This window comes from Lactuca virosa, chromosome 9, assembly GCF_052849685.1.
Source record: "Lactuca virosa cultivar CGN04683 chromosome 9, Lactuca_virosa_CGN04683_v6, whole genome shotgun sequence".
NCBI lineage: Eukaryota > Viridiplantae > Streptophyta > Magnoliopsida > Asterales > Asteraceae > Lactuca > Lactuca virosa.
The window spans coordinates 27923145-27995233 of record NC_136434.1 but is presented as its reverse complement, the minus strand read 5'-3'; the positions used below and the strand labels follow the sequence as shown (position 1 = coordinate 27995233).

The window sequence follows — 72089 nt, the reverse complement described above, 5'->3', positions numbered from 1 at the left end:
CCTTAGTCGATGAAGTCGTCTTCAGGGAGAGCTAACATGTTTTTGCGAGAAACGACCATTTTTCTAACCATGATAGAAGAAGTAAAAACGTAGAAGAAAAAGAGATAATTACCTTCTAATAAATCGTCGGTAATCGAAAGATAAGAAGGGAGAGTAAATAAAATCATGAGACAAACCATCTCTATTTATACTGAACCAACAACTGATTTGACCGCTTGATAACAGCTAGTAATCCATCCGTTAGAATTCGAATTATTCTAGACGTTAAGGGTTAAAATTTAAAAATTGTTATTATCTCTTTTCATTTATTTAATTTAAGTTATTCCTTCAATATTATCGAAACTAACTCACTTATTTTCAGGAATAACTTGGGGGCAATTGTTAGGGTCAGGATCCTCAAAGCATTTAAGATCCTCAAACCTCATCAGATATTCAGGATCCTCAACTATCTCAGGATCCCGACTATTACCGTTATTATTATTTACTAGCATTTATAACGGTTATATTTCGTTCTTAACTAACACATATGCAGAAATAGTCAAGAGAAGACTTATTCTTAACAAAGTTTCGTCTCAACTATGCTAAAGTGTAACGCGCCGTTTATTTAAATAAGTTAATAAATGTAATTTCTGGATTAATTTGTGAAGAATGTTAGAAGTTGGGGGTTAAAAGTGTAATTTCCAGACTTGTTTTGTAAGTATTTGTGAAGACAGGGACTAAATGGTAATTTATGGGACTTCTATTGAAAAGATTTGAAGGCTTAAGGGTTTATTGGTAATTTAGGGATTTATTTTGAAAAGAAAGAATAGAACCAGGGGTAAAAGGGTAAATAATGGATTGAATCTGAAAAGATATCATGGGGAAGGACCATAATTGTAATTATGGCAAAGAAGTGTTAGGAGCGGGTATATAAGCTGTAACATTGCCGGTTGCCACAAACCCTAATCCTAAAGAAGTGTTAGCCGCCACCCTCTCCATCTCAACTACCGGCCGCCGCAGTCTAACCGAGTCCGACGAGCATGCCGTTTCCCAGCCGTCATCGCCATCTGATTTCGTTTCTCCGATCGGTCACATTTCGAGCGACCACCACCAGACATCTCGTCCATTCTCCGACCACCTAGTACCGTCGAGCAGCCTCCAGGCGCTGCTGTTTCATCGGCCGCCATAAGCAACCTGCGCCACCGAACCTTCTTGCCACTGTGTTGCTGCCGTTGTGGTCAATCCCGATGAGAGGACGAAGCCGCCACTCTTGTCGCTCACAGTTCCACCACCCATCATGTTCCTTCGCCGGTGAAGTCTCATTCGCACCTTCCCTATTGTAACGCTGCTGCTCTGCCGCCGTTCTCTGGGCATGTTCGTGTGGGAGAATGTTTCTCGGCTGGGAACCAATAGAACCGCCGCCACCACCATGAGGTGGTGGCTGTTATGGCAAGATATTGATATCACTGCTGTGCGCCATCGGAAGGGGTGACTGGATGCTTGAAAAACGAAGCATGGGTGGGTGTGGTTGTATTTCCGTTAGCAGCAGGTGTGTTTGGGTGTTTTGTTTAGTAGGAGTTCGCGGAAAAGCCACCGCCACCACCGTAAGGTGGTGGCTGCCGCCATGAACCACCGTGTGTGTGCGTGTCTTAGTGGTTGTGTGTGTTTAGTTGAGATTAGCATTGTAAAATGTAACTGGAAATCGGAATAATGAAATGAATCTCTAACCACCACTGTGAGGTGGTGGCTGCCGCCACCAGCCGCCGCGTTGGGTGGCGGTGTGCTTATTTGTGTTTGGATGTCGCTTGGGATGCTTGGACTCGATTGGACTAGAAACCCTAACCACCACCGTAAGGTGGTGGCCGCCGCCGTTAGCCACCACTACCCGAGGCGATAGTGGGTGGTGCCCCCTAGCAAACCCTAATTGACCTAGCAAAACCCTAATGGGCTTAAGCATTAGTTTTGGGCCTATTGGGCCATGTTTGGGTGAAAAACCCTAATTAGGGTTTAGAAAACCCTAATTGCAAGTATTTGGGCCTTGGACTTATTGGACCCACTTTTCGGCCATTGAGATTGGATTGTGTATTAAGCCCAATTTTCTCCATATCATTGATCTAGTAGAGTAAAGGACTTAATGGATTAAGTCCTTAATGGGTTAAGTAAGAAACACTTAACCTTAATCATCATTTTATGTGAAACCCTAATTTCAATTGGGCTTTGTGTTGGGCCATCCAAGAATAATCAAATGGACTAGAGTAATTAGTTGGGCTCTAGGGTAAGGCCCATATGAAGGATTGGGCCCAATTTGGAAAATTAGGCCATAGATGGGCCATGGTTTGGGCCTAGAAGGTTGTATGATATTGGGCCCTTAGAATGAGATATGTTGGACCGGACTGAGCAATTGGGCCTTAAGGGAAGTCCATGTAGAGGTTTGGGCCCAATTTGGAAAATTGGGCCATATGTTGGGCTTTGATCCCTAGTTGACTTTGGGCCTATGGATTGGGCCTTGGGCTTGGGTAAGCCAAGCTAGGGGTAATGTAGTAATTACCCAAAGTATGGATTTATAGTTATGTGTTAGAACCCAATTATTAATTGGGTGTTATTTTGGTGTTGACAGTTCGAGAATCTGTCATCCAGCAGCTAAGGTTGAGTCTGTGGGACTTCAGCAGTATGAGATTGTGTCTACGGGACTTCAGTGGTGTGAGGTGAGTTTCCTTCCAGTAGAAACGGGTCTACGGCCACAATGCCGGCCCGTTTAGATGATAGTAGTTCCGGACTTCGGTCCGATGTCGGGCGGGGCCCGATGCAGTAGTATGTATGCTTGATGTCTTCGTGATTCATGCATGTTGTGATATGTGTATTATGATCCGGACTTCGGTCCGATGTCGGGCAAGCCCGATACAGTATGTGATTATGCTATATGTTCATGTTATGTTATGTTTAGTTTATTCCGGACTTCGGTCCGATGCCGGGCGGGGCCCGATGCAGTGGGCGGGGCCCAAGTTATTCCGGACTTCGGTCTGATGCCGGGCGGGGCCCGATGCAGTGGGCGGGGACCAGATCATGCCGGACTTCGGTCCGATGTCGGGCGGGGCCCGATACAGTGGGCGGGGCCCAGTATGTGTTATTTGTGTTATTGTATGGTATGTGGTAGTTTGGGGGAGCTCACTAAGCTTCGTGCTTACGGTTTTCAGTTTTGGTTGCAGGTACTCAGTTTTCAAAAGAGAAGCTCGGGAAGATTGCAGTGCATACACCATTTGTTTAGCCTGGGATGTTTATACTCTGATATATTTGACAGTTGCTATGATATTTTGAGAAGCATTGTTTATGATTCTTATATGACGTTCGATGAATATGGTTTTATTACTAATTTAAAACGAAATTTTCAGACTGTATTTTTGGGATGTTTCATAAGGACCCGGAATACCAAGTCAATCAACGTTCACAAAGCTGGTCATAAGGATCCCAGGAATATTGGACATCTTGTTAGCTAGTTTAGACTATAAATTGACACATGTATCTCACACACGACACACACTAAATTGGGTGGCGGTGTGCTTATTTGTGTTTGGATGTCGCTTGGGATGCTTGGACTCGATTGGACTAGAAACCCTAACCACCACCGTAAGGTGGTGGCCGCCGCCGTGTGCCGCCGTTAGCCACCACTACCCGAGGCGGTAGTGGGTGGTGCCCCCTAGCAAACCCTAATTGACCTAGCAAAACCCTAATGGGCTTAAGGATTAGTTTTGGGCCTATTGGGCCATGTTTGGGTGAAAACCCCTAATTAGGGTTTAGAAAACCCTAATTGCAAGTATTTGGGCCTTGGACTTATTGGACCCACTTTTCGGCCATTAAGATTGGATTGTGTATTAAGCCCAATTTTCTCCATATCATTGATCTAGTAGAGTAAAGGACTTAATGGATTAAGTCCTTAATGGGTTAAGTAAGAAACACTTAACCATAATCATCATTTTATGTGAAACCCTAATTTCAATTGGTCTTTGTGTTGGGCCATCCAAGAATAATCAAATGGACTAGAGTAATTAGTTGGGCTCTATGGTAAGGACCATATGAAGGATTGGGCCCAATTTGGAAAATTGGGCCATAGATGGGCCATAGTTTGGGCCTAGAAGGTTGTATGATATTGGGCCCTTAGAATGAGATATGTTGGACCGGACTGAGCAATTGGGCCTTAAGGGAAGTCCATGTAGAGGTTTGGGCCCAATTTGGAAAATTGGGCCATATGTTGGGCTTTGATCCCTAGTTGACTTTGGGCCTATGGATTGGGCCTTGGGCTTGGGTAAGCCAAGCTAGGGGTAATGTAGTAATTACCCAAAGTATGTATTTATAGTTATGTGTTAGAACCCAATTATTAATTGGGTGTTATTTTGGTGTTGACAGTTCGGGAATCTGTCATCCAGCAGCTAAGGTTGAGTCTGCGGGACTTCAGCAGTATGAGATTGTGTCTACGGGACTTCAGCAGTGTGAGGTGAGTTTCCTTCTAGTAGAAACGGGTCTACGGCCACAATGCCGACCCGTTTAGATGATAGTAGTTCCGGACTTCGGTCCGATGCCGGGCGGGGCCCGATGCAGTAGTATGTATGCTTGATGTCTTCGTGATTCATGCATGTTGTGATATGTGTATTATGATCCGGACTTCGGTCCGATGTCGGGCAAGCCCGATACAGTATGTGATTATGCTATATGTTCATGTTATGTTATGTTTAGTTTATTCCGGACTTCGGTCCGATGCCGGGCGGGGCCCGATGCAGTGGGCGGGGACCAAGTTATTCTGGACTTCAGTCTGATGCCGGGCAGGGCCCGATGCAGTGGGCGGGGCCCAAGTTATTCCGGACTTCGATCTGATGCCGGGCGGGGCCCGATGCAGTGGGCGGGGCCCAGATCATGCCGGACTTCGGTCTGATGTCGGGCGGGGCCCGATACAGTGGGCGGGGCCCAGTATGTGTTATTTGTGTTATTGTATGGTATGTGGTAGTTTGGGGGAGCTCACTAAGCTTCGTGCTTACGGTGTTCAATTTTGGTTTCAGGTACTCAATTTTCAAAAGAGGAGCTCGGGAAGATTGCAGTGCACACACCATTTGTTCAGCCTGGGATGTTTATACTCTGATATATTTAACAGTTGCTATGATATTTTGAGATACATTGTTTATGATTCTTATATGACGTTCGATGAATATGGTTTTATTACTAATTTAAAACGAAATTTTCAGACTGTATTTTTGGGATGTTTCAAGTTGGTATCAGAGCCTTGGTTTGAGGGATTCAGGCACACTTTCGGGTGTGTCTGAACTCAAACTAAGGAAGTGGTATAAAGTTTTCAAGAGAAAAACCATGTTTACAAAAGGATTTTGAGAAAAGAAAACAATTGTAGAAAAAGTATAAAGAAAAGAGTTTTAGAAAAAGCGAAAAGAATTTTGAAAAGAGAAAAGGGTGTGGTGCATGCAATCAGCCGAGCTCAAGTAAGTACTCCCAAATTACCCATACAAGTTTATGTTATGATTATCAGTTTCAGTTACAGTAGAACAGCATGCTAGAATAGGACTAAGGATCTAGGAGGATGCCTTATGTGCCTGCTATATGTGCTTCAGCTTTATGAGAATTGCATGCTAGTATTGAGTAGACAGTAGTAGGATAGCCTGTTAAGGTTATGCCTGACAGTATGAGCTTAGCATTGTATGCTAGTACAGTTTCTCGTTATGAGGATAGATATGCTTGAGTAGTTTCCTGTGTCTGAATGCTGCTTGCTTTGTGCTTTGTGGGACTCTGAGTGATGGGAGTTAGCCATTAGGTGAATACGTCACGTCACATGTGATCAGGTTGAATAAGCTTAGAGTGCTGGATTTGGCCCTATTGCACAGCTCTTGTCTGAGTCTAACCGTTGTAGGGACGAGTCTTTTACTCGAAGGATTATCTGAGCCTCGTCACATGTGATGGTATTCAGGTGATGGCTAATTGGCATTACAAGGAGGCCTTCAGCAACTGAGGACTGGTTTGGGTGGAGTCAGAGATTTCCCTAGGGTAAGCCTAGGATGAGAGTTGCAGAGAGCAGTAGCAGTAAAAGGGACTTGGTGGAGTCGAGGCAGTTCTTGAGGAAAGTACGGATAGATGTGGAAGGTAGTATGGGCCCGTACTACTGAAAGTAGAGGATCCGTACTCGAATCAAGAAAGGCTGAGATAAGACCAAGGAACTTGTAGTGTGTGAGATCCCTCGAGTTTGGATGAGTATTGTGATGTTAGTGAGCGTATGTTGCCGAGTATAGTGGCGCTACGTGGTAGACCAGATGGTAGTTTTGGTGTCGACGAGGGATCGGGCTCGGACTCTGGGGCCGGGCAGAATGATGATCAGATGAGGGAGTTCATTCCATCTGAGAATTACGCACAGTATCATTGACCAGACTCCTGTGATCCTCAGTGTGATCAAGGAGGGCATTATAGAGATTTGTGATGAGAGGCCGAGTGCATTCTGCACTAAGATAACAGCCATGATAGAGACCCGTACGTTGATGTTTCGGGAATTCAGAGTTTGTGAGGCTTCAGATTGTCATGGGGGTTAGGGACCCCATTGTTAGCAGCAGATGGTTGGCAGATGTCGCCAACAATTTTGTACCAGACATTGTCTCGAAAGGAGACAAGATCTGACTTACTTCCTGTCCCCTGAGGGATAGAGCACGAGATTGATAGGAAGAAGTTGGTAGTGAGTTGAGTGATGATGCGGTTAATGTTATGTCATGGGATAACTTTTAGACCAGATTCCGGGCAGAGTGTGCCTAGGCAATTGAGGCGCAACAGTTGGCGCAAGAGTTGTTAGATCTCCACCAGAAGACTGAGACTGTGGCAGAGATCACTGCCAAGTCTCGGGAATAGCTTATATGGTACCACAGTATGCAGCAGATGAGGAAATGAACAAGGTAAGTTATCAAAACATATTGTAGAATGATAGCAGGGAGATCATGAGTATCTCGGGGTGCAAGACCCTGAATGATATGACTTCTTGAGCTTGAGAACAAGATATGGACTTGGAGCACATTGGTAAGAGGGAACCAGATCAGTTGCTTATAGTGAGGGGTGTCGGGAGGAGACTGTAGATTTCAGATCAGCTTCTGAGAGGCCAGCGGGGTCATTTTCGGTGCAGCACTTGCGGGAAACTGCACAAGGGAGCCTTTCGTTTCAAGGGTTTGAGTAAGTGCAACCCTGAGTTATCCTCGGTTTGTGTCTAAATTATATTTTCAAGAGATGTCATATGCCAATTGCATGCCGAGAAGCATTAGCGAATTGTGATAGCGCAATTCCCCAGATTACGGGATTGGGAAAGTACAACGTCATCTTGGTTTATTCCAAGACTGAGGAGCAGCACGAGAAGCACCTGAGGGAGGTGCTAGAGACTTTGAGGAGGGAGAGAATTTTCGCAAGGTTCTTCAATTGTGAGTTTTGGTTGCGCGGGGTGCAATTTCTTGGGCACCTTGTCAATCAAAAGGATATTCTAGTCGATCCGTCCAAGTTAGAGGCCGTGATGCAGTGGGAGATTCCGAGGTCTCCAATTGAGATTCGGAGCTTCCTGGGTTTAGCGGGTTATTACCGGAGATTTATTCGGATTTTTAGAAGTTGTGTGATCTTTTGGATTAGCTGGTGTTGAAGCCCTAGCAAGGATAAGTGTGAGTTCTAGCAGATTGGTCATGGGAGGGTAGGAAGAATTGAGAATTTTTTTTTCAGTTTTGGGTGTTGTAGGGCATTAGCTGAATCAGAGTGGGGGAGAATCATCCAAGGATTCAGAAGTAGGAGCAGTTTTGAAACTGGGATAAGTTTCGCATCTTTATTTGGAAGGAAGACAGCCCAAGCGACTGTATGGTTTGAGGATAGTGTGAGATGGAAGTTCGGAAAAACTTGCCAATAAGGAGATCGCGTTCCCGTAATGTTACTAGCAAGCGTTAGGGAATCAGGTTTGGGATTCCAGTCAGGACATGAGTTCAGCTGAGTGCGGGTCAAGCGCGTGTTTGATCCGGTATGGAGAGTGTTGTAAGTCTGCGGGTGTAGCCGTAGCATTCACTAGCAGCCAGATAGTGTTAGAGTGTTGTAAGTCTGCGGGTGTAGTCGTAGCATTCACTAGCAGCCAGGTAGTGTTAGAGTGTTGTAAGTCTGCGGGTGTAGCCGTAGCATTCACTAGCAGCCAGATGATGTTAGAGTGTTGTAAGTTTGCGGGTGTAGCCGCAACATTCACTAGCAGTCAGATAGTATCAGAGTATTGTAAGTCTGCGGGTGTAGCCATAGCATTCACTAGCAGCCAGATAGTGATAGAGTGTTGTAAGTCTGCGGGTGTAGCCGTAGCATTCACAAGATTAGCAGATAGTGCTAGAGTGATGTAAGTCTGTGGGTGTAGCCGCAAGATTCACTAGGTTGGTAGATAGTGCGAGTGCGTTGTTAGGACGCGAAAGGAACAGTAGTACCCACCAGTTCGAGTGTAGCAGTGAGGATATGGAAATCCGCAGATTGGATTTCGGAATTTCCCAGACGGATTAGACCTGGTTAAGCCAGTGATAAGATTGTAGAAGCGCCACTGCAGAGATGAGGGCAAGGAAGCAGTGGACTGCTTAAGGTCATTTATGGCATGAGGCTACCAATGGTCATGTAGCAATCACTTTTAGCCTTGGGTTTGGTGACGTCAGGATTCGACGTATGGACTCGATCAGTTAGATCAGAGAGTTATTAGAGCCTCAGTGGCATGGTAACTAGTGGCAGCTAGTTCTAGAGAAGGAATTTGTTCAGAAGTCGTGTGAGGTGACTAAGTGGGAGTCCTTTGGCTCCGCAGCCGGGCCGGAACCCGGTATTTCAGATGATTGACGAATCAATTGAGACCAGGAAGGCCTAGATAGATTTCGGGAAGCAACCATGTGGCAACATACTGCTTCAGGCAGTTCAGTGTTCGGACAGTTTCAGTGTTTGGCAGTGTTAGTAATTGTGTTTAGGTTGCAAGTACGGACAGAATAGCTGGTTGAAATGGATAGTGACAAGTCACTCACAGTGGAAATAGCTGGGCATTGGCCAAGTATGAGTGAATCACATGGATAAGTGGATCTGTGATTCTGTTTTCTAGGGGGAGCCTTGAGTTATCGGGAGATGAGTAGGAAGCAGAGAGACAAGTGTAATGGTTTCGGCAATGATGATTCAGTAAGAGTGGTCTGTTAGGGATTCAGACCATCTCGAGACAACAGATTGCAGATGAAGTAGATGTGATCTTGTTGCAAGGCATTAGTTCGCCTGCAGATGTTAGGGCTTTACGAAGATTGATCACGGCCACCCTGAGAAGGCTAGGGTGTGCCCAGGATTAAGGCAATGTTACTGGAGTAGTTATCGTGTAAGGAATGATTTCGAGGATGAAATCTAATTTAAGTGGGGGAGAGTTGTAACGCCCCGTTTATTTAAATAAGTTAATAAATGTAATTTCTGGATTAATTTGTGAAGAATGTTAGAAGTTGGGGGTTAAAAGTGTAATTTCCAGATTTGTTTTGTAAGTATTTGTGAAGACAGGGACTAAATGGTAATTTATGGGACTTCTATTGAAAAGATTTGAAGGCTTAAGGGTTTATTGGTAATTTAGGGATTTATTTTGAAAAGAAATAATAGAACCACGGGTAAAAGGGTAAATAATGGATTGAATCTGAAAAGATATCATGGGGAAGGACCATAATTGTAATTATGGCAAAGAAGTGTTAGGAGCGGGTATATAAGCTGTAACATTGCCGGTTGCCACAAACCCTAACCCTAAAGAAGTGTTAGCCGCCACCCTCTCCATCTCAACTACCGGCCACCGCAATCTAACCGAGTCCGGCGAGCATGCCGTTTCCCAGCCGCCATCGCCATCTGATTTCGTTTCTCCGATCGGTCACATTTCGAGCGACCACCACCAGACATCTCGTCCATTCTCCGACCACCTAGTACCGTCGAGCAGCCTCCAGGCGCTGCTGTTTCATCGGCCGCCATAAGCAACCTGCGCCGCCGAACCTTCTTGCCACCGTGTTGCTGCCGCTGTGGTCAATCCCGATGAGAGGACGAAGTCGCCGCTCCTGTCGCTCACAGTTCCACCACCCATCACGTTCCTTCGCCGGTTAAGTCTCATTCGCACCTTCCCTATCGTAACGTTGCTGCTCTGCCGCTGTTCTCCGGGCATGTTCGTGTGGGAGAATGTTTCTCGGCTGGGAACCAATAGAACCGCCGCCACCACCATGAGGTGGTGGCTGTTATGGCAAGATATTGATATATCTGTCGTGCGCCACCAGAAGGGATGACTGGATGCTTGAAAAACGAAGCATGGGTGGGTGTGGTTGTATTTCCGTTAGCAGCAGGTGTGTTTGGGTGTTTTGTTTAGTAGGAGTTCGCGGAAAAGCCACCGCCACCACCGTGAGGTGGTGGCTGCCGCCATGAACCACCGTGTGTGTGCGTGTCTTAGTGGTTGTGTGTGTTTAGTTGAGATTAGCATTGTAAAATGTAACTGGAAATCGGAATAATGAAATGAATCTCTAACCACCACTGTAAGGTGGTGGCTGCCGCCACCAGCCGCCGCGTTGGGTGGCGGTGTGCTTATTTGTGTTTGGATGTCGCTTGGGATGCTTGGACTCGATTGGACTAGAAACCCTAACCACCACCGTAAGGTGGTGGCCGCCGCCGTTAGCCACCACTACCCGAGGCGATAGTGGGTGGTGCCCCCTAGCAAACCCTAATTGACCTAGCAAAACCCTAATGGGCTTAAGCATTAGTTTTGGGCCTATTGGGCCATGTTTGGGTGAAAAACCCTAATTAGGGTTTAGAAAACCCTAATTGCAAGTATTTGGGCCTTGGACTTATTGGACCCACTTTTCGGCCATTGAGATTGGATTGTGTATTAAGCCCAATTTTCTCCATATCATTGATCTAGTAGAGTAAAGGACTTAATGGATTAAGTCCTTAATGGGTTAAGTAAGAAACACTTAACCTTAATCATCATTTTATGTGAAACCCTAATTTCAATTGGGCTTTGTGTTGGGCCATCCAAGAATAATCAAATGGACTAGAGTAATTAGTTGGGCTCTAGGGTAAGGCCCATATGAAGGATTGGGCCCAATTTGGAAAATTAGGCCATAGATGGGCCATAGTTTGGGCCTAGAAGGTTGTATGATATTGGGCCCTTAGAATGAGATATGTTGGACCGGACTGAGCAATTGGGCCTTAAGGGAAGTCCATGTAGAGGTTTGGGCCCAATTTGGAAAATTGGGCCATATGTTGGGCTTTGATCCCTAGTTGACTTTGGGCCTATGGATTGGGCCTTGGGCTTGGGTAAGCCAAGCTAGGGGTAATGTAGTAATTACCCAAAGTATGTATTTATAGTTATGTATTAGAACCCAATTATTAATTGGGTGTTATTTTGGTGTTGACAGTTCGAGAATCTGTCATCCAGCAGCTAAGGTTGAGTCTGCGGGACTTCAGCAGTATGAGATTGTGTCTACGGGACTTCAGCGGTGTGAGGTGAGTTTCCTTCCAGTAGAAACGGGTCTACGGCCACAATGCCGGCCCGTTTAGATGATAGTAGTTCCGGACTTCGGTCCGATGTCGGGCGGGGCCCGATGCAGTAGTATGTATGCTTGATGTCTTCGTGATTCATGCATGTTGTGATATGTGTATTATGATCCGGACTTCGGTCCGATGTCGGGCAAGCCCGATACAGTATGTGATTATGCTATATGTTCATGTTATGTTATGTTTAGTTTATTCCGGACTTCGGTCCGATGCCGGGCGGGGCCCGATGCAGTGGGCGGGGCCCAAGTTATTCCGGACTTCGGTCTGATGCCGGGCGGGGCCCGATGCAGTGGGCGGGGACCAGATCATGCCGGACTTCGGTCCGATGTCGGGCGGGGCCCGATACAGTGGGCGGGGCCCAGTATGTGTTATTTGTGTTATTGTATGGTATGTGGTAGTTTGGGGGAGCTCACTAAGCTTCGTGCTTACGGTTTTCAGTTTTGGTTGCAGGTACTCAGTTTTCAAAAGAGAAGCTCGGGAAGATTGCAGTGCACACACCATTTGTTTAGCCTGTGATGTTTATACTCTGATATATTTGACAGTTGCTATGATATTTTGAGAAGCATTGTTTATGATTCTTATATGACGTTCGATGAATATGGTTTTATTACTAATTTAAAACGAAATTTTCAGACTGTATTTTTGGGATGTTTCATAAGGACCCGGAATACCAAGTCAATCAACGTTCACAAAGCTGGTCATAAGGATCCCAGGAATATTGGACATCTTGTTAGCTAGTTTAGACTATAAATTGACACATGTATCTCACACACGACACACACTAATTACTCTTAGCTTACTCTACAAACTTTTCCACTTGTTCTTACTGAAATACTCTCTGTAATCATCATTTTATATTAATAAAATCATCAAGGCAAGTGATCATTATCACATCCCAATGTTTTGTTCTGGAGATCCTAACAAGGATCAAGGGCTTTCCTTGTAAACAATCGTGTCATTCTCTTTACCTTTTTCTATTGCACAATTCGAAAATCACAGCCTCTCATTCAATTTGGTTGATTTATACTTGTGTAATTTTTGACTAAAACAACAGTTAAAAAAATAAAAAAAAATTAACCATTGGAGGAGGGTTTTTTTCCAAAAAGGAAAGAATATGGACAAATGAGGTGAAGAGAGAGGAGGCGGGGTAACCTCTCCTCACACCGTTCCTACACCACCTAAACCGTGGTGGCGGTGTAGTGCTCCGGCCGCGTTTCCGGTTCCTGCACATCCCTTCCCCGCTAGACTCTATTTAGCCTTAGGGCATCTCCAACCCTACACTAAAAAAGCCCTTTACACTATAAATTACAATATAATGCTCCAACCATACACAATACCTAACAATATATATAATGTTGGTGAATAATGCACTACTAAATATAGTGTTGAAGTTTCATTTGTACAATTTGGTTGTTTAACTTTGAACTTAGTTATGTTTTGTTTGTTTTATACCATTATAATGTTTATATAATAACGTTATTTGTGTCATTATATATAATAATGTTATTTGTGTTATCATATTTCATAAAACCGTTTATGGATGTTTTGTTTATAAATATTTGATGATATAATTTATTAAAAATTAAAAGTATATTAGTCAAGTTTATAGAAACCTAATAGATGTAATGGTAGTTTTTGTAAAATTATAGAAGTTGGATAAAAAAGAATATACCAAGAATATTTTTTTTATTATTAAATATAAGGACAAATTTCATTTATGTCCTTATAAAATCTTAATATTACTTCCATATCCTTATAAATTTTAATATTACGTAGACATCCCTCTAAACCAATAAAAATTACATAATATCCAAAATCATATTTTAATTAAGATTATATCATTTTTTATAAATTTTATATCTAATATTCAAAATTATATATTAGTTTCCCAATTTACCTATTTCTGTCTCTTTAACTGATTGAGCCATTTTTTTCATTATTACTTCAATGTATCTCCAGTCGATCAAGTAAACACCCCTTTACCGTCTCCCTCACCTTCTTCTCCCCTTATAGCCCTCTACCGACTACCACCACCTTCAATCACGTGAATAGATCCTTGAGTAAACCAGAGGATTAAACAACATAGATATTTTGGTGCCGAAATGATTAGGTCTGTGATGATCGGTTCATCATGGATTTTAGCTTCAAAAGCAAAGACAAGTGGGTGCTCAGCATCAAATTTGGATCGACAAGTTGTTTAATCATAGGGGTTGCAACCAACATGATGTGAAGATTCTAGAGTTCAAGAACTCTGGTAGTGATTTCGTTGCCCTGTTTGGGCTTTATTTCAGTTAGGTTTTATTAAACGCAATGTTTCAAAGCAGGTTTATTGAGTGATTGGTGCTTTGTCCTATGATTCCTCCATTCTTAGTAGGTATCTATTTATCTATCTACTTCAAGTAATTCTTCTCTTTGTTTGTTCCTAGATATGTTGGTTTTGCAGACCAAATTTTCAATCAATGTCCCCAATCCTCATCTCCATGTGATCTTGAATTGGTTTTTTATGTACATTTTGCAAGTTGTGGGACACATAGGAACTGTTTTCTAGCTTAAACAAGTTTTGGAACCATCAAACCTCAATTTCAAGTCCAAACACATATCTGATTCATGTCTACTGTTTCTGATAAAAGTCAAACTTAGGATAATGCAATAAGCTTTTAAAGATTAATTTTTGAATGCATTTGGTGCTTTTAAGGTTTTGCATTTGTACTCAATTTCACGTTGGATTGTCTTTCTTGGTTTCAAAATATTAAAATTAATGTTTGAATTGTCTTTTGGTTATATATTAGCTTTGTTTATCTGTTGGGATTAATATGCTTGATTATTGTTCAGGAAATGTATTGAACGATGCGAAGATAATAGATTAGGAAAATCGATCAACTCATATACAACACTCACAAGGCATCAAGAATGTCGTCTAGACCAAGGAAAATGAGGGTTGCAAATAAGAAGAATGATGTCAGTACAAGTTATATGAATCCTACAGGTGAAGGTATGGTTCTGTTTTTGTAATTTGTAAAAAGTGAAAGCACTCAACGGTACTCCCTAGATTTCAGTAGTTGGTATGTATTACTTTTTTACTCATTTGTGCTACTAACGATGTTCATGTTCTAGAGTTGGTCGTAACAAAGGAATAGGAATCCGATTCTTTTGAAAAAAAGGGAAAAGAATCTTGATAGTTTAATGTTATTTAATTATTTTTATAGTTTATTTTAGCATATTTTATTTTATTTTTACTTAATCTTCATGCACATTTTCCTTTTCGTTATTTATATCTATATCGAGTACTTTCTTGTTTTTGAGCTTTATTGCAAATATTTGGAGAAATGGAGCGGAGCATGGAGGGAGATTCGGAAGACAAATGAAGTTCAAGCGGATGATAGGGATTGTTGGGGCTTATCAAAGAGAGTTAGATTGAAGACTGATGTCATTGGAGCTTACTTTGTAGATTATATGGAAGAAATTTGAGCTTAGTGGATTAAAAGATGAAATTTATGGGCTAAGAAATTGATGGATCTTTGGATGATTTTTTGGTTATGAAACTTTTAGGATTATATGTACTTGTTTTGGGTTACTTGGTATTTCAATTAGGCATTTTAGACCAGTCAACAAAGTCAAGACTAAAGGAAAAAAATGGACCAAAGAGAAAAGGGAGACAACCAACGTATTCTCGATCAGCATAACTCACGAGGCCGCGTGAGTTCTTACATTGTAGCTTGCGCGGCCGAGTGGCTCCTGCAGGGGCATTTTCGGATTTTCAAATTTTATGGCTATTTTGAAGGCAGTTTGGTGGGAGCTTTTGGGGCATTCTATGACACCCACGGTCTAAAACATCTACTTAATAAGAATTATCAAATTTTATTTATAAATACGGAAAATATACTCATATTTTAAAACATTTACATCCAATTTTAATTGATTGAACACCATAAAAATTTATCTATTTATATAAAATAAAGGATACAACAATAGCATCCTACTTTTAAATCTTAATCATGTGCTTCTGTCTTCTCTTCCAGTACCACAGGTGCTAATAGATGAACATGCAAAACATAAATCTCTTCTATGTTAGACACTAGGTCTAGTGAGTTGTTCTCCTATCTTTTATTACTTTCTCTCTCGTAATTATGATTTGTCTTCATAGTTACTCCTCTAACTCATCATATATTCTGTACATATCTTGACTCTGCTTTGACTTTGTCTCATTTCTATTATGTCTCTCATACTCTATTAAATTTCATCTGTACTCAGAATAATATACATTGTTATATCTCATTTATGTTAAGTCTCACTCACTCTATATATCCCATATCGATCTCATTTGCTTCATAAATATGTATGTGTCCCATCTAGTATATCTTATCTTAAGTTGAGCTTATATGCTTTGTATATCTTACTTCATACTCGGTCTCATTTACTTTATATATGTATCTCATCTCATACTAAAACCCATATTCGTAAACATACTCATACCTCGTTCTCATCTCATACCAAAAGAAGTACACTCATATTTCAATATTGTTCCTGAAGGAAACATACTCATACCTCGTTCTTATTCGTAAAGGATATATATATATATATATATATATATATATATATATATATATACACACACACACATATCTCGATCTCAAACCGAAGAAAAGATTCTCATATCTAATTATCAATCCCGAAGGAAAGATACTCATATCTCATCATCAATCCCGAAGGAAAATACTCATATTCCCAAAGGAAATATCAATCTCATTTCCCAGAGGAAGTATGCTCATCACATGCTCCGCTACACGTCAATATGTATATCTCATACATATATTTCAATCATATACATATATGCTCAAATATATGATATCTATTTATATTCATACTCTATTTTTAACTCATCATTTGATGGAATTTACTTAGTGCCTTAAATATCACACATATACATGCATAAGTATAGACATTAAACATATAAAAATCATAAGAAAAGTGAGAGTAGTAACTAACTTTATCAGTTAGTGAACACTAACTGTCCCACTTTAGTTCCTTTCATCAATTTCTGCATCTTGATCCATCTTTTGCTCTTAGGCATGTTCATATATTCACAAACATCATAATACTTTTCTTAAACTATTAAGAGCTTAATTACTATTAAGATCAAAATAATCACTCAATAGGTTAAAACTCCATCTTTCATTCCATATCCTAAAATTTCAATCAATTAATGAATTAAGCTCTCTTTCTCTCTCTCTCTCTCTCTCTCTCTCTCTCTATCTCTCTTTGTCTCTCTCTACAATACCTAATTCATTGTAATTTAACTCTAGAGTATCAATTTCCCAAAATCATCAATTAGGGTTTCAAACCCTAATTCTCATTGAATTGATTCCACTCATGGGGTTACACACAAAGCTTGTTATTAGCATCTAAACACTATTATTGACATCACTAACAAGCTTTCATAACATAATCTTAATCAATTTTCTTAAATCATCATTAAACCTTATTTTGATAAAAAAAATGAAGAAATCAATTACCTCATGTGATTTTGATACTCTGATGTATTTTAATTTGTTCTTTCTCACGTCGTGAGTTCTGGTAATCAGTAAAGTACGTTGCTATCTCCATTTCATCTTTAGGCATTTTTATCCCATCTTCAAACACTCATATCTCCTTCGTTTCTTATGCGTATTTGATGATATTTATAACCACACTAAGGTGGAAACACTCTCTATATGTTTTTAAGTAATATATCACCGAATTAACTCAATTCTTAATCTATTAAGTCAAGAAGTTAGCCTAAAAAGCATAAAAATACCAATTTTACTCTTTTTTTTTTATCAAAAATACATTCCTCATGCATTCTTTCTCTACAATTTACTCACTTAATCCCTTTATAGTAACATTAACTTATTTTGGACATCTTCATGAAGTTACAACTTCATATGCTCATCTTTTTCTCATAAATGACCAAATTGTCCTTTTTGGTCAATTTTGACTAAAAGTTAAATCTTCTAAATTGTGGGTTGTTATACATTCTTAGATCATATTTTTGGGGACATTCTATAGATTTTTTGAGCTTTAAAGATACATGAAGAGCACTTGAAGATTAGGAATTTTCATCTTGTTTTCTTGGAGAAATGTTTGGTGTTTCTAAACTCTTTTCCTTTTGTTTAAGCTTAGCCATATTAGGCAAAGTTCATCTTGGTTGACTTGGATGTAATTGCTTGAATAATTTGGTTATTTTGAGGAACTCAATGAACTTGTGTTGAATATCTGTGATTATATTTTCTATGAAAACTTCCTTCATGTTTATATATCTCTAGTCATGAATATTGATATGTGAATGCTATTTTTATTGGTTAAATTCTTCGGCAAATAATGGATCTTCAATTTAACAAGCAAACATTAGTTTAAATGTTTATTTTCATTTCATTTAGACTAAGAACATATTTTCTCCATAGTGGTAATGAAAGCAACAGATTACTCTTTAGATGTGGTGACTCTTAAAACCTAATGCTAATTTATTTTCACAAAATTACATGCTTCATTAGTTTTGAGACTTTTATTTAGGAAATGTGCTATGAGCTTCTCTAGCCATTTTAATACAAAAGAAGAGTTGAGGCAAGTTATGCTTATAAATTGCTATAGCCAAGTTAGGTTATAAACACTAGTATTGCACCTTGGTATTCTCATAATTATTATTTAACAAAATGTTCAAGTAATGAAAATGCAAAGTCAACCATCTTTCTCTTATTGATTTACATCAAACCTTGCTTTTGTTGAATTGTGTTTTTAAATCTTAGTTTAACTCTAATTTTCTTTTTAAATATTTCAAAAGACCAAAAGCCCTTATTTTTATTTTTATTTTGATTTCACAAGTATTTGTATAACAAGATTTTCATAGAGATATTAATTGAACCAATCTCTGTGGATATGATCCCTTTACCACTATACACTATTTAAGTGTGTAATATTAAGGTTATTTATTTTTGTTGGCCTCGACAACCACCAAATTTTGGCGCCGTTGTTGGGGATTGTTTTATTTTTAATCAGTTTGGTTCTCTATGCCTAGATCTTATCATACAGATACTTTAATTTACAATCCCGAAATTGAAAAAAAAAGTATGGCTCAGAAATGAACACGCCTTGCATTGAAGACCAATTTTCTGAGTTGGCTCAGTTAGTTATGATGATTGGAAGTGACAAAAGTGTGCAACCCACACCTCTTCCTTGTGATTTTTGCTCCCAAAATGGACATCATTCCGACATGTGTTCATATTTACAAGGAGAATGGGAAGAAGTGAAAGAAAGGGGAAGCTACTACTAGTCAAACCAATGGAGTTATGATCAACATCAACATGATCAATGGTGGGACAATAACCAAGCTTGGGGATACAAACAGTACCAAATCTCATACTAAGCCTGGGGAAATGACCAATACCAACCAACTCCATAGTTCCAACAACCATATCCTCCACCTCCTCAACAAACTGAACGTCGAACATGTCCTTGGAGGACATTATGAAAAGCATTGCCACTACCACCCAAATCTTCCAGCAAGAAACCAAAGCTAGCCTCAAAAGCTTAGAGCAACAAGTAAAGTTCGAGTGAATGATCGGGATTGTTGGAGCTTATTAAAGAGAGTTGGATTGAAGATTGATGTCATTGGAGCTTACTTTGAAGATCATATGGAAGAAACTTGAGCTTGGTGGATTAAAAGATAGAATTTATGGGATAAGAAATTGATGGATCTTTGGATGATTTTTGGGTTATGAAACTCTTGGGCTTATGTTTACTTGTTTTGGGCTACTTGGTATTTCAATTAGGCATTTTGGATCAATCAAAAAAGTCAATAATAGAGGACAAAAATGGACCAAAGAGGAAAGGTAGACAAGAAAAGTATTCCCAATCAGCATAACTCACGAGGTCGTGTGAGTTTTTACACTGCAGCTCACGCGGTTGCGTGGCTCCTACAGGGGCATTTTCGGTGTAACATCCTATTTCGAGAAGTTTCTTATTTCGAGATTATGGATAATAATTGGACCAATTAAAGGCAATGGGCTTCAAGGGAATATGGTTTAGACCCTATCAGATGTTGATAACATTATTTATGTGATTTAAGCCCTTGGTTTTGTTTTGGAGTCAAAGGGTAAAATGGGAAAAGTGATGTTTTGGACTTTCTTCATGGATTATGGTTTTTATTTTGGCATGTGTTAAGCCAAAATTAACTATATATAAGTGTGGGGCTCGTCGGTACTTTTCCGTGGATATAAAGATCGCCGAAAATGGAGTTGAAACGAAGAAGTTATGGTTGTTTGAAGTTGAGGTGGATTTGGGTGAAAAGTCGTGGCCATGACGTAGGGATCAGAGCCCACGACGTGACGATCATTCAGGCCCAAGTCCATGATTTTTTTAGGGTTCTCAACATATTTAAGCTTAATGTTTTGTATTTTGGGCATTTTATCAGCCTCCATCATCTCTAGAACCCATTGGGATAAACCCTAGCCTCGACCATCCAGATTTGAACTTCTCCTCTTTCCTCCCTCCTATTTGGATGTTTTTTATGTTATTTTGATGGAGCTTAAAGATCAAGAAGGTTTTTTTTGGTTGCAAGGAATGATGCATCAAGTTTGGATTCATCAAAGGCACTACATTTCTAGACCAATGTGAGTATAAAGTTCTAATCTTGCTATCTAGTTCATTAGATCTTGTCATTTGGGGGTTTTTTTTGGAACTTTTGGTCCATTTTATGAGTGATCTTAAAGTTGAGTGGACTCTAGCATCTTTTGATCAGTTTGGAATGTTTCTTGGACCCCATGGACTAGGAAAGTTATGATCTTTTGCCTTCCCTTTTAGCCATGTAAGTTATCTTGGTCCTTTAGGCCATTTTGGTGTATTAAAGTTTAGATCTTGTAAGATTATGGCATTATTATGGGTAAAGTTGGAAACTTTATCCATCTAGACATCTTGATGATTCAGATCTGGAAGTTGGAGACTTGGACTTAACGGATTAAGTTGAGAAAAATGCATTTTGGGGTCTATTTGAGACTTAAAGTCTAGATCTTGGTGGTTTGGACCTTCCTAATGGATAAAGTTAGAAACTTTATCCATTAAGATCTTGGAAAGGATTAGATATGAGCTTTGGAACTCTTGAAATCGGAAGAAAATGGATTAAGCTCGTTTGAGCTGTTCAGACCAGTCCGCACGACGTGGCCTTAGGCTGTCACAATGTGGCGACTGGGGAATCAACAACTGTTTTAGCATTTAGTGCCCACAACGTGGCCAAGGAAGGCCACGACATGGGGAGCTATTGTTGGCAAATTTGACCTTAGCTTTGACCATTGACTTTTTGACTAGTTTGATTTTTGGTCAAACTTGGGTAGAAATGACTATTTGGCTAAGGATTGGTCTCGGCTTGGTTTTGGGAAGCTTGGGTTGGTTGTGTTGTTGAAGTAGTTGTTGAGCTTCGGTTGAGTTGTACAGGTGAGTTTTCCTCACTATACTTATGGGTCGAAGGCACCAATGTCGGCCCATTATGTTATATATCCTGATACATTGGATGATGTTATGATGGATATATGTTAGACTGGTAGATCTGTATGATTACATGTATTTGTTGGATATATGTTAGACTAGTGGATCTGTATGATTACATGTACTTGCTGGTTATTGATTGTTATTTTATATGTCGACATGTTATTGTTTTGTTAGGTTAAGGCGGTCCTGCTTTGTGTTGAAGGCCAAGATACCCAGGGTGGTCCGGATAGGATGTAGGCCCTGTGAGGCGGTCCAGTCAGGTCGAAGGCCCGGAGAGTGGTCCAGATAGGTTGTAGGCCATATGAGGCAGTCCAGTCAGGCTGAAGGCTTGGAGAGCGGTCCATATAGGCTATAGGCCCTGCGAGGCGGTCCAGTCAGGCTGAAGGCTCATGTATGCATGTTGTTATCTGTTTGGTTGTGTGGGGTACTTTGGGGGAAACTCACTAAACTTTGGCTTACAGTTTGGTTTCATGGTTTCAGGTACATCAGATGCTCAGGGCAAGGCGAATGCGTGATCGTACACATCATCCTTGGATATTTTATTGATAAATGGTTTTGGGATACTCTGATTTATGGTTATGACTTTTTGGAAACAATGTTTTGTAATAATTATGGGTTATTGAATGGTTTTAAAAAAATATCATGATTTTTTGGATGTTACATTCAGATTTTCAACTTTTATGGCTATTTGAAGCTAGTTTGGTGGGTGCTTTTAGGGAATTCTTATATCAGATTTTTGGGGACATTCTGTAGAGTTTTTGAGCTTTTAAGACACATGAAGAACACTTGAAGATTAGGATTTTTCATCTTTTTTTCTTGGAGTCATGTGTGGTATTTCTAAACTCTTTTCCTTTTGATTAAGCTTAGCCATGCTAGGCTAAGTTCATCTTGGTTGACTTTGATGTAATTACTTGAATGATTTGGTTATTTTGAAGAACTCAATGATAGATGAGTTTGGGAATTCTTAGATTAGATTTTTTGGGACATTCTCTAGAGTTTTTGAGCTTTTAAGACATATGAAGAACACTTGAAGATTAGGATTTTTCATCTTTTTTTCTTAGAGTAATGTGTGGTATTTCTAAACTCTTTTCCTTTTGTTTAAGCTTAGTCATGCTAGGCTAAGTTCATCTTGGTTGAATTTCATGTAATTCTTGAATGATTTGGTTATTTTAAAGAACTCAATGAACTTGTGTTGAAAATCTTTGATAATATTTCCTATGAAAAATTCCTTCATGTTTATATATCTCTATTCATGAATATTGATATGTGAATGTTAGTTTTATTGGTTATATTCTTGGCTAAGTAATGGGTGTTCAATTTAACAAGCAACAATTAGTTCCAATGTTTGTTTTCATTTAATTTAAATAATGAAAGAAATAGATTACTCTTTATTAAAACCTAATACTAATTTGTTTTCACAAAATTACATACTTCGTTAGTTTTGTGACTATGATTTAGGAAATGTGCTATGCTTATAAATTGTTATAGCCAAGTTAGGTTATTATAACATCTGAACTCTTGAAGAGAAATTGTTGAGAATAACCCTATTTCCAGGTCAACTCGACGAGTTGGAGGAACCAACTCATCGTGTTAAAGATGGATGGATCGCGGAGGTTTAATGAACCAACTCGGCGAGTTGGGGAGCCTCAAATCGGCGAGTTGGCGGCTAGGAAGGAAACCCTAATTTTTAGGGTCTTGCACCCTATTTAAAATCCTTAAGTCCTTTTGATGGCCTCCTTATCAGCCTCCATTGTTATCAAATCCCTAAAACGAGTTGTAGCCTCCATTTTCAAGATTTTGGAGCCTTGGAAGGAAGTTTGGTGTTCTTTTTGTGCATTGTGAAGGAATTAGAAGATCTTGAAGATTCTAGCTTGGGGAAGGAAGTCTTGGATCCAGAATCACTATGTTTCTTGCAGTTATTCTAAGGTATCAAGTTCATACCTTGACTTATAGATGATTAGATCTCCTTATTTTGGGTTTTGTTGTGTTTTGGCCTCCTTTTTGGGGATGATGATGAAGTGAAGTCATTTAAGGGGTTGTTCTTTCAGATCTGAATTGGTTTTGGTACCCTTAAGCTTAAAGGTGCAAACTTTATGAGGATCTTGGTGTCATGCATGCATTAAGTCAATTATTAAGTCTATTCTAAGCTTAAGAGCTTCATTTAGACATGCATCAACGTAAAGTTGGCAACTTTACGTGGTTTTCCAGCTCAAGGAAGTCAGATATATGTTTTGGAGTCATGTCCCTATGGATTAAGTGCTTAATGTATTAAGATGTAGGTTTCTGGCGAACTCGGCGAGTTTATAGATAAACTCGGCGAGATGGCTCGGTTTTCCCCGACATTTTCAGATTGATAGTGGAACTCGGAGAGTTTGTGGTCAACTCGGCGAGTTGACTTGGTTTTTTCCCGATATGTGCAGTTGATGGAGAAACTCGACAAGTTGAAGGACAACTCGACGAGTTGGGTCAACTTGGACCGTTGACTTTGACTTTCGATTTATGTCTTTGATCAAGTTTGTCCCAAGGGGTACTTGAGGTAATCTGAATTGTAATAAGGAAATTATGGGCTTAGGATAAGGCCCATATGGGGTTGGGCCTAATTTGGAAAATTGGGTCATTAATGGGCCTTTGTAGATCTTTTGGTTTTGGGCCTCAATTTTGGCTCATGTTGGATCAGGGGTATAATGGTCATTTTACCCCAAGTAAGGATTATAGCATGGAACTCAATTGCTAATTGGGTGTGTTGTTGGTATTGATAGCTCGGGAAGCCAGCAGGGAAGCAGGTAGGGATTTCTTTCAGTGTGCTTCTGCATTAAAGGTGAGTTTCCTTATTGGGTTTAGCGGGTCGAAGGCACCAAGGTTGGCCCATGTTTATATTGTGTTGATAGTATGCGAGTTGTCTTTGTGACTCTTGCATGTGCTTGTGTTTATATGTCTTCCGGGCTAAGGCCCGATGTCAGGCGAGGCATGATGGATATTTGTATGCTATGTATCTATGTGATTATTGCATGTGTATGTGTTTATTTGATATATGTTATTGTACGTTAGGCGGGGCCTATTTTACCGAGCTCAGATCGATGTCCGGCGGGGCCCATTATATGTTATTGTATTTTCCTTGTATGGTATGTGGTATTTGGGGAACTCACTAAGCTTTGTGCTTACAGTTTTCAGTTTATGTTTCAGGTACTCCAGTTTTCAAATGAAAGGGCTTGGGACGTTCACAACCCATACTCCCGCGTTTTCCGTAATATGTGATCTTTGGGAATTAACTCTGATAATTGTTTTATTGGAAATGCTTTTCACTGTTCGGACAAAGTTTACAATAATGTTTTGACTTTAATAAAAATGAAAATTTTATCCTTGATTTTTGGGATGTTACAAGTTGGTATCAGAGCCTTGGTTTGAGGGATTCGGGCATACTCTCGGGTGTGCCTGAACTCAAACTGAGGGTTTGGTGAGAATTTTTATAAAATGAACATTTAATTAAAAAGGAAATTTCTAATCAAGGAAAGGGGTGTGGTGCGTGCAATCGGCCGAGCTCAAGTAAGTGGTTCCCAAAATACCAACACATGTTGTTTATGTTATATGATATGATTATATGAATCGCATGCTAGATTAGGGATAAGGATCTACTCAGTATTATATGATAGGAGATATGCTTTTATATACCTGATTGTATGAGCTCTTAGAATTTCATGTTAGTATGGTTTTCGGATAAGTGGATAAAATGGCTTGTTTAGTGTATGTTGGTTGGATTTTCCGTTGTCTGAATGTTGCTTTCTTTGTGCTTTGTGGGATTCTTGGTGATGTGGGTCAACTACTAAGTGAATATGTTAAGTCATATGCGGCACAAGTTAAATAATCTAAGAGTGATGGATTTGACCCTATTGCGCAACTCTCGTTTGAGTCCAACCGTTCTAGGGTTGAGTGTTTTACTCGAAGGATTATCTGATATCGGTTGCATGTGACTATATCCATGAGGTAGTTGGTCGACATTGGTGGGAGTCTTTCAGCAGCTGAGTTTATGCTTCAGTGGGTTTAGTGAGTTTTGGTGCACCAGTTTGAGAAGGTGACTTAGAGGATTCGAGAGGATTCTTGAGGAAAGTATGGATAAGTGTGGAAAGTAGTATTGGGCCCGTAATACTGAAAGCACAGGATCCGTACTCGAACCGAGGAGAGTCTTGGAGAATCTAGGAATCTTGTGGGATGAGGATTCATGGTTATGTTCTGATCGTATGTATGGTTGCTTTTCAGAATGCTGATGAGCACGCATGGAGAAGGTCCATGATTGGTTCCGGCTCAGGTAGTGAGCCAGTTAATGGAAGGACTGCCAAAGTTTTGAGTTCGCGTTGGATTGAGGAGATGGAAAGTGTTTTCCGCACTAGTCCCTACCCCATAGGAGCCAAGGTTCGGTTCGCCTTGGATCTCCTGTATCGGGCGGCAAGGAGTTGTTGGGAATTGATTTCACGATCTACTGCGCCTTCTAAATTGGAGACAATGTCTTGGGAGGAGTTTGTGACCCGATTTAGGGCAGAGGTTGCTCTAGCTATCGCAGTTCAACCGTTGGCAAGTGAGATGGTGAGCGTGTCAGGGTGCCAGACCCTAAATGATATGGTTTCTAGAGCCCGGGAGCGAGGGACCGATTTGGAAAACCTCAAGAAGATGGGATCAGATCAGGTGCATACAGTGGAGGGTCCCGGGAAGAGACCCAAGATTTCCGATCAGCAATTGAGAGGCCAGCAGGGTCGGGGTCAGTGCAGCACGTGTGGGAAACTGCACAATAGGGTTTGTCGTTCCAGGGGTTTGGGTTGCTCCAAGTGTGGCAGAGTAGGTCACGCCAACATGGATTTTCCTCAGGGGGCAAGCCCGTTATGTTTTCGATGCGATCAGGTGGGCCACAAGAAGGTCGAATGTCCGATGTTGAGGGGAGGAGCAGTGAGTGCGCCTGTTCCGGCTGCTTTGAGGATTACCGATGGACGAGAGGGTAGGGCAGGAGCCCCAGCGGAGAAGAGTCGGTATTTGCAGTGTCAGACATGGGAGGTTAGGACTCTAGCAGGCGACATTGCGGGTATGTTATCTTTTGCTTCTGCATGGTTTTATCAGTAATTTTGTTGTTGGAATCTTGCATCGGTTGGGGTAAGTGTATCTTTGGTTTATTTCTCTGTTTATGTTTGGGTTATATCTTCAAGAAATGTTATATTCCATTTGCATTCAATGAATCGTTAGTGGATTTGTAAGGGTCGTATATGGTATAGCGGGTTCCAAGTGTTCGGGTGTTACTCTGGTTTTGGTCAGGATCAATCAGAGGCATTGTATGGAAGGTTTATGGTCCGGGTTCGGTAGGGTGATTCTCCAGCATCGCCAGGATTCAGCGGTTTTAGCGTTGGTGTGCGGATTGGCTCCTTGGTGTGCCAAAGGAAGTGGTCTATTGCAGAGGTTTTGGTCTGAGCATATGTTCTTTGGACTTCAGGATTTGAGTGTGATACCATTCTATGGACTTTGGGGTTGTCAGTGCTACTGGGTTCGGAAAGTGTTCATCTGGTCTTCAGGGGTTGTGCGGTCTTTTGAGTTTAGCTAATAATGGATCACTAGCATTAGGAAGCGCAGGTTGTCAGCATTTTGATCATTGGAGGGTTAGAAGGATTGGGTGAGTTTCGCATTCCCGTCGGGGAGGAAGGCGGCCCAAGCGGCTGCCTGGAGTGAAGATTGTGTGATTCGGGAGTTTGGGAAACTTCCCAACATTGGGTTCGTGTCTTCTTGGTGTTTAGTAGCAGGCTCGAGTTCAACATTGGGTTGGGGTTCCAGGTGTGACTCGAGTTCAACTCGGGTGTTGGGTCGAGTGCGTGCTCGACTTGGGATGTATTCAAATTGATAGATTAGCGGTAAGGCCTTGGGTAGTAGTTGTGGAAAAGTGGGAGTGTTGTAATGCTCTGGGGTGGCCCATAGCATTCACCGGTCCCTGTGCAACGAGGAGATTGCGGCAAATTTGTGATTTGCTCGCGAATTTTTTTCAGATGGTTTAGGCCAAGGTGGGTCTGTTCGCAGATGGTTTAGGCCAAGGTGGGTATGTTCGATTGGGAAATGCTAATTCACTCGCAGTGGGATTAAATAATCTCAGAGTAATTGATTTGATCCTGTTGCGCAACTCTCGTCTGAGTCTAACCGTTGCAGGGATAAATCTTCTACTCGAAGGATTATCTGAGCCTTCTGTCAAGTATAAGTGTCCTGTAGCAGTATATGGTCAGTGATATCGTTCCCTTGGAAACAACGATGTGATCAGGGATTGGAAGCATTTTGTTGGAATGAAACTCTATGTGGTTGGTATTGGCATAAAAAAGAGTCAAGGGTTGTTGAGATTTTGGCTTCATCATATTGTTCGGTTTTGGGTTAAGTTCGCGATCGGTGAGATTTGAGGATCATTCTTCATGGTTCTGGTAGTGCCCCAGTTAGGGATTGGGGGTAGAATCAAATGTATATTCATCCATTTAGGGAAGGTTCCGTGAGGAGGTATCATGGGTAACCATTTTCGAGCAGACATTTGGTGGAAACTCTTGTTAGGAATCGCGAGTGGGTCCGTGCAAGGTCCGTATCTAGAGCGGACGGAGTTAAAAAAATATGTATGTTAAAGGTATCAGTTGAAGGGTTCAGGATTTAGCCTATGTGTCTGTGCTCTAGGGTGGTTTCATCTTGTGAATAAAAGGCAAGTGATGAGGTTTCGGGCTCTTAACCGCAGTGTATCGGCCCGACAGTCGAGGAAGTCTGTATTTTATATCTCTTGTGTGTTTATGGAATTGTTATCATCAAAGGTTGGATCGATTGTTCTATGGATAAATGACATGGTTTTAGCAATCTATTCAGTTTGGGAGGTCTGTCAGGGAGTCAGACCAATTCGATACGCAAGTTCAGATATATAAGGTTGGATCTTTGCATGGGATCATGGGTTGTTCTTCTTCAGGTTGGCAGTTTCTGTTTGGGTTTGATTGTTTTGGGAAGGTCGTTTTATGTGCAGAATGTTTGGGTGCGTTCCTCAAGTGGTTGTTTTGTTATGAGTGCTAGTAAGGAGCAATTTCGGTGACGAAATCTAATTTAAGTGAAACTAATATGCAGTTTTATATGGTTAGTGTTTTCGTCCCTTTAAGTGTCAAGATAATCTGGGTTGGAAGTATTTGGTTCAGTCTGAGCTTCTTATGGAATTGGTTCGATAGTGAATCAGAGTGGGTGATCTGTCATGAAGTCAGGTCAATTTGAGATTTCGGGTTTCAGGAGAGGTAGAGGTGGTTTTGCAAGGGTTTTAGATCCGTTCTTCTTCAGGATGGTGAGTATTACTAGGATTGGTTCCAGTTGACTTGGGGAGGCGATAGTTTTCTCAGGTTGTGGTAGCGTGGTTCAGATTGTTTGGTGTGATGAGAAAAGTAAGGACGGATTTCGAGGACGAAATCTAATTTAAGTGGGGGAGAGTTGTAACATCCAAAATCTTGAATAGAAATTGTTGAGAATAACCTTATTTCCAGGTCAACTCGACGATTTGGAGGGACCAACTCGTCGTGTTGAAGATGGATGGATCGCGAAGGTTTAATGAACCAACTCGACGAGTTAGGGAGCCTCAACTCGATGAGTTGGCAGTTGGGAAGGAAACCCTAATTTTTAGGGTCTTGCACCCTATTTAAGTCCTTTTGATGGCCTCCTTATCAGCCTCCATTGTTCTCAAAACCCTAAAATGAGTTGTAGCCTCCATTGTAAAGATTTTGGAGCCTTGGAAGGAAGTTTGGTGTTCTTTTTGTGCATTGTGAAGGAATTAGAAGATCTTGAAGTTTCTAGCTTGAGGAAGGAAAACTTGGATCCAGAATAACTCCATTTCTTGCAGTCATTCTAAGGTATCAAGTTCATACCTTGATTTATAGATGATTAAATCTCCTTATTTTGGGTTTTGTTGTGTTTTGGCCTCCTTTTTGGGGATGATGATGAAGTGAAGTCATTTAAGGGGTTGTTCTTTCAGATCTGAATTGGTTTTGGTACCCTTAAGCTTAAAGGTGCAAACTTTATGAGGATCTTGGTGTCATGCATGCATTAAGTCAATTATTAAGTCTATTCTAAGCTTAAGAGCTTCATTTAGACATGCATCAACGTAAAGTTGGCAACTTTACGTGGTTTTCCAGCTCAAGGAAGTCAGATATATGTTTTGGAGTCATGTCCCTATGGATTAAGTGCTTAATGTATTAAGATGTAGGTTTCTGGCGAACTCGGCGAGTTTATAGATAAACTCGGCGAGATGGCTCGGTTTTCCCCGACATTTTCAGATTGATAGTGGAACTCGGAGAGTTGACTTGGTTTTTTCCCGATCTGTGCAGTTGATGGAGAAACTCGACGAGTTGAAGGACAACTCGGCGAGTTGGGTCAACTTGGACTGTTGACTTTGACTTTCGATTTATGTCTTTGAGCAAGTTTGTCCCAAGGGGTACTTGAGGTAATCTGAATTGTAATAAGGAAATTATGGGCTTAGGATAAGGCCCATATAGGGTTGGGCCCAATTTGGAAAATTGGGCCATTAGTGGGCCTTTGTAGATCTTTTGGTTTTGGGCCTCAGTTTTGGCTCATGTTGGATCAGGGGTAAAATGATCATTTTACCCCAAGTAAGTATTATGGATTATAGCATGGAACCCAATTGCTAATTGGGTGTGTTGTTGGTATTGATAATTCGGGAAGCCAGCAGGGCAGCAGCTAGGGATTTCTTTCAGTGTGCTTCTGCATTCGATGTGAGTTTCCGTACTGGGTTTAGTGGGTCGAAGGCACCAAGGCCGGCGCATGTTTATATTGTGTTGATAGTATGCTAGTTGTCTTTGTGACTCTTGCATGTGCTTGTGTTTATATGTCTTCCGGGCTAAGGCCCGGTGCCGGGCGGGGCCTGATGGATATTTGTATGCTATGTATCTCTGTGATTACTGCATGCGTATGTATTTATTTGATATATGTTATTATACGTTGGACGGGGCCTGTTTTACCGAGCTCAGCTCGATATCGGGCGGGGTCCGAAGCCAGGTGGGGCCCACTATATGTTATTGTATGTTCCTTGTATGGTATGTGGTATTTGGGGAAGTCACTAAGTTTTGTGCTTATGGTTTTCAGTTTATGTTTCAGGTACTCCAGTTTTCAAATGAAAGGGTTCGGGACGATCGCAACGCATACCCCCGTGTTTTCCGCAATATGTGATCTTTGGGATTTAACTATGATAATTGTTTTATTTGAAATGTTTTTCAATGTTCGGACAAAGTTTACAGTAGTGTTTTGACTATAATAAAAATGAAATTTTTATCCTTGATTTTTGGGATGTTACAGTTATAAACACAAATATTTCACATTGGTATTCTCATGATTATTTAACCAAATGTTCAAGTAATGAAAGTGCAAAGTTAACCATCTTTCTCTTATTGATTTTACATCAAACCTTGCTTTTTTTGAATTATGTTTTTAAATCTTAGTTCAACTCTAATTTTCTTTTAAATATCTCAAAAGACCAAAAAACCCCCATTTTTATTTTGATTTTGATTTCACAAGTATGTGTATAACAAGATTTTCATATAGTTATTAATTGAACCAATCTTCGTGGATACGATCCCTTTACTACGATACACTATTTTTAGTGTGTAATATATTAAGGGTATTTATTTTTGTTGGCCTCGACAACCACCAAATCTTAAAATCAAGCTTTCTGTGATGAGTTCACTATGCATGTTCTTGTTTTGGACTCTGTGATAACAGAGGAGAAATCGTCATATTTTGTTATAAATATTGGAGAGAAATCTAAATTTGGTGATCCAGTCTTTCTACAAGTGCCTCTGACCGGTGAAAGGGCATGTTATGGTTCATTGGAGATGGTTACCACACTTGTTGCTTCGAGTATAAGAATGAGTTTCTACAAATTTCTTAACCAACAAAATTGCATAAAAACATATACTCATGTTAACAAAATAATCATGTCAATAAATGTAGTATTTCTGGAACTGTATACTTACTTCAAAAGTAACCTCATCTTGCATAAGAGAAGCATGTATTCTCCATTCATATTTTTATTTTCACAACATGTCGTAATCGTGTCAAATCATTTTTCTCAATGACATTGAAATTCATTTGTTATTGCATAATGGTTTAAAGCTCTTCTAAAAGCAATAACATTTGGAAATTTATAATTCACTTTCATAACTGGACTTTTATTGGTATGTGCATAAGTTTTGAAATCGGAATTTAGAAGCTCATATTCATTATCAGAACTATAATGACTATGATAGCTTTCTTCAGTTGGACAATTTGAGTCTGAATCACTTTCATCATCTGATTCATCAATAAATTGATCTTGGCCACTAAACGGTTTATCCCATTATTGTGGAATTTTTTCAGTCGTCACGTAAATTATTACTTCTTTCTCATCCTTATACATGTTAGGCATCACCATGAAATTTTCATCAGAATCCAGTTTAATAAAACATTGCTCTTTTGCATGCTTGTCAATAAAGACTATTGACAAAACAATATCATTTTTTGATGAATAATGTTTTTTCACCTCTTCAACCAGTTGTCTACATGAGTTTCTGGAAAACCGAAAAAAACCTCTATATTTCAGTCTAAGATTGTATTTCCAGATAACCACAAAGAAAAAAAAACAATTAATAAAATATATGAGAAACATAAAATATCATCCATTTTGTAGGTAAAAAAATATTTGATTCTTAGAATTATTGTAGAAACTTACTAAATTAGAGAGATATACGCGTAATATTAAAGTTTATAAGGATATTAAAGTAATATTGTGATTTTACAAGGATATAAATGAAATTTTCTCTAAATATAATATAATGAGTTGGACGAATTTAATATTTACACTATCTTTTACATTATAAAAACATTTATAGTGTAAAAAAATAGTATTAAGAGGTTAGAGATTGTCTTACGCAACTCTTCCAAAATCCTACATGAACCAATCATTTAATTTTGTTTAAATTAAATAATTATCTAATGATAATAAAATAAAAAATAATACCTTTTTTAATATAATATATTGGACCATGAAAAATTAGCTAGCTTTGCAGTTAAATTTCAAAATAGGTTAGCATTAGAGCATCCTTAGTTTTTTTATTATAGTTTTTTACTATTTGTTTAACCATTTAATATCCTTAAATACCATTGGAGATGATAGTTTTTTTTATTCACCGTTTAATATATATTATTGAGTGGTCAATATAATATAAAGGTATGTACCTCTATAATTTTATTTTTGTTAAATAATATTTATTTCTAATAGATGTTACAAATGTTTATATATTATAAATTATAGTAAAGTTTAATAAACCATATTTTAATAAATATTATGTGTTTAAAAATAACTAATTAAATGAAAAGATTTTATGAAACATTTTATATAGATTGAGATCATTTAGTTAAACTTCTAAAGAAGCTATTGTAGAGTATTGGAAATTATAAAATAACTTAACTATTAGAAATGCTTTTAATACGTTTCATCCTAGTATTCTAAATACTAGGTTTCCCGATTTAAAAAAAAAAAAAATAGTTTAAATGTAGAATTTAAAAGTGTGTTAGTAGTTAAAAAACAAACGTAGGTTTTTCACTGTCTTCCTTTTCACAGTAGTTACAAAGAGGATATGCAGTATCATTCTAATTTTTTATGTTTGGAGGTATACCGTATCCTTATTGTGGAGCCTATCCTACATGATCAACGATCAAATATGATAAATAAAATCCATAAGACTCAAACGTACACTAAACTTTACATGATTTACGTATTAAAATACCTTATATTAGACATGCTTGTAGCTATGTTTGAGTGCCTATTAGTATTTTACACGCAAGCAAATTTATTCATTTCCAGAATACGGAGACAGACGACCTTTTCACAACGTACAATACTTGAGGAAATAAGTATAGTAGGGGTATCGAATCAAAATGTATTTTGTTAACAAGACATCTGATGTGGGTTTGTGTGTGTCTACTCTCTTTGACTCTGTGCAGGTTCCTCTGCAAATCGTAATCGTATCCCAATCACCCAAAAAGATCTCCAAATATCTGTCCCCCGATTTCATCACCACCCCTCCCTCTTCTACACTCTCTCCTTTTATTATTTCTCTTCAATTCACACACACACACACACACACAAACACTCTCTTTTCTTTTCACCGAAACACACACATTGACTTTTCTTCCCTCTTTTGGTATTTATATTCTATCTCTCTGTCTACATATCTCCTTTATTGTCTTCCTGGGTTTTGCTTGTTTTACACTGAAACATAAAAAAACACACAGTGAGTGTGTGATTTCTCCATGGATTCTTCATCAACAACAGTCGGAATGAAAGAAGAGGAAGAAAAGCCACATGTTTTGGTTGTGGATGATAGCTTGATTGATCGTAAAATCATGGAAAAGCTTTTTACCAACTCTGCATGTAAAGGTATTATATTGTATTTGCTGTCGTTTTGTATAAAATATTTTGAGTTTTTTCATTTAACCACTAGATACATTGGATTAGATCTGAGGTTTTAGTACTCACATGGTTATTAGTATTATTATATTGAATTTGACCTACTCTACACCTTAACAATTTTATAAATTTTTATTTAAGAATTGGATCTGATCCAATCCAAGCCTTTAAACTTAATAACTTTTTTTTTTAAATAAAATTTTGGCCCAAAATAAGTTCAGTTTATCCATATATATTTCATCCACTCTATTGGAAGTTTTAAAAATAACGTGTTGGATACTTGGATTGTAAACAAATATTGTATAAAAACACTATTTAAGAGATTATATACATTTTGTTGATTATGTTTTATTTTTAGCTAAATATTTTGATTTTATTCGTTTGAAGTATTAGAAAATAGAAACATAAAAAAACCAAAAAATCGACTCAATAGTAAATATAAAATGATCAAGTAGATTGTCCCATCTAGGCATTTATTTTATGATATATATACTACAATTAATTTATTTATATGTTACATCGCATCACTCTAATTTGCCTCAAAGAATATATTTTCTTAAATCACCGAAGATTATTTGCAGCTTTTATTATCTATCCGTCATTACCGTCATTTATATGACATCGTATGCTTATCTTGAATAAGTTGTAACGTGTTTTGGCAAAATGGTTCTCATTCTTACCTTACTAAGTGATATTAGAGGGGGTAGCAGTTTAAAAAAAAATACTAAATAACTACACGAATAATGTATTATGTAGCCATAAAGCAATGAAAACCCACTTAAACTTGAAAAAAAAAGGGCCGCCCGTAGCAACGAAGTGCCCATTTTGGATTACTTTTCACAAAGAAAAAAGTAGGGTAAATTACATCAATCGTCCCTCGTGCATATGCTAAAAAGCACGTTCAGTCCCTATTTTCAAAAATTAACTCAGACCGTCCCTCAGTGTGTTTTTTCTTGCACGCTTAGTCCGTCAACATATAAAAAGACCATTTTACCCTTATTTATTTATTTTTTGATTTATTTTATATTTCTTTGTTATTTATTATTTATTTATTGATTTTTTTATTATAAAAATAATTATTTACTGCCTTTAAGAAAAGAAATGGACCCTAAAACTAATCACCTTCATAACCTGTCTCTTCCCCCATTCTTCTTCATTCTGTCTCATCTCCACCATCACCACCAACACCAATCACCGACATCACCGTCAACACCGATCGTCATCCCTTAAAGGAAAAGAAACCATAAAAAAAAGAGAAATTCAATTGTTTGAAACCAAAAATCCTGCAACTTAACAAATCTACAACTTGAAACCAGAAACGATGAAGATGCGAGGGTTAATCTGCAACTTGCTACTAGGTTTTACATGTTTAGGTCACAAGGGTTAGAGAGGGACGACTTATATACCGATGTTTTGTTTTCCTCTGTGTATTTTATTTCCAGTCGATTTGGGACCCATATCACCGGAGAAGAAAGGCAAGATGATCTAAAGTGGGGACATAGAAAGCTTATCGAAGAATAAGAAAAGGGGGAGGACAACCACACATGAGCGGCAAACCACCGCCACTGGAACAAACCAAACCTTGTTCTCATCCATGGCTACAGAGGTAACTCAAGTGGCAATTCATAGTGCAGGTATCTCTACTGACATAAAATTTCACCATACCAGATCTGGTGTTTTTCACCAAATCGTATTCGATAAGGACGGAGCTTACAGAGGTGTTTCAGGTGAAGTGCGTGTGTGATGGCATGAAGAAATTAGGGTTTAATAGATTTTTGGTGTATATAATTAGTTACAGAGGTTTGTGGTGTACTAGATGACGGATATGGAGGAGAAGATGGTGGAGAAAGTGGTGCTTGTTAGCAGTGGAATTGGGTATACGGAAGAGCAGAAATCTAAGTATCTGGAGAAGGTTGGGCGGAATGTGGCGGAGATTTTAGTAGCGGAAAAATCAAGAGAGGGAGGAGGAAGAAGGTCGATGACGGATGTGTTAAATCAACAGTCGCCGGTGGTGATGTTATTTTTGACATCAATAAAGCAAGGAAAGTGAGGTGGTGGTACGTGGTGGCGATCAAGCGGGTTTCCGGCGGTCGTTGTATCCCCGGTGGCCGGATTTTAGTTTCAAATGAAGGTGAGGGACGATGAAGAGAGGGATTGAAGACTTAGGGTATTTGTTGGTAAATGGGGTGGTGGTGATAGGTTTAAATGTTTATAAATTATTAATAAATGTAAAAATAAAGGATTAAAATTTATTTTTTGTTTTTCTTATTAATACAAAATAAACCAATACGGGCAATATAGTCATTTTATGTGAGGAAAAGGATGAATTGTGCAGATTTAAACTAACGAGGGATCAATCGTGCAAGTTTTAAACCAAACGAGGGACGGTCCGAGTATTTTTAAAAATAGGGACTGAACGTGCTTTTCGGCATATGCACGAGGGTCGATTGGTGTAATTTACCCAAAAAGGTATAAACATTTTATTGGAACCAACGGAATGATAAGTTTTTTATTGAAAATTTAATGTTACGAAATTAAACCGATACTTGATTATCTTAGTTACATTTTGAGTACATATAGACAGAAACAGACAGGGGGATAAAATGTTAATAGTTATATTTTGTTTTGGTATATAGATAGATCCAGGCTGGAAAGAGTAGGAACTAGGAAACATACACAAATCTTATCCATTCTGAAGCTAAAAAGTAGCCCCCACCCTCCTTGGGGGATGATAACTTCAAATTCTCTGTAAATAAAGCTCATTATTTAAGCATAAAATATTTAAAATGCACATTAATTATTTAAAAAGGAACTGTTTTGATTGTAGAGCCACACAGTTAGTATGAAAAGAATTGGGTAGATTTGTAATATACGAAAAGTGACAAAAGTGGAAGGAAAGACCTGGCTTTACCATATATAGTACCATCTGGCATCAACCACCAAATTTCTTCCTATGTACCTTTCATTAATAGGACAATGGCCGCTTTCAAATAATGTTTTACACCTTTGTTTAGGAAGAATATAGCATGTATTTTTTTATTTTATTTTTCATGAGTCTAACATGTCATTGGTTAGAATTTAAATAATACGCTATGTAGTTGAGGTTAATTTTTACAGTTGTATTTATTTTATTATGTTATAAGTTAATAGGTTGTAACAGCAAGATTCAATTTGCTATGTCTTTTAAAAAAATACAAGAGAAGATTCTTGAACTCTGACCTCCTAGCCTAAAGGTATCCAAAAGCTAAGCTTAGCCTCATGCCCTCATCAATCATATCCGGACTCTGTTTGTGGGTCAAAGGCTCGATGCCTATCGCATCTATTATAACACATTTTTATATATATTTATTTACTCGTTTCCAAAAAAGAAAAAACAATATCTATTATATACACATTTTTCTCATTATTTTCAAAAGGTATAGCCACACCTGTATACTTATAGTTAGACTGCACGGTGTGGCAATTGATTTGCCGCCGGGAACATGACATGGCATGTATTGCGGGCAGTAATTGCTGTTCTTTTAGAGTTTTTGTTGCCAACAGTAATTTTGAACAATGTATATGGCAGCAGATGAGTTTTTCATCGATAATACTTGATAGCCAATAAGGAATAGACGAATAAACACATTTAACTTATATTTATTTAACATTTTTCTTTTTATTGTTAGATAACAATGGCATCACATCCTATTCATAGGCAAATATTAGCTAGAATGGTAAAAGTTTATGTAGGGCCTATACGGCACCATAATTTCATTGACAAAAACATTGACACCTTTCAACCTTAGTTATATGCCACAACCAAAATACATACCCAAAATTCATGAACCATGTTTTTCTATCTCCACCATATTAGTTCTTTTAATAAACTAAACTGGATTAAACACGTCATAATTTTTTTTTATCAATTTGTTTATTATAACATATTTTTAAAACAAATACATCCATATCCTTATAAATTTTCATAATTACGTCTATATCCTTGTAAAATTTTAAATGACGTATATATCCTTATAAAAGCTATAAATTCATATATATATATATATATATATATATATATATATATATATATATATATATCAAAATACTTAATTAGATGATAATTAATATATAAACTAAAAACAATATCTTTAAATTAAATTATAACCAAATTACTAAAATACACATTTTCAATTCTTCCCATAATCGATCTTTTTATTCACAATATAGTTATCCACAACATGATTCTTTGTCATTTCATATTTTACATTATCGATTAACAAAATCCATTGATTGTAAATTCCTAATCGATTGTTAAACAATATAGTTCATCTCCTACAATCAATTTACGAGACCTACAATTATTTTCTTCTAAACAATTTTGTTATTCCTTTGGTTCTTTAGTTATAATTACAGGTAAATGACAAAAAAAAAACTAATTTCAATATAGATGTCAATATTTTATAAGGATTCATAAAGTAAATAGGCTGAGAATAATAATGTGGAAGAATGGTAAATTATAATATTACAAGTTAACTATAAATTTAATAATAAAAAATCAATTTAAAGATAGTTTTTTTATTTTTTTAATATATTATATATAATTAAATGAAGTATTTGGATATATATATATATATATATATATATATATATATATATGTAATTTTATAGGTTTTATAAGGATATACATATAATTTAAAGATTTTAGAAGGATATACACATAATTATGAAAATTTACAAGGATGTTTTACAAGGATATAACCAAGCCTAATAAAAAAAATTAACAATCTTATATTTTCATATATTCTACCAAATACACCATTAATAAGAATATAAAATATAAGCACAATGTTTACCAAGATAAGAAATAAAAGTAGCATATTACTATACACAGATAAATAAATATATGTTGCTATTTACATTTAGTCCATTAGAAATAAGTAGCATTTAAAAATAAATGAACTGTTTTTGGGGACACGATGAGTTTATGTAGGGATGAGCAAAAACCGAACCGCAAACCGAAATAACCAAAAAAACCGCGTTAACCGAAACCGAAACAAAAACCGACGGTGCGGTTTTTGATTTTATAAAAACCGAAAATTTCGGTGCGGTGCGGTTTTTAGTTTTGCAAAAACCGCAAAAAACCGAACCGCACCACACACACCCATATATATATATATATATATATATATATATATATATATATATATATATATATATATAGGGAAAAGGGAATATACATTATAGCCCCACCTAAGCTTGGGTACTAAACCTCTTGAAAATACATTGTTTTACTATATAAAGATTACGGTTAATGGATTCACGATTAATACTTCAAGATGTAAATTCAAGATCGACACAATAGGGTTTAGGGTTTAGGTTTAGGGTTTAGGGTTTAGGTTTAGTGTTTAGGGTTTAAATTTAGGGTTTAGGGTTTAGGTTTAGGGTTTAGTAATGTTCACTTGAGTGAAGTAATAAACGATAATTGAGGAAAGAAAACAGAGATGGTAAAACGATAATGGAAGAAAGAAATGTTATGGAGGATTATATATTTACCAAGTGAAACCAAACCGGGTATATTTAGCATGTTAAAATGACATATTTTAGAGGTTTAGTACCTAAGCTTAGGTGAGGCTGTAATGTATATTCCCTATATATATATATATATATATATATATATATATATATATATATATATATATATATATATATATATATTAAAAATTATATTTCAATAGATTAATAATCTAAATGAGAGGTTAGTAACAAAGAAAATTCAAACATTTAAATTGTTGCATACATACTGCCATCACATTCTTAATTAACCATTTTTTTTCTTTAATTTTTCTACCATTCGTTTATTTAATCTTTCATTATTATATTTTAATTACATATATTCAGCTCTAGATAGATAACTCCACTTTCATTGTTTTCTTCCATATTTGGTTTTCGTCTGTTGATGCAATTCCCTTCACATCATATGAAGCCTCTTATTTTGATCAAACTTTCATATTTTTCAAGATCATTCATCCTCCCACATCGGTGTGGGGAAGAAAATTAGAGGCCCGTCTTCTCTATAAAATGGCATTGTGGTGGCAAAGCTTAAGGAAAGGAGTTCTTGGTGCCTAGTATTTGTGGGTGCTCATAGCTTCCTTCCTTTTTTGGTGCCTCATTTTTTGGGTGCTGAGTTGGTTTATTTAAAACCGGATCATTTTAAGTTGTTGGTTATATAGTCCTATTTTATTTAAGTTGATTTGATTTTTTATTGAGTTTGAGTTTGTTTTGAATAAGTTTTAATAATTGTTGAAAAACCAACTCATTTTCAGTTAAAAACCGAAACCGCACCGAAATAACCGCAAAACCGCATGTAAAACCGCAAAACCGCACCGAATTAAAACCGCAACTATCGGTTTTTCCCTATAAAAAACCGCAACTTGCGGTTTGCGGTTCGGTTTGGTCCAAAAATCGCACCAAACCGCACCATGCTCACCCCTAAGTTTATGTTGCGATCTTTTTTGTGAAAGTAGAATATGAGTCCATGACAATCACCGCATACCTACCTAATATTCCGACTTCACATCTTTTAAGGTGGAACACTTACCAAAGAAAAAAAAAAGTTATCTGCTATCCATCATCCATATTATTTGAAAATAAAATAAAGTTGTAAATCAAGAAAGCCTTGCAAGGAATTTACTAGTCATTTTGTCAATGTGGCAGTGACTACAGCAGAAAGTGGGCAGAAGGCGTTGGAGCTTTTAGGCCAAGGAGAAGACAAACACACTCATATGAACAAAGTAAGTTACTGTAGTACTACTTAGTGGACACAATTCTTAAATTTACATTTCTCATAACATGCATTGTCGTAACACACCTACCAAATTAATGATTTTTATTTTTATTTTTTGGTAAATGGATATTAAAAGCAGGGCCCTAAGATAAATTTAGTAGTTACGGATTACTGTATGCCAGGAATGACAGGATACGATCTCCTTAGAAAGGTTAAGGTAATATAACATTAACATTCTGTAACATTTTTATATAAGTAGCTAGTAGTACTTTTTTTTTTTTTTTGTAACATTAAACCTTAATTTTTGTAACAGGAATCATCTGATATAAAAGAGATCCCGGTGATTGTAGTCTCATCAGAGAATGTCCCCACTCGAATCGAGAAGTAACCATTGATCAATCTTTATTATGAATCAAAAATTTGGTTATGATGTATGGATGTGCTTGACATTTCTGTTTTGAATTAGGTGTTTGGAAGAAGGTGCTCAAGAGTTCATCCTTAAACCCCTCAAACAGTCTGATGTTAAGAAGTTAAGATGTCACATGCAGTTCAGACGATCAATAAAGGGAAGGCTTTGCATTGGGGCCTAAAAAGAGTAACTAAACTTGTGTTGGAGAAGACATTATTTCTTCTCTTGGAGAAAAATATTTGTAGTTAATGTGTATCTATGGTTGAAAGTTTCTATCTATGCTAACATTGTGTTGGATTTACTTAGTTTAAATTTGTCCTGATCCTGTCATTTCAAAAGCTACTAGCAATGTGTAATAGCAACATTTTGGACTAGCTTAGCTAAGGTTATGTTGTATTTTATGAATTTTATTAGCCTCAGTTGCATGCGAATTGAGAAGTAATCATTCATATTCATACCTACTTTGGATGCTTTCTTCAGTATCTATATATACTGATACTCACAGAAGTGGAAGAACATATCTCCCAAGCATCATGACTTTGCAACTGTTTGGTCCAGAATCCCCTGTTTCTGTATTTAATAAAAGACCAGATAATTAATTAACATTTAACACAACAATGGCATAAAATGGATCTATACCTTTGCGTTCATTTTGGGTCTGGAGAGAAGTTTGTGTAGCATCTGGGCATCTGGAAAGCCATATATAGCCATTTTAGGACACAATGGTTTGTTATATTTGTTTGAAAAAAAAAATTATATACAAAAGAAGCATAAGAATAATGACTAACTCGTTTAAGCCATGACAGTGGGGCATCTCAACAGAAGATGATCCCCCTTCTGAAGGTTCTGGAGATATTACTGCATTTGGAGCTGGGGTGATTTCTATTTCTGGAGTTTTGACTTGTGATTCTTCAGATTCCAGGTTGTTTATTGGTGTGCCATTTTTTGAGGATGAGTAATTGCTGTCATGACTATTCTCTTTATGCTGATGAAATGTGCTGGTGACAGCTGGTAGAGTTACAGACTCACTTTCTCGTGTGCTAACACTCTTCTGAAGCTGTATATTAGAGTCATCTTTCTCTTCATTGAAAAGATCATCATGTCCATATTCTTCTTTTACAGGACTAACTTGTTGGGAGAATGCAACTTTATCTGAGAAAAAGTTGCCACCATGTTCATCAACGCAAAATTTCAAGTTGAAATCTGAATCAAACGGCTCTTCGGTCCAATGTTTGTGAAAGGCCTTTGGGTTTGGGGTTTCAGATGCCTTGATAGAACCGTCATAACTCTCAGTATTGCATCTTTCTTCAAATAACCAATCATCTCTTCGGTGGGTTGAAAAATCTGACATCATGTTAATATTACTCTTCATGCCAAATCCCCTGGAAAATGTATTACTTTTCATACTGAAAGGGCTTCTGGAATCACTTGCATGCCTTCTGAAGTTAGATGATGGATTCTTTGTTCCTTCACGCCATGCTAAATTTAAAAGCATGACTGTGTTATCAACAAGTTGTAGCAAAATCAGGTAACTGGTATAATATGCAGTTGTGTCAAATCGTCACCTGGATGGGACAAGAATGAATCTTGGCTGTACACAAGTTGGTCAAAATAATAAAGTGAATGTGAATATGATGGTTTTAATTTTTAAAAAAGATTATTCATATAAGATGAGAGATGAAAAGCATAGTGCTGAAGATGTTAACCTCGACAAGTGTAAATCGTGTCTTGCATCTTGTGTTGCGAAGGAAGGCCAATCTGAAGAGTGGGTCATTTCACTAAACTGGGAGTTACACCTGTAGTTAAGTTGGGTAACTGGCATTATTGATATTTGTTAAACATTTACAAGTATATCATATATGAAGTTAGAAGAAAAAGTATACCGTGTCATGTCAGATGTCATGAAATCATAACGATGATTGATTTGGTGCTTATATGGAGAAGATAACCCTGATTAACAAGAGGAAGTAAAAATGAAGCAAGGGAAAAAGATATAATAATCTTTACAACTTTTAACAAAGGCCTAATGGAACAATGACGAATAGGAATGGGGTAAGGGGGTGGTAAACCTTCACCCGAAGGTAGAGAGATTACTTCCATAGGTGACCTCTGGTATAAGTAGCATTTTGGTAGGTCCACAGAGATGAAATATTATGTTAATTTGACATGCCCTTAGTAAATATCATTACCTGAAACATTGAAGCAGCCTGCTGAGTCCACTCTAGCTCTGCAAATACGACTCATCGGTGAAGAATTTTACTAGAATAAAGAAAAGCTTTGATAGATAAAAAGTATCAGTTGAAAATAGACCTCCTTTTTTGCATATGACCACCTTCAAAAGAGAAGTCTGACTTTTCACACTTTCTACTTCTCATATAATCCAAATCACACGACCAGTTCTTCCATGATACTGTACAATTATCTTCCAAAAATTTCTCATCCAAGAAGCTAGATTTTTCTGAAAAAAACAGGGAATTGAAGAATGGGTCATTACCAATACACACAAAAAGATATTGAAACATGTTACCTTAAACATCCTAATGCTAAAAGTAGTAGAGGAAGAGTGAAGAGACATCTACCATGCCATTTAAACCTGTCATGCTCCAGCCTGCTATCATAAAATTCATCATTGCTTAAAAAATCCTCAGCATCATGCAACAAGCATTCCTTATCAACCATTGTTTTCTGCTTCAAGTTACAATGTAGTTCTCCTAAATAAGAAGGGAGCTCTAAAGAACAGGCATCAGTTGGTATGTCACCACCAACAGCCATATCATCCTGCATTGATAACAGGAATTACAAGTATTGATTAGTAAAATATGTGATATTAGAAGAAGAAAAAAAAAAAGATTACAAGTCAAGTCCAAGATGCTAAACAAGGAGACTCTAAATAAAAGGTGGGAATCAGCCACCATAAAGAACCTCTTACCAATTCAGGAAATTGGTCCTCTAGACTGCAATTAAGATTCTTGGAAGAGTAAGATCCCTTGAAATTTTTGGAAGGTCCAGGGCATCCATAGGTGAATTTTCTGTGACAAATATGTGGAAAAAGTAACACAAAAGAGCTCATGAGCTTCACTGGCAGCTGAAGAATAATGAGCCATCAAAATTGTCTACAGATTTGAGAAGAGGAATTAAAAAACCCTCATAGAAACCAAGTAGCGTATCAATTTATTGAAATTCTCCATTTATAAAATTTGGCAGGTTAAACAGATGTGTCACATTTGACCATAAGCAAAACAATTATGAAATGTATGTTTAATTCTCAGTTGCTTCTCAATTTTAATACTGAAACTTATTAATAAGTAAGATTTTGAGTCCAACTGATACCTTGTAGGATGTTGTGGTGAATGAACTGGAGTTTCCATTTCCACTTTTCCTAAACCTGCTGGGAAAGAGCTTACTTCAGATGCATACATGAACATGAAAACATATTAAACAATTGCAAGCTCACAAAACCATTTGGCTCACTTAAGGAACCAAAGGTGAATCTCTCACATAATCCATTATGTACCTTCAACTGAGAATGCAACATGATTCTCATGTACTAAATTTCCTCTTGAACTGCTATTTTGTCCATCATCACCAAGCATATCAACGACAGACAACTCTGGAAGAAGAACAAGGAAATACAGAACCCAAAACTTATTAGATGAAAATAGGAGCTTTCTATAAGGTAAAGGGTCTAAAACACAATAGCTGCAATAACCACTTGGTGTTAAAAGTCCATTTACGATATTGACTTTAAACAGAAAGAAAAGTTGGTAAAAAGAGAAATGATGTCTTCAGTATTTTCTACTTACTGTGGTCTGTAGTCATCTTCATTGGATCTTTCTCATTGTTCCTTTTTGAAGCATCATGATGACTACTAGAAGAGAAATCAAATAAAAACCTGAAAAGCATAAAAAAGACATCGGATATACACACAACACAACAGTAAGTTAACCTTTAATGTACAATGGGCAGTAAACTATACACACTTTGAAAGCATAATAACATACTACAAACCATGTATTTGTCTCACCCCAAAAGAGACTGATGTAAACAGCTTACTGAAAGTATCATTAGTCTATTGATAATTTAACATGGCTTTATATCAGGGTGGACAAACTGAAGTACAAGATCCACTTACTCCTGTTGACATCCTGCCTCCTCCAGGTGATTGGACACAGTTCCTGATACAACTCACACAATCGAGGATTCAGGTAGAATAAAAGAGAAGTCAACAAATAAGGAAGAGTGAGAGGAGGGAATAAATAGTTCAGAAATATTACTTGTTTCTCTTATTTCAACATGTTCAGATGGACAGATGTTTTCATTTTCCATTTGAATTGTAGTCGCACAGTGTGCAGTTTGAGAGTTTTGTGTTGTATGTTGACCATTCGAACTTCCTCTTCCTTGTGCTTACATGGTCATAAACAGTATAAAGATTCATTTATCAATAAGACATACTTGAAGCAGAACTTTTATTCCCAAACTTAAAAGAACTTCCCATGAATTTTTGCTGTTATATACTGTTGTAACTATTGCCTTTTGTTATCTTGAAGAACAAATATTTCAATTAGTAACCACTACCAACATCATAAGTCATATCATACATGCAAAGCCAGTGTTCTGCAGTTCTAGAGCTGCTGAACACTTCTTCCTTTTGTATTCACTTTGTGTTGTCTTGTTTTACTTTCCATATTTCACAAACTAATATAAAATATGCCGATTGCTTACCAATTTGCTTGAACATTTATGATGCACCACTAGGCATCTAGATAAAGACATCAAATTGTCCATGGCTTTTCAGTTTTCACTAAGTTGCATATTTGGGTGGAAAATGACACAGAAACAGGATAACAGTTCAAAAGGCTACTGCAAACAATAAAGAGAGCAGAAAGAAGCAGAAAGCCACAACAATAGTACCTTCTGGGAATCTGGAAGTGAAATCCTGGCCATTCTTTGATAAGTTTAGCAGACTGAGAATATCCAGTGATCTATTATTTTCGGGACATTGTGTGCATGGAGCCTTTTTATCAGAATAGCTCTCTAGGCCATTGGAATTTTGCTGTTGCTGTTGCCTTTTTCTTTGTTCAAAATACTGTTTTTGCCTGGTAGGTTGAGGGTAGGAACCAACTAGATATATTACTTGATAAAATCTTTTCCACAATATCTTTGAGGACATCCGGCTTGTTATAGAACCAAATGGAAGACATAACATACCTCTTTTGTGTTGACTTTCTTGACTGAAGATTTCCTCATTTAAGCACAACCAGGACATTTCAGGAAACAAGAAAAGATTTTCAGTGTAAGCGATAGAAATGAAACATGAGCTTAACAGAACAATCTTCATTATCAGAAGCATACTATGCCAATTTAAGTTATGCAACCATATTACACCCTATATTACTATCAAAATTTTGATGCAGTCTAAATAATTCAGTATGTTAAAAGATCAAATCTATTGCAACAGCAACTAATATCCAGCTCTGTATTTGCCATAAACTTATTGTTGGCTTTGATATATACCACATATAGGCACACACTCACACACATGTCCTTATTTGTATAGTCATAGTTTCGTATTAATGGTTTTACTTTTGACATTTTTTACATAATCTTGATTAAACGAACAATATGTTCACAGACAAAGTCATTATGATTTTTTAACATCTTTGGATGCCTAAATCTCTACTATCTCCCAAATCAATATATGGCTAGCTGTCACCTTGGATGTAATACCTTTGTCCGGCCACCAAAAGGAATAAGTTGCATAAAAAAACTGTTTAAGCATGCCACAAGATAGGAAGCCTTAGATGTGTGGGCGTATCATAAATTAATGATGTTTCATTACCTAAAAGTCTAAAAACATGCTAGTGCGGGTAAAGTCTTGCAAACAAGCTTAAAATCAAAAAATCGAGATGAAACTGAAGCTCATAATAACATGATAAGATGCTCTAAGAAACTCTGTGCACTATAAGAGGTCCAGAACAGTTGAACAAAAAATATCAAAGAGTTGAAATTGATCTGTACTGAACCATGAGTTGCAAACCAGTTTACAAACTGAAGACATGTCAAAATTATAAGGGAAAGTGATGTGTTGGCTGATACTTACAGTTGTGACTTTCCGCCTTGATCCTCCCATCCATTGTAACATAGCCAAATGTGCAGGACCTAAATAACACAACTGAAACAGCACAAATGCAAGGTAAATAAAAGAATAAGACATAATCACATACAAGAACGCCTGGGAATCAAGTTAAGCTTATTCATACATAAGTAACTAGTCTAAGATGGTAAAATGTGTTGGTTTCTAGAGCTTCCGAAGTTTATTATCTTACTGCATCCCATGTAAGATAATACCAAATCCTTCTATAGTTGTAAAAAATGGTCATCTGTCTTCGGAATTGGGATAAGATGAGTGTAACCAAAGCTTTTATTGTGAATTGAATAAACCTAGCTTCCAACTGAATCCAAAATTGGACGATCACATCACTTTGTCACTCATCCTAAGAAGGAAAAGGTAAAATATCCGGAATTCTGGATTTCATGCACGAATAAAAATTATAAAAGTTCCTCTAGTTTACAGAGTCCACCAGCTATTGTTTTTGTAAACATAGCATCAAATTCAAGTGCATCAAGAATAAATAATTCATGCAACAACAATGTCAATTGATCTTATTGACACACGCAGTGTGTGTAGAATGTGACTTTGTGACTTTGTCCATATCAAATGCACAGAAAAATTTGTGAACTATTAGAACTTAAATAAAAATCACACCAAATAAACATATCCGATGTCAGAATGCTTACAAAATCACTAGCTCTGTTACAAAACTAGATGTTTTATCTCGATGATCGAGGATCCAATGAATACACAAATATCAACGTTCCTAAGTTGATGAAACCACGAAAATAGAGATCGTCAATTGATAGTAAAGGAATTACCTAGAGAGAACTACAAATTGCTCGATCCTGTTAGGTTTGAACTTCGAGAGGCACAGAACGACGAGCGCGCTCATGGGACTTTTGGTACCAGATTTGAATCCTTTGGAATATAAAAAGCCGAAGTCGCTTAGTCCGGTTTATTGTCAGTTATTCAGGGAAAGTGATCTAAAAAGTAATTAGTTTTCAGTTTATATATATATATATATATATATATATATATATATATATATATTTGACAAGCAAAAATGCTCCTGTACGTTTTTTTTTTTTTTTTTTTAACTTTCTCTTTTTGGTTTCATAGTCATTTTAAGATAGTTTTGTTGTGTTTTTTTTTTCTCTTTGAAAACTGAAAAGACTATTATAACCTTAGTATATTTATTTTTCATTTTTCTTTCTTTTTCTTAAATATTTTATAATTATTAAATATACAAAGGACATCTCTCTCTCTCTCTCATTGGAAGAAAAAGAAAATAGGTCTCCCTTTCTTCTTTCTTCCATTTTTATTTTTTGTTTTTCCATTTCTCTCTCTCTCACATTGGAAGAAAAAGAAAATAGGTCTCCCTTTCTTCTTTCTTCCATTTTTATTTTTTGTTTTTCCATCTCTCTCTCTCTCTCATTGGAAGAAAAAGAAAATAGGTCTCCCTTTCTTCTTTCTTCCATTTTTATTTTTTGTTTTTCCTTTCTTTGATTTCTCTTGAGGGTTTGGACCCTATTTATTGATCCTTAAGTTTCCTTTCTCCACCCCATTCTCAGCCTCCATCCTTAGAAACGTCTTCGCTTGTAAACCCTAGCCCCATTCTTGCATTTTGAAGCTTGATTGTGTGTTTTGTGTGTTCCAAAGGAAGAAGAAGGTGTTGGTGAAGTTTGGAAGCTAGAAGCAAGCTTGGATATGATAGTTTTGTATCATTATCCATCTTTAGAAGGTAAAAAGTTCCCACCTTGATGAATAAGTTGCTATATTTAGTTTGCATGATGAAAATATACACTTTTGTCCCAAATATGGTCTTTCTTGTGTATGACATGTTATGGAATGTTTGGGCTGTCCTTTTGGACGTATTTCCATGTCTTGAGCCATAAAAATATGACCTTGACCCCTAAGATTCCTTCATGCAAGCCATTAAGAGCTTTAGTGGTTAAGACAAGTTAGGGTTTTGTCCTTGGGCTTGATCTAGGCATGTAAAACCATAAAGTTGGAAACTTTATGGTTGGGGATGCCATTTGAGGTTAAGACTGAAAGTTAGACGTAGTGTCTTAAGGAATTAAGCCCCCAAAACGAAATTGTTAAGCCATTGTGTTCGCTGGGCGTAACTGTAGTACTTCGGGCGTACGCCTGAGGGGAGCCCGATCTGGATCTTGAGTACGTGGGGCGTACGATTCGAGTACGCAGGGCGTACGATCCGAGTACGCGGGGCGTACTCTGTCAGGGTTGACTTTTCTTGATTTTGACTTTGACCAAGGTTGACCAAGTTCGACTTTAGGTCAAACTTGAGGGTTTTTTATTGGTGATTTAGATTTTATTGGTTCTGATGCTTGTGGATCCGCGGGAGCAAGCAAAGTAGCAGGGAGTGTATCGCGGTGTTCTCGGGTTTATTCATTTCAGGTGAGTTTTGACTCATTGTACCGTGGGTCGAAGGCACCAATGTCGGCCCACTAGTCTTCAGTTATCTGTTAGTAGAGGGATGCCTTAGGAACTGTAGTGTAACATCCCAAAATTTATAACCAAAAATTTCATTTTTAATTAAGTAATTCATAAAGACGGTAGTCTGAAAACATCAATAGTGTCATCCATATCATAATCAAACCCAAGTGTTGAAAACCACAACATGTCATAGGAAAATAATATCATAGTACAATCCCCAAGAATCTCATAATGCGGAAAAATCATAGTGTGATGTGTTGCGATCATACCTGCTCCTTTCCTTTTGAAGAAGAAGTACCTGAAACCAAAACTGAAAACCGTAAGCATGAAGCTTAGTGAGTTCCCCCATCATACCACATAGTCACATACTGTCAGGCATATCTGGGTGCCCGGCCTACCCTGTCAGGCATAACTGGGTGCCCGACCTACCCTGTCAAGCATATCTGGGTGCTCGACTTACTCTTTCAGGCATATCTGGGTGCCCGACCTACCCTCCGGTGTATTTCAACCGGTTACAGGATCTATTTCACTCTTACCCCTACCACATAATAACATAGCATACAAGCATATAAATCTTAACAGATAATGGCATAACAGACAATTATCACAAAGACAATCTTCTATACTATAAACAACTACTAGTGGGCCGACATTGGTGCCTTCGACCCACTTATACAGGGAAGGTAACTCACCTCGAATACTACAAAGTAGTTGAACAGTCCCCGACTCCGAATATCAACCCAACTCAATCCCCTAAACATAAAAGATTTCCTTTAGTACCCCTTCATACTCATAACCCCTTAAGGGTCAACATTGGTCAAAGTCAAATTCAAAGTCAACGCTCCAAGTTGACTCAACTCGTCGAGTTGCCCTTCAACTCGCCGAGTTTCCATGAATCATAGAATCATGATATCGCGATCCAACTCGTCGAGTTTTCCTCCAACTCTCCGAGTTCTTCCTTTTCAACAGAATCGGGACTTCTCAATACAACTCGTCGAGTTCTTCAGTCTTTTAACCCTTCTTAATGCATTAAGCCATTATTCTTCAGATATACAATCTATACTCCAGATCTAGACTAGAAATGCCTCCAAAAGGGTAAAGTTTCCAACTTTACCCATTAATACCTTTCTTAAAGAGATTAAGCTCAAACCCTAACCCAAAAAGGCCAAAGTCTTAATCCAAAAACCACCAAAACTACAAGATAGACCATAAGGTTATAGATCTGGACTCTAGGGAAAAAAGATCACGTAAAGTTCCAGCTTTCTCCACATTCATGGCCATTAGAAGCTCCAAAAGGCCAAAATGATGGTCTAAAGGTTGCATGGGACTTCCATGGCCATAAAGTTGGCACCTTTATGCCATGAAAACCCATCAAGACCCTAGATTTGAAGTGTTAATCCATTTGGGACGTCCAACTCCCAAGGACCATGATATTTGGACAAAACCCAAACAAAATAACCCTAAAAGAAGATCTAAGCAACTACAAGGCAAGGTTCAAGCTTTATACCAGAAAAGTGTCGTGGATGAGGCAAGGATTCTGGATCTATAAGCTCCTTCTTGTGTCTTCAAGCTTTTCCTTCTTCTAATGGCTTCAACACACACCAAAAACACCCAAAATGGCTCACAATCACTCAAAGTAGCTTTAGGGTTTCGAGATTTAGGGTTAGGAAAGTTGAGGCCGGAAATGAGGCCAACACCTTGGGGTTAAGGTGTTTAAATAGGGTGCAAAACCCTAGAATTAGGGTTTTATTTTACCCAGCTAACTCGTCGAGTTAAGACCTCCCAACTCGTCGAGTTGGTCACCAAAACGCGCGGTCCAAAACATCTCTACTCGACGAGTTTGGGGCCTCCAACTCGTTGATTTGCTATAAAAAAATGAATAATTGTAAGTTAAATACATACTAGGAACCAGGCGTTACAATTCTCCCCCACTTGTCTCGGACTTCGTCCTTGAAGTCCGCTGTCTCAAATAATCCTGGATAACGCTCCCTCATCTCCTCCTCTGGCTCCCATGTCCACTCTGACCCCTTGCGGTGCAGCCACTGCACCTTCACTAATTGCACAACCTTGTTCCTCAAGGTTTTTGTCTTCCAATCCAGAATCGCCACTAGTTTCTCAATGTAGTTCAGGCGGTCGTCCACCTGAATATCCTCTAAAGGCACAACTACAGAGTCATCCACTAAACACTTCCGCAGTTGGGAGACATGAAAATGTTGTGGATCTGACTAAGCTCGGATGGCAGATCCAGTCGATACGCAACCCGGCCCACCCGAGCCAAAACCCTGAACGGACCAATGTACCGGGGGCCCAGCTTGCCCTACTTCCTGAACCGGATGACACATTTCCAAGGTGACACCCTCAGGAGAACCATATCCCATACCTGAAACTCCAGGTCCAACCGGCGCTTGTCGGTATACAACAAAATATTTTATTAAAAGAAATTTATAAAAAATATGTACACGATGAAGAAAAATAGATATTACAACTAAAAATTGATAAAGTTCATTAGCTTAGATCAGAGTCGTTTCAAACATATTTTGGGTCCGGGACGAGAGAAAAAAAAGACCTTTTCATCAAGTTTTTTTTTTAATAATAATTCAATAACTGAATATATATATATATATATATATATATATATATATATATATATATATATATATATATATATAAAACATATTAGTCATATCTCGAATTTTAAGAGGTATAAGTTACAAAGCTTTGTGTACGAATCAATTATGCATAAATAGATCATTAATACTTGTCAAAAGTTTAAATATTTGAATTAAGGAAAGTAATTAAGAAATTCAATTTGGAGAAAATGAAAATTTTAAAATATTAAATTCAGGTATATAAATTTATTTACACACAAATATTAATTAATTTACATCAATAGTATAAACAGACAATATAAATATAAGGTATAAACATAAATATTTTATTAAAAATGTTAATTTATTATTACATAATAACTAATAATAATAAAATCTAATAATTATTTCACCATAAGAAACTATTCACCAAAAAAATTATTTATCGTCGCCGCTTTGCGCTGGTCGACATCTAGTGTGTGTGTCTATATATATATATATATATATATATATATATATATATATATATATATATATATATATAGACACACACACACACCCTAGATGTCGACCCGCGCAAAGCGGCAACGATAAATAATTTTTTTGGTGAATAGTTTCTTATGGTGAAATATATATATATATATATATATATATATATATATATATATATATATATATATATATATATATATATATATATTTGAATGGCAAATACAAATATATATAATAAACTACTTCTAAATTATTCCACCTATATATATATATATATATATATATATATATAATTAATTCCTTAAAAAATTTAGACCCCAATAAAAGACTGGACGGTCGTTCCTATCGGCAAACCTCTGGGACAAGTCTAGCTTAGATCTAACTACAATAAAACCATAGTGCTTTCTAAACGCTTAAAGAAAGTCATGTCAATGGCTAGTTGGTGGTATACTAGAATTTGACCTCTGATTTTTACGTAAGCTTATAAACGACATTAATAATGTCATGTCAGATTTACGTGCAGCTTTGATCTTATTATACGATATACCACAAAATTTTGTATTCGAACTAGGAGGAACAATCGAAAAAAGCTCGACGGGTACAATATTTCAAACCTTCTCCCATTATCCATTCGAAGGGCGCTGACTTTCATTATCGGGGTATTTTTCGAGGGGTGAAAGGTGCATGTGGGGTTTTCGTACGAGGCTTAAAGCAAGCATTTTAGGCATTTCTTAATGAATAGCTAGATGGTCTCCGCCTGATAGGTAATCAGTTCTCAATGGTTTGCTAATTATAAAATATTATTTTAGACGTGATTAGAACATAAAATAGTTTTTTTTTTGTGTGTGTTAAATAAATGAGTAAATTACACGAATGGTCCCTATGTGTAACTCCCGCAGCTTCGGGCTAGTCAATTTAGAGACGATAAGCATCAAAAATGAGTTTTTAATGGAAGATTATTTAGAAGGATTAATCTTAACCAAGTTATAGTATATGTTACAAGGGTTCTGTACATATAAAGAACACCGAAATCCGAGTTATAACGAAGAAGTTATGGCCGGTCGAAGTTTTACGGCAAAACCGGCACGGCACCGGGAAACGTAAATAGTGAATTTACGATAGAGGACTTTTTGGCCTTAGTGATCTAAACTAAGGTTGTAGTATACGTTAAACCGAGAGTGTACATAAAAAGAACGCCCAAATCTGACTTCGTATGAGGAATTTATGATTTTTCTAAGATTTGACATGACAGTGCACAACCCGAAATTCGAATTTTAGATCGAGCGGTTTTTGGCCGACGCAACCTAAATGAGAATTGAAGATCTCATTATTAGTAGCGCAACGGTAAAAAGACAGACGAAAACAGACGTCGGATGAAGAAGTTATGAATTTTTAACGGACTTTTCCTGTCCCGGCCTGTTAAAAATATAACTTTAAAAATAAATCAAAATTAGCCGACAGAGTCTAAACGAAAGTTGTAGATCATTTTTCCTCCTACGCGTGGATATAAAGAACGTCAAAAACGGAGCTCGTATGCGAAAGTTACGGATTTTAGAAGATAATTAGTTTTTGGGGTAATCTGGGAGTGACACGTGGCGCAATCTGGGCCACACCTTCTTCCCCACGGCTTGGAATGAGATGGCGACACGTGGCAACGAACGCACTGTGTTCGTCTAGGGAACGCGTTGCATTCGCACTGAACTCAACCTATAAATAGATGCGCAAATCTCCCATTTTCTTCACACCTATCCACTTCTTTTCTCCCAAACACCCCCAAACCCTCAAGGTTTTTCCCTAGCACCTCCAAGGTGTTAGAATCAAGTCCCGGAGCGCTAGAAGGCTCCGAGAAGAAGAGCTTTCGGCTCGGAAGTTCTGCCCCTGCAGAGCCCGGTTCCTAACCAAACCCCCGGTAAGTGAGATACGCTTACCCTACCTTAAGTATAGCTTTTGTTTAAATATAATATCGTTATTATGAACCTATAAATAAGATTTATCAGTGATTCAAAGTCGTTATAGTGATTGATCTACTTACGGGAATGATGTCTATGTTATGATTTAGTGAGGTGTTTAAAGTGAGATTTCCAAACAGTATACTTCATATACCAAACGGACCCTACCTCCGATATGATACTACCTGGTTGTTCCTTACTTGATAGATCATGAAAGTAGACTTTGATTTAATGATGAATCTAGACTAATAATTAGTCGAAATAAAGATTAGACTAAAACTTAACGATAATAATGCTAGGTTTCGTCAAAGTAAAATAGAATCGTTCGAAGCGAAGCGCTGCCCAAGTTTGGAATCATCACTTTAACAAGTGAGTGCATAGTTACTTTCATCTTACACATAGATATGAAGTATTTTATATAAATTACGTGCTATCTGTGCATATTGTCTAAATACTTGCTGTCTATATTGGATGAACGATTTTATACATGTTTTAAATTATTTAAACTGTATATCTATTTTATATCTACGAAATATGTTGGGTAAAATATGGGTAGATGAAATATGAGTTGGATGATGAGATGAGAGGTGATATAGACCATGGGATAAGGGTGACAGGCGAACAATGAGAGAAGCCTTTTACCCAAGTGTTGGCCTCGTCATCTAGCAGAGTATGGATGACAACCACGAATTATTCTAGACAGTCCAGTGGAACACTAGCAGGCTCGCAACATGTAGGTGTTGTGAACGATGTGTTCACCGGTGTACTCTAAAAACCCATTGACATGTATTGCGAATGGACTCTCGAAAACGATATTGTCAATAAACGAGATAACCCTGACAGTTGCGCCTAAAGGACAATACCGGCAGCTGCGCCTCATAGAGAATGTCATTATTCTGGCAGTTGCGCATAAATGATAAAATTAGCAGCTGTGCTTGACAGCTGTGTCATTGACAACGATGGACTTCGTACATATTCCTTAGGAATAAATGAACGAGAAATAGCTGATTCTTAGGGTAGATCCTTAAGAGTAAATAAGATAATGGGGATGGGTAATCGGGTTGATTGTTTGATGTTTAAACATAATAATTATATTATTGTGGGTTGAAAACCCTATGTACTCACCAGGTTTCTCAACCTGACCCACTCAAGCTTATTTGTATCACATGTGTCGATATGAAGCTACTTTACACTGAGAGATTTAAAAGAGATGTAGATCACTAGTGTAAATGAATGTAAGTTCTGTTTATGCTTATGTTTCTGTATTGACGATGACATCCTAATGTTTTAAAAATGAATAAAATACATTTCTTCGGAAATGATTTGATAACGTATTTATCATGTTTTTCTGGGAACAACTTCTGCAATACATTTCTTTAAAAGACACTCTGATTTTCAAAATAAAGCATAAACAAATCGGTCTTTTCTGGCCGTGAAAATGGGGATGTCACACTATGTTTTGGGGTAATTTGCACGTTTGGTCCCCAACTTATTTTTTTAACTCAGAAGATCCCTACAGTTTGTTTTTGTTGCGCGCTTGGTCCTTGTCTTACCTAAAAATACTATTTTGCCCTTGATTTTTTTAATTTATTTAAATAAACACACCCCAACCCCACTTCCACCTCACCTTACCTCACCTTACTTACCCCACCTTATTTAAATAAATTAAAAAAATCAAGGGCAAAATAGTCTTTTTAGGTAAGACAGGGACCAAGCGCGCAACAAAAACAAATTGTAGGGACATTCCGAGTTAAAAACATAAATTATATATGGACCAAACGTGCAAATTATCTCAAACCATAGGAACCATTCAAGTAATTTACTCTAAATAAATTCATAATGGTTTTTAATGGACAAAATTGCAAAAATGGTCCCTGTGGTTTGTCAATTTCTATGGGTAAGGTCCAAAAAAAAGTTTATTAGCAAAAAAAGTCCCTAATTGATGGTTTTGTTGTGGTTTTGGTCCCTACCTCGTTAAGTTTAACAACATGGCTGTTAACTTTTGGCAAATGACGGATTTACCCCTGGGACTATTTTTGTAGTTTTATCTTTTTACCAAACTACAAGGACCAATTATGCAATTTTTCTTTTTCATTTTATTGAGTTATTAAATAATTGAATTACTTTTTTCCTTTTAACTTTTTTCTTATTGTATTATTTTTTATTGGATTATTATATATTAATAAATACTATTTTTAATATATTATATTTATATATTAATAAATATTACTTTATTATTATTATTTTTTTTTAATTATTTTTTTTGAATTTCTTCTTTATTGCATTAATTCTTTTTTGTTGGATTATTATATATTAATAAATATTATTTTTAACATATAATATTTATCTATTAGTAAGTGTTACTTTATTGGATTATTAAATTCATTTAATTAATTTTTTTAATTTTTTTATTTCGTTAATTCTTTTGATTGGATTATTATATATTAATAAATATTATTTTTAATATATTATATTTATATATTAATAAATATTATTTTTTTAATTAATTTTTTAATTTCTTTTTATTGCATTAATTTTTTTATTGGATTATTATATATTAACAAATATTATTTTTAACATATAATATTTATCTATTAGTAAGTGTTACTTTATTGGATTATTAATTTTATTAATTAATTTTTTTTAATTTTTTTATTGCATTAGTTCTTTTTATTGGATTATTAGTTTAAATTTATTATTTTTATTTATAATAAATAATATTTTTTAATTGTTTTTATTTTTTTTATTTTTTAAAATTTTTTTTCTTTATTGTTTCAAATAAAAATACCAAAAAATCTCACCCACCCCACATTCTCTAATTTATTTTAAATATTTGGAAGTTAACATATTTTGGACAACACCACCACTACCACTCAGTCACAACAAACCACTATAGGGCCGTCTCCAACCCTGTTACTATATATATAAATATATAAGTTCAGTAATTCTTTACGAAGTGAGATCATCGTGTGTATTTTAGTTTTTGTGTATTCACATATATCTAAATTTGTTATATATTTCAATAAACTTATGATTTTAACGTATGATTTTGACATATATAATTTCCCTAAAAATATTTTTACATGAATTACCAAATCTGAGTATTCATTACTCGGAGGTCGGCCAAACGAGTACCGAATAACGAGTTCTACAACTTTTTCACCACCTGTAGTGGATATGGTGGTTTGAAAACCCTCGATCTAACAATATCATCATCGATGGTGGTATCTGTAATGAATGGTCGGCTGGAGGAAGTATGTTTTCTGGGGTTTATTTCATATTGTATGGGTAGTCAACTGGTGTAGTTTTCGTCGAGAATGGCCGACTGTAGTCGATGATCGATGATTTCCAGCGAGATGATACGACGACGCAAGATGGTAAAATGCAACGAATGGAGGAGCTGACCCGGAGTGTTTGATATTTTTATTTAAAACAGTAAAGAAAGAAATTAAAATAAAATAAAAACAATTAAATAAATATTATTTATTATAAATAAAAATAATAAATTTAAATTAATAATCCAATAAAAAGAACTAATGCAATAAAAAAATTTTAAAAAATAATTAAATGAAATTAATAATCCAATAAATTAACACTTACTAATAGATAAATATTATATGCTAAAAATAATATTTGTTAATATATAATAATTCAATAAAAAATAATTAATACAGTAAAGAAGAAATTAAAAAAATCAATTAAAAAAATAATAATAAAAGTAATATTTATTAATATATAAATATAATATATTAAAAATAATAATTATTAATATATATAATAATCCAATCAAAAGAATTAACGAAATAAAAAATTAAAAAAAAATTAATTAAATGAATTTAATAATCCAAAAAAGTAACACTTACTAATAGATAAATATTATACGTTAAAAATAATATTTATTAATATATAATAATCCAATAAAAAATAATTAATGCAATAAAGAAGAAATTCAAAAAAAATTCAAAAAATTAATAATAAAAAAGTAATATTTATTAATATATAAATATAATATATTAAAAATAATATTTATTAATATATAATAAACCAATAAAAAATAATATAATAAGAAAAAAGTTAAAAAGAAAAAAGTAATTAAAATAATTAATATATAATAATTCAATAAAATGAAAAAGAAAAATTGCATAATTGGTCGTTGTAGTTTGGTAAAAAGATAAAACTGCAGAAATGGTCCCAGGGGTAAATCTATCAATTGTCAAAAGTTAACAGCCATGTTGTTAAACTTAACGAGGTTGGGACCAAAACCGCAACAAAACCATCAAATAGGGACATTTTTTGCTAATAAACTTTTTTTTGGACCTTACCCACAGAAATTGACAAACCATAGGGACCATTTTTGCAATTTTGTCTTTTTAATGTATAGGAGGACAATAAGTTGACTTTTTCTAAAATATCCTAGGTAAGATAAGAGCATCTATAGTAAAAGAAAAAATCTTATAAAAACCCAACATATTTTTATTAAAGTCTTTAAAAAACCACTATATTTTTTTTTTCGTTAAAACCCTTATATATATTTTTTTAAATGTATCATGTAAAACATTGAGCTCGGTAAATTTTAGATAGCCGAAAATGCTAGGTAATCGATTTTCAACGTTTTGATTGTTACAACTCATTAGATTAAAAAATTTCAAAAAAATATGAGAGTTTAAATGCACTAAAATATATATATAATTATTTTTTTAATCCTTTCATGAAAATAGATTAGGTTTTTCTATGGTCAGAAAATATTAAATAAGAACTTCAGAAAATATAAGGATTTTAGTACATTGAAAAATAATAATTGTTTTTTTTAAACATTTGATAAAAATACGTTGGGTTTTTCTGAAATTTTTCCATAATAAAAAGAGATTTTTAATAGAGTTTTTTATGAGAAAAAGTTTAAAATAAAATAGTTCATTTTATAACCACACTAGCGGAGCTTTTTCAACTAATTATTTAAGGACTCTTGTGTAAGTTGTAATTTGTTGAAACCTATGGAACCTATTGAATCATTAGAAAAGCTTATACCAAAAACATATTAATTAACAAACTCATTGAAAAAGTTTTAAGTTTGAAAAAACTCTTCAATTAGCTTTTTCAAGTTTTATGGAGTGAAAAAATTCCTATCACGAATGCTTTAATGAGCTCTTAAGGGTTTGTCGTATGAAGAATTACTTTAAGCATTGATCATAACATAAAACGGTTTTATAAAATAATAACACCATGATTTTGCGCTCTTAATAATAATAAATTGGGTTTTTATAGAATTTTCTTGTACCAATTGTTATACGTAACATGATCATCCGGTCAAACCCATTTTCTTCGACCCACTCATTTCACACATTTACTTGTTATCAACGTTTTTCATTTTTCAAGTGTTTGTGAGAACCCCGAATACATAAAACGTGTGTGTGACGACTTATTAGTATATCATGATTACAAATACAAAGTAAAGAAAACGATATACAAATCAAATTCAAAATCTCCACATCACACAACAACACTCTAACACGTGGTTAACAAAACAAAAAACATAAACAAAATTCATTAAAAGGACCGTGGCTTAGCAACGACAGTCGAGTGCTTCAAGATATGCAAACTAAATTGTCCACCTTTCTCACTCGTATCAATCTTAGTCTGTCCCGGTGGTGGCAACAACTCAAAGTTCTGTATCAAACGCCCGATTGTAATACCAAGAATTGGTAACGCCAGTATAATCCCAGGACAGCTCCTACGCCCAACTCCAAAAGGTAAGTATCTGAAATCATTCCCGTTAGCCTCAACCTTTGCTTCCTCTTCCAAAAACCTCTCGGGCCTAAACTCCTCGGGCTTTTTCCATTGTTCAGGGTTGTTGGCTAGCCACCACGCGTTGACCAAGATCTTGCTTTCGGCCGGAATGTCATGTCCCGCCAGCTTGGCATCGTGGAGGTTCATGTGTGGGACCAGGAGTGGGATCGCCATGCGGAGACGTAGGGTTTCTTTGACGACTGCTTGGAGGTAAGGGAGGTTCTGAACATCAGGCTCGGTGATCTGAACACCGGGCCCGAGTTTCGTGTCGAGTTCGTGCCTGAGCTTTGACTGAATGTCAGGGTGGTTCACGAGCTCGGCGATTCCCCATTCGATTGACCATAGAGTAGTTTCGATTGCTGTTTTATAAACAAAATGGTGAAGTAAATTAAACATGAATTTTGATTTGAAGAATTTTGATTTTGGCTTTTAATATGAAATAGTCAAAGTGGAATCCAAGATTGGATCCACTTCAATATGGCACGGCTTTCAAGATGTGTTAGGTGCAAGACCACTTGTAATAATAAAATATGTATCATTAACTCCGATGTTGACGTTTATTTATGTCGCATCTATAAAAGTTGTCAATAAAAAGCCATGAACTTTCTGTCATTGGGGACACTTTAAAAGTGACAATTTGATTCGAGTTAACTTCGTATTATAAAAAAGTCGACTAAAACAAAAAGTATAAAAGAGTCGTTTAAAATGGGCTAATTGATATATCCACAATCTTTTATTTAGTTATTAAATCGAAAAAAGAAATATTACTGTAGTAAAATAACTTTTTTCTTTACCATGATATCTATTAATAGAAGGTTTTAGAAAGTTGAACTAAAGTTTTTCCGATAAATTAATGTTTAATGTTCATAAGGTGGTTTATGAATATCAAACATAATTATGACATTTAGATGATGAAAGAGACTAGAGACCAAATAGACATACCAGCAACATTGATGTTTTCAACAATGTAAAGAACATTGTCTTCGTTAATCTCTCCCTTGTCCTTAGCTTCAAGAATGTGATCAATGGCGCATTTCAGTTGATTGTTGTCCAATTTCTTCGTGCTTCCAAGCTTCCTGTATTACCCCCAAAAATTGAGCACTAATTAGCTCCAGGAGTCTAGATAACAGAATCTATGCCACAAGCAATTAATAATCAAAGGATTCGTAATTGAATCAGGGTAGTTTGGATTAGAATCAGTGTTTGAATCGAATTGAATCAAATCACTCGAAATTGAATCATTGAGTGTTTGAATCTGTAATATTAAATTTGATCACAGATGTGACATGTGTGTTCTTGAATTCTGAAAGTGACCAAATCACGAAGTAATTAGAGTCGAAGAAGAAGAAATACTTACTTCCTTTCATCAACAAAGTAGTCCTTGAAGAGCTGAAGCCTTTTCTCTTTCACTTCCTTACACAATTTCAAATAACTTCTCAAAAACGGCCTCAAAATAGGGATGAAATCGCCATAGTTATACTCGAAGCTCTGTGCCAATCGACTCCTCTCACCATTCAATGCTTTCAGCTTCAAAAACAATGGATCATCTTCGCTTTCGAATCTCCTATCGAACATGATTCTAAACATGTTGTTGTACATCATGAGCTGTAACCGTCTCCTGATCACAATACCTTCCGTCGCAGACGCTGGATTCTTCTTCACATCCTCCACAACCGCAGCCGCCTCAGCCTCCCATCCGTGCCTGTACTGCTGCACCACTTTGTTGGTGAAGAACGGCACCGTCATGATCCGTCGCATCTTGCGCCAGTGCTCACCGTAGACTGTAAACACCATGTCCTGTCCTTTTCCGGTGAATATATCGAACACGACGTTTCGTGTTCGAGACCCGAATTCAACGCCCTGGGTATGGAGTACCTCTTTGGCGAGGTCAGGCGACGACACTACAACGAGGTTGCGCTGTCCCATGCGAAGGAGGAAGATCTCACCGAATTTTTTGGCTAGATCAGTTAAGTTCCGGTGGTTGAGATCATCACCAACTTGGAGCCAGTTACCAAAAATGGGAACTGGAATGGGTCCCGGAGGAAGTTTGAATTTCTTGCCACGTAGCTTAGAGATAAAGATTGCGCCAATAATGGCTGCAAACAGAGCTATGAGGGCTTTCTCTACGAGGAGAAGATCCATGGTGGTTCTTGGTGGCCGATGCCGGTGAATAGTGGTGGTGTTTATCAGGCAATTTTGTAGTTATGAGTCTGGTGGGGAGAAAGGTTATTATATAGAGGATAGATAGCTAGAAGGGGGTAGGTAGACGTGGAGTTGGTCAATAACACACGATTGACGGCGTTAGTCGAATTTGACGGCAAATCTAGCAAATTCTTCTTCCAACTCCGTGACAATATAAACTTGATTTTTATAACAAGAATAGCAAATTACCCAACCAAAAGTCAATACATAATATTAATTAAAAAATACATGTCTAAAATTGACGTAATAGTATTTATATTTATAATTAAATAATGATCAAATTTTAGAACAATATTACATAATTCGGTTCTTTATTTTGTTAATATATAATACAAACCAATAAAAATAGAAAACATATATATTTTAGAGTTTATTTTAATTATCAAATCCCAAAGTTTATACTAAAAAGGTTAACATATAGGTAATAATTACTTAGGCTGGTGATATTTTATGTCTCAAACATTATCTTTTGTGTGGTTGTCACCTAAGATGTTGTCAATTTATTACATTTAATACATCATTTAGGAAGTAATGTCAATCATACCATCCATGAATTTTATTTTTTCAAAAAAAATAAACATAACGATAAAGAGTTTAACACGAGAGAAAGCCATTAAAGATGTAGAGAAAAGTTGAGGAGATATAAAGTTCCATGTTGATATCTCTCATCAATTTAGTGGGTGCGGAGCGGCATCCCTTGCCAAATAGGATGTTGTTGGCTTTGTAGCTACGATTTCGTGTAGCATTGGGATGAAGTGAGTGATGTTATATTTGGTGCATTGTGATCTTAACTTGTTGTCTGCAATATTATTGTCATATTGGTTTTGTTACACTAGATGTTTAATGTAACACCCAATCGTCATGTATTTTCCATTTTGACCCTAAGTATTTAATTTATTGCAAAGTTGGTCCCTACGCTAAGCGTACTTGGGGCGTATGCTTGGCTTAGCTCTTTTAAGTGGAACACATGTTTATGTGAATACGTTGGGCGTACGTGGCTGGGGAGCAAACATTAATTGTTAAGGTTTGAGCCCTATTTAAACATCCTTATCCTCTCAAAACCCTTTCCTTCATCAGCCTCCATCTCCCAAATCGTCTCTTGCAAATCCTAATTCATTGTGTGAGCATTTTTGAGCTTGAGAGTGTGTATTTTGTGTTCTTGATCTTGCTAGTCTAGAGTTCGTGTACATTTTTGATCCTATAGTTTTGGTCTATTGGAGTATGAGCTACTCTAGGTCTTTGAAATGTAGTTTTCTGTAGTTTTGAGCTTATGAATTCATAAAAATGAGAGCTTGGACACTCTCATTAAGCCATGCAAGAGTTTTGGAGCCTTGGATGACTTTTGGACAAAGGGTTTGAGTTTATACCTTCTTGTATGCATGCAAATGGATAAAGTCAGAGACTTTATCCATTGAGACGTCCCTTCTTACCTGGATCTGAAGTTTGGAGCTTTAGCTTACTGAATTAAGGACTTAATGATGAAATGTGGATTCAGCGCTGGTATTGTGACATCCCAAAAATTTCAAAAAATTTAAACTTTTCAAAACAACTCATTTACTAAAAGAAGTATTTACAAACCATTGTTTCCAAAATATTATTTAAAATTAGAGTCTCCCAAGATCCAATCAATCGTAAAACCAAGGATGTGTACGGTCACGCCTTCGCCTTGCTACGGTCCTCTTAAAGTACCTGAAACAATAAACTAAAATTGTAAGCACAAAGCTTAGTGAGTTCCCCTAAAGTACCACCACACAAATATATAGCATATATATAAACACTCATGTCTGGCCCAATCAGCCTCGGGCTGGAATACCAGGCATGTCTACGACAGGCCAAGTCATCCTCGGGATGGAATACCCTCGTATCATAAGCAGTTTTGGTCCAATCAACCTCGTGTTGGAATACCAAACATATCGGGTCCAATTAGCATTGGGTTGGAATACCCCCGGGCTGTTGACTGACGCACAAAGCAGTCCAGTCTCAATATATACCATAACAATCATGTCGGGTTCAATCAACCATCGGGTTGGAATACCCCAGGCCCAGTCAACCTCTGGGGTCTAGTCATCCATTAGGATGGAATACCCCAGGTTGGAATGCCATTATATAATGAGTCCAGTCATCCTCGGGATGGAATACCCTCGGGCCCAATCAACCATCGGGTTGGAATGCCCCGGTCTGTTGGCTCACGCACAAAACAATAAAGCCTCAACCATAACTCAAAATATGTGCACATATAACAGATAAACATATAATCAGCCAACAGACTATCAAACAGATCTACAGATCACTACTGCATACTCACATCCTATATACCATGACTCAGATCTAACAAATCGCTACAACATAACAGCATACTATCACATAACAGGATATCCAATCCAATGGGCCGGCCTTGGTGCCTTCGACCCATAAATACAGTGAGGTAACTCACCTCTCGATCTGATCAATAGTTTATGAGGTCCCAAATCCGAATCTCAGCTCTATCCGACACCTATTCATCCAAAAGACCAATTCTCAAACACCATCCAAAATACCCAAAATACCCATTGGTCAACTGGTCAAAATCAACAAGTCAACCGAGTCAACCCAGTTGAGTCAACTCAACCGAGTCAACACAGGACGCGTACGCGGGGCGTACTCCAAATGTATGTGTGGCGTACTCAAGCTCTAACCACCATTGGGGAGGTTGACCACGTACGCGCTGCGTACTCGGATTACGCAGGGCGTATGCCCAGTCTTCCCAAACTCTCTTTAAGAGCTTAATGCCTTAAGCTCTTATGTCCAACTTTCAGATCCACGGCCAAATCATCCTCAAGAGTCATAAAGTTTCCAACTTTATGACTTTACATGTCCATTAAGTGCTTAACTCAACATCTTAATACATTAAGACCTTCCAAGGAATGCAAGGAGCAAAACCAACCATTAAGACCCCATTTTAACGACTCATGACCCTTCCTAAGGTCTGAAAGGACAACTTAATGGGTCAAGAACATACCATGCTCAAGAATCATCATTTTAGGACCAAAAAGTGACTTAAAAGAGCAAAAACCTAGATCTACAAGATGGAGTGGAAAAGATGCAAACTTTATACCTCCTTGAGGTTGCAAACAAAGATGAAATCCCAGATCCAAAGTGCTCTCAAGCTCCAAGTTCTTCTCACCACCATCTTCTTTCTCCAAGGACACTTTTAAACACTCTAAAGGCTCCAAAGTACTCTTCTTCTCTTAAGGTTTTCTTGGGGACCGATTTCATAGGAAAGAGGCTGAATAAGAATGAGATGTGAGGCTATAATGATGCTTAAATATGAGCCAAACCCCTAAAAATTAGGGTTGCATGATTTCCAAGTACGCCATGCGTACGAGGTGTACGCTCAACATACTAAGGCGCGCCCTAGTATTCTTAGCGTACACACGTACGTGCAGCGTACTCCTCAAAACCCGATTTTACCAAAATCCCACAATGGCCCTTTTTCACTCTTCCATTTACTTAGGGACCAATATGCAATAAATCTTAATATAAGGGTGAACAATGAAAGTACATCAAAACAAGATGTTACAATTCTCCCCCACTTGAGTTAGATTTCGTCCTCGAAGTCTGCTGCAGTAACTAACCCAGGGTAGTGTTTCGATATCTCCACCTCGGGTCACCCAGACGGTCCTCTCCCATAACCCGATCCGAACTAAAAGTCGGCTCATTCAGGCGGATGACTGCCCATACCATCCTTGACTTGCCATATTTCATCACTGGAGACACCATCACAACCCTCCTAAAATCCAGAAATCCAATACCTCACTTTTAACCAAGCAAAACTATCCCAAGGCGCAGTGATTACGATGATTCTTTACAATCCGAACCATACAGAATCCTTCCGGCCCTGACTTACCTTGCTAATTCCATTGGAGATCAAGACCCTGACCATTCTCTACTGTTAAACCCTTCATCCAAAAACAAGGCTGCTCCAATCACGATCCTCAGCTAGATAATCACTGCAGAGAGGCACAGACAACGCCAACATATTCCACAACTTCTTGGCTAAGACCGAATGTCTAGAGAGAAACACAAAGTCTGGGACTACCAAGGCTACAAATACCGAATCAACTCCATCAATATGCTCCCCCGAGACCGGGATCCCATCATATCTAAATTTCATAACCCATATGTAACATTCATAAAATTCTCAAAAATTTTAAACTTTTAAAACATACTAAAAAACCATCATCGTTTACAAATTATTTTCAAATAAGTTCAACATCAGAGAAATCCCAAAATCGTGAAATAACACATGAGGAGGTGCACGATCACGCATTGGCCATCCCGCGATCCTCTGAAGTACCTGAAACATAATCCAAAACTGTAAGCTCAAAGCTTAGTGAGTTTCCCCCAAAATATTGATACATAAAAAATAGCACAAATATAATAACGGCATGCAATGGGTACATAGCTAACAAACTGGATTACCCCTGAGCCCACAACATAAGTCTGGCTTACCCCATAGGCCCACAACGTATGCCTGGCTTGCTCCCTGACCCTCAGTACAAGTCTGGCATGCCCTACCCGGCCCTCAGCTCGTATCTGGAATGCTCATAAGCCCTCAATATGAGTCTGGCATCCCCTTCCTGACCCTCAGCTCATATCTGGTATGCCCCAGGGTTTGTTGGCTACAGCACGGAGCAGTACAACCTCAACCCAACCCACACCTTTTCTCGACATATAACAGATAATATCATATACATATAAACATGCAGTATCACAGGTAGTCATACAGATCTACCAAACTAACATATTAAAACTAGCATGCACATCTACTCCATACTCAACATACACGATATCTGGTTATCAAACCAATGGGTTAGCCTTGGTGCCTTCGACCCTAAAGTACAGTGAGGAAGACTCACCTCACAATGTCTAACCAAACTGAAAACCTCCGACTGCTTTCTCACGAAGAATCCCGAACTATCACAAAAAAATAAACATCCAATTAACAATTGGATTACATTTCTTGACTAAAGATTCATACTTAGAGTAAATGTCCACTTTAGCCTTTCCACAATTGGGGCAAGGCCCATTGTCTAATTTTGATTCAAAAGCCCAATTTACTTCAAGGCCCATAATTGGCCCAACTTTCCAAATTGGGCACAATCCTTTATTGGGCCTTATCCTAAGGTCCAACTCTCCAACTGGCCCAAAACACTCATACTCAGAAAGTCCAATGAGTCCCAAGCCATACAAGCCCAAAAGGTGGCCCAAAACTCGAAGCCCAAACTCAAAATCCCACAGACGACGTACGTTAGGCGTACACCGAATGTACGCAGGGCGTACGCGAACCACACATTGACCACCATCGGGGTGGTTGAACGAGTACGCGGGGCGTACTCTCGCAAATCCAAAAGTCCATTAAAGGTTTAATGGCTTGAGCACTTAAGCCCATATTACAGATCCATGGTCTAAATGCAACCTAGAGTCATAAAGTCTCCAACTTTATGACTTTACACGTCCATAAGTTCTTAATACAAGGTCTTAACCCATTAAGACCCTTTTTCCGAATGCATGAAACACTTATGTCCATTTGGATCTCATTTTTATGACTAAGGACCCTTCCTAGGGTATAGAAGGACAACTCAAACCGTCCAAAATCGAACATGCACAAAAATGGTACTTTTAGGGACAAAAGAACATCATAAAGCTACCATGATGAGATCTAAGCAAACAAAACACAAAGGTAGCAACTTTATACCTTCTAGAGCTTCCAAATGAGATGATGATCCAAGATATACAAGCTTGCTTTCTTTCCTTGACTCCTTGGTGAACTTCCTTCTCCTTTAAGCACACAAACAACACACTTTATGCTCAAAACACTCACTTATGGGGTTAGGGTTTGATAAAAACGGCTCAAGGACTTGGAGGCTAAAAGAGTGAAGCAAAATGATCCATAAAGGTGCTTAAATACTCTTCAAACCCTAAAAATTAGGGTTTCACCCAGACATTAGTACGCCCAACGTACACATGTGTACACCCAGCGTACTAGGGTGTGCCCTAGTACGCTTAGCGTACCCACATGTACGCCCAGCATACCACTCAAGTTCCCAAGAATTACCATTTTGCGTTTAGGGCTTCTTAAGGCTACTCCTTTATACTCCAAGGACCCAAAATGACATATTTAAAAACCAAAGGAAGAATTTGAAAAATACCTGTAAGCCCAGAATGTTACAACTCTCCTACACTTGATCTAGACTTCATCCTCGAAGTCTGCTGCAACAAACAGATCTGGGTAATGCTCCCGCATCTCCGCCTCCGGCTCCCAGGTCCACTCGGAGCCTCTCCGATGCTCCCATTGTACTTACACCAAAGGTACTTCCTTGCTTCGCAAAATCTTTTCTTTGCTCTCCAGAATAGCTAATGGTCTCTCAACATAGTTCAGGCGCTCGTCCACTTGAATATCATCCAATGACACAACTGCATCCTCATCTAATACCCATTTTCGCAGCTGCGAAACGTGGAAAGTGTTATGAATCTGATTGAGCTCCTGAGGAAGATCCAATATGTAGGCGACCTTGCCAACCCTGGCAATAACCCGGAATGGACCAATATATCGGGGACCCAACTTACCCCTCTTCCTGAAGCGAATCACACCTTTCCAAGGTGAGACCTTCAGCAACACCATGTCGCCGACCTGAAACTCCAACTCAGATCGACGTCGGTCGGCATAGCTCTTCCGCCGACTCTGAACAGTCTGCAATCTCTGCCTGATATGTTGGATCATCTCTATAGTCTGAAGGACCACCTCGGTCCGCCCCATAACCCTGTGACCAACCTCGCCCCAACAGACTGGGGTACGACATCTCCGCCCATACAAAAGCTCTAAAGGCGGAGCACCAATGCTGGGGTGAAAACTGCTGTTGTAGGAGAACTCTGCAAGAGGCGGGTAGGAGTCCCAGCTCCCACCAAAATCAATGACACGGGCTCGCAACATATTATCAAGAGACTGTATCGTCCGCTCACTTTGGCCGTCGGTCTACGGATGATAAGTTGTGCTGAAGTGTAGCCTAGTGCCCATTTCCTCATGGAACTTCTGCCAAAAACGGGAGGTGAACCGAACATCACAGTCTGAAACAATGGAGACCAGAACCCCATGGCGAGCAACGATCTCGCAAATATACATGCCGGTCAACTTCTCGACCGAAGAACTCTCCCGAACCGCCAGGAAATGGGCACTCTTGGTCAATCGATCCATGATGACCCAAATAGCATCAAAACACTTTTCCGTCTTCGGCAACTTGGTGATGAAGTCCATCGAAATCTGCTCCCATTTCCATATGGGAACCTCCAGAGGCTGCATCTTTCCATGCGGCCTCTGATGCTCGACCTTGACCATCCTACAGGTCAAGCACCTCTCAACATACCAGACGATCTCCCTCTTCATACACGGCCACCAATAGCTCAATCTCAGATCTCGATACATCTTGGTGGCCCACGGATGGATAGAAAAAACGTGACTTATGAGCCTCCTCCAACACAATCTGCCTGACCCCACCAGACATAGGAACCCATACCCGTCCACAACAAGTCAGCAACCCACAACTATCCGTGGCAAATCTGGTGATCTCACCCCTAATCCTCTCAATCTTCCAATTCTCTTCCCGAACACCCTCGGCCTGAGCCTCCTTAATTAATACCACAAGAGGAGAATCCACTGATATCCTCATTCATGACACCCCATCAAAAGGTCCAGTCGCCTTGCGGCTCAAGGCATCCGCCACCACATGCGCTTTACCCGGATGGTAAAGGATATCGCAGTCATAATCCTTGACTACATCCAACCACCTGCACTGCCTCATTCTAAGGTTCGGCTGATCCACAATTTGTCTCAAGCTCTTGTGATATGTGTAGATGGTACAACGGACCCCATAAAGATAATGCATCCAAATCTTGAGGGCAAAAACCACATCCCCCAACTCAAGATCATGCGTGGGATATCTCGACTCATGCGGCTTCAACTGTCGTGAAGCATAAGCTATCACTCGTCCTCTCTGCATGAGGACTACTCCTAAACCAGTGATGGGTGCATCACAGAAAACCACAAAGCCCTCAATTCCCTCTGGGAGGGTCAAAAAACTGGGACCTCGCACAGCCTCTGCCGAAGGGTCTCAAATGCTGACTGCTGCTCGGGGCCCCACCGGAAATCCACCCCTTTCCTCGTCAGACGAGTTAGGGGTACTACAATCTTGGAGAAATCATGAATGAATCTCCGGTAGTACCCTGCCAAACCCAAGAAACTCCTGATATCCGGGGGAGATTTCGTAACCTCCCACTGCATCACCGCCTCGATCTTGGCCGGATCAACCAAAATCCCATCCTGGGTAACAAGGTGTCCAAGGAACTGAACCTATCATAACCAGAACTCTCACTTCGAGAACTTAGCATAAAGTCGTTATCACCTCAAAACCCCAGGAGCTCGTGAAGATGTTCCTCATGCTGCTCTTTGGTCTTGGAATATACCAAGATATCATCGATAAACACGATAAACGACCAATCGAGCATCGAACTGCATACCCCATTCATCAAATCCATGAATACTGCAGGTGCATTGGTGAGCCCAACTGGCATCACCACGAACTCATAATGCCCATAACGAGTCCAGAACGCAGTCTTCTCCATGTCATCCTCTCTCACCCTGACATGATGATATCCGGACCTCAGTTCTATCTTGGAGAACCAAGATGCACCCTGAAACTGATCAAATAGGTCATCAATCCGCAGAAGGGGATAACGGTTCTTCACTGTTAACTTGTTCAACTCCCGGTAATTGATGCACATCCGGTGTGAACCATCACTTTTCTTGACGAATAAAATCGGCGCTCCCCATGGATAACTACTCGGTCTAATGAGCTGCTTGCCTAACAGCTCCTGTAACTGAGATGACAACTCCTGCATCGCAGGCGGTGCCAAACGGTACGACGCCTTGGCAATCGGGGCCGCACCTGGCACGAGGTCAATCCTGAACTCGACCTGCCCTTCTGAAGGCACACCGGGTAACTCCTTCGGGAATACATTAGCGAACTCCCTGACGACCGGAACATCAACAATCCCTAACCCGCGTATCAACCACATAAGCCAAATAACCTGCACATTCGTGCTGAATATACCGTCGATCCCTGGCTGCAGAACAAAACCCTGAACCCATCTTGGTGCCCTCTCTATAAATAACCAGTTCTCCCTCACTTGGGGTACAAACTACCACACGCTGGCCCTCACAGTCGATCATAGCACCGAAACGGCTCAACCAATCCATACCCACAATCACGTAAACATCCCCCATGGGGATAGGGATCAAATCGATCGGAAAGGATACCCCGAAGATCTCCAGAAAGCAACCGTGATATACCGAAGAAGCAGAAACCCTGTGTTCATTGGCGATAGAAACTCACAACGGACACTCCAACTCCCCTAAGGGTATAGCAAACTCCCTACTAAAAGTGTAACATCCTGTTCCGGATTGTTTTGTGATTTAAGGCCCGTGGGCCTTAATCCGAGTATGAGAAGGTTTTGAGGCTTTGAAAGAGAAAGGTTTAGGCCCTTTTTGGGATGTGGGTAAGGTAGGTTGTGTGATAAAAGAGTTCGGTTTGGGCTTTAGAGCCCGAATGTATTGTTAAAGGCGCTGGTGCGGGCTTTTCATGAATTTGGATATGAGTTCGAGTGGGCTTCGAGAGGAATAAAGTTGATAGAAGTATGGGGCTTCTCTTTACCTTTTCGTGGATATAAGGATCGTCGGAAACGGATTTA

General features: G+C 37.7%; 3 protein-coding genes across 4 annotated transcripts; 1 reads left to right on the top strand and 2 right to left on the bottom strand.

Annotated features, from left to right (window-relative positions):
• Window positions 1-32689: 32689 nt before the first annotated feature.
• On the bottom strand, window positions 32690-47752 carry LOC145138007 (uncharacterized). Its single transcript, XM_079072149.1, has 20 exons — window positions 47653-47752; window positions 46820-46891; window positions 45928-45950; window positions 45631-45815; window positions 44994-45122; window positions 44852-44894; window positions 44523-44611; window positions 44234-44329; window positions 44050-44104; window positions 43649-43748; window positions 43299-43497; window positions 43030-43177; window positions 42909-42946; window positions 42603-42669; window positions 42426-42515; window positions 42285-42310; window positions 41508-42198; window positions 41359-41408; window positions 41178-41289; window positions 32690-33346 (listed from the first exon to the last, which is right to left on the bottom strand). The coding sequence occupies exons 2-19, from the start codon at window positions 46859-46861 to the stop codon at window positions 41219-41221; spliced, it is 2142 nt and encodes a 713-aa protein (XP_078928275.1). The 5' UTR covers window positions 46862-46891; window positions 47653-47752; the 3' UTR covers window positions 32690-33346; window positions 41178-41218.
• LOC145138008 (two-component response regulator ARR17-like) lies at window positions 33212-41150 on the top strand. Of its 2 annotated transcripts, none has more exons than XM_079072151.1 (5): window positions 33212-33514; window positions 40241-40317; window positions 40450-40527; window positions 40624-40694; window positions 40777-41150. In XM_079072151.1, the coding sequence occupies exons 1-5, from the start codon at window positions 33388-33390 to the stop codon at window positions 40898-40900; spliced, it is 477 nt and encodes a 158-aa protein (XP_078928277.1). In that variant the 5' UTR covers window positions 33212-33387; the 3' UTR covers window positions 40901-41150. The 2 variants fall into 2 exon arrangements, with proteins under 2 accessions (XP_078928277.1, XP_078928276.1); XM_079072150.1 differs by having other exon boundaries at window positions 40447-40527.
• Window positions 47753-59712: 11960 nt separating the features above from the next.
• LOC145136993 (trans-cinnamate 4-monooxygenase) lies at window positions 59713-62314 on the bottom strand. Its single transcript, XM_079071131.1, has 3 exons — window positions 61462-62314; window positions 61047-61180; window positions 59713-60463 (listed from the first exon to the last, which is right to left on the bottom strand). Exons 1-3 carry the CDS (start codon window positions 62244-62246, stop codon window positions 59865-59867), a joined length of 1518 nt encoding a protein of 505 aa, XP_078927257.1. The 5' UTR covers window positions 62247-62314; the 3' UTR covers window positions 59713-59864.
• Window positions 62315-72089: the final 9775 nt, after the last annotated feature.

Coding starts and splice junctions, on each gene's coding strand:
- LOC145138007 (XM_079072149.1), bottom strand. CDS start 46,861: ATGTTACAATGGATGGGAGGATCAAGGCGGAAAGTCACAACT. Junction 42,670..42,908: donor AGGCTGCTTCAATGTTTCAG/GTAATGATATTT, acceptor CTTGTTAATCAG/GGTTATCTTCTCCATATAAG. Junction 42,199..42,284: donor TTCATTCTTGTCCCATCCAG/GTGACGATTTGA, acceptor TTTTAAATTTAG/CATGGCGTGAAGGAACAAAG.
- LOC145138008 (XM_079072150.1), top strand. CDS start 33,388: ATGGATTCTTCATCAACAACAGTCGGAATGAAAGAAGAGGAAGAAAAG. Junction 33,515..40,240: donor TACCAACTCTGCATGTAAAG/GTATTATATTGT, acceptor TCAATGTGGCAG/TGACTACAGCAGAAAGTGGG. Junction 40,318..40,446: donor AACACACTCATATGAACAAA/GTAAGTTACTGT, acceptor GGATATTAAAAG/CAGGGCCCTAAGATAAATTT.
- LOC145136993 (XM_079071131.1), bottom strand. CDS start 62,246: ATGGATCTTCTCCTCGTAGAGAAAGCCCTCATAGCTCTGTTTGCAGCC. Junction 61,181..61,461: donor TACTTTGTTGATGAAAGGAA/GTAAGTATTTCT, acceptor GGGGTAATACAG/GAAGCTTGGAAGCACGAAGA. Junction 60,464..61,046: donor TGAAAACATCAATGTTGCTG/GTATGTCTATTT, acceptor TTTATAAAACAG/CAATCGAAACTACTCTATGG.